Source organism: Suricata suricatta, chromosome 11 (assembly GCF_006229205.1).
Source record: "Suricata suricatta isolate VVHF042 chromosome 11, meerkat_22Aug2017_6uvM2_HiC, whole genome shotgun sequence".
Classification (NCBI taxonomy): domain Eukaryota; kingdom Metazoa; phylum Chordata; class Mammalia; order Carnivora; family Herpestidae; genus Suricata; species Suricata suricatta.
Genome location: NC_043710.1, coordinates 95458236 through 95530324, shown reverse-complemented (window position 1 = coordinate 95530324; position 72089 = coordinate 95458236).

Genomic DNA, 72089 nt, shown 5'->3' with positions numbered 1-72089 from the left:
AAAAAGTACTTAGCTCCTGCTGAGTGAACACAGAAGACCTGGGAGCAAATCATGGCAAAGACAGAATGTGCTAAGAAACACACATTTTATCAGAGCCAGATATTTTGACAGATACCTCAAGTCCTCATAAATGAGTCTTATAGTCTGTAGGTAAGCATGTATCTGTATTTAAATTAAATTACTGTGCTTTTGATAGCCATTATATTTAAAACAAACCATTATGGCCACACTTCAGTCAGAAAGCACCAGCTAAGAACAGTAGTGATCCTCATTTGGCAGATGGTGTTCTAAGTACCTTAAATCAGATTTTATCAAACGCTTCGCTAGAACTTCAGTCATTCGCAAGATGATCCAGTCCTTTGGCTTTGGGGAGAGAGGGGCAGGGGAATCAGTCAGTGTGTGTCTGTTACCCCAGAATGTACAGTCTGTTGGGAAGGAATAGCAAGTACAGACAACTAGTACTTAAAGGTCTTCACGGATCTGGTGGAGACATCTACGTTGTGCCCAGCACAGTGCTGTGTGGTTTCGTAGTGTTTCCGGAAATGCAACTGGACACAGTAGCTTTATACACATTCTCTCTCATTAAGAGCCAGAAGCAGATGCAGCAACTATGGGTTCTCAGTGTCATTTCCTTGACTGCCCATGCTGAAGCCAAAGTAGTTCTTCGGTGCAGCAGAAACAGACCCCCCCCCCCCATACTACTAATGTATGAAGTTGTGGTTGTGCCTCAGTGAGGTTTTCGTAGATGCTCTTTGGAAAGAGGGTTACTGAAAATCTCTGCATATCACCGCGGTGCCCAGTCCTGCAGATTAACCTCCTATAACCTTGAGGGTACATTGGAGCATCTTGGCTTTGGAAACCTTTGCATTCATATACATATGAATACATACTCATATGATACTGCATCCAATCTCCAGATACCGGATTGCATCTTTGAGATCCTTCTCTTTCCATCATGCATTTCATTCAGCACATACTGTCTTTTCCCGCTCATTCTGATACTGCATACGGAAGGGATCACATACACACACGTGTGTATATACAAGCATGAGTATATGGAAGCGGAATCCATAGGTATTCCATTTAAACCAGTGCAGCTCCATGTTCTAGGCATTAGTAGATGTTTAGCTGTTTATTAGCCTGGACTTTGTGTTATTTGGCATAATCAGGATAATTTATAATGAATCCAAGGATTACCAGTTCCAAAGCATTTCCAAATAGACAGAACACTGGGTTTATTCTGTCTTTGTATAGATGAATTGCTGAGGTGAAGTCCATTAGCTCATTATAAAATGGGATGTCGCTTCTTACAGAGTATAGGAACTGTAACAAGAAATGGGGATAATAAGTCCTTTCACCTAAACTCAGCTGATTTAAAAACAAATCTATCTAAAATGTCCATGTGCTCATATTTTGTCCATGTGCTCATATTTTGAATAGTTAAGTAACTTAAAATTTTATTTGGGGGTGTTAATGTTTTGCAACCATTTTTATGTGTTAGCGATTATTTGATAATTTTAAAAATTAAAATATTTTTCTTAAACCTTTGCTAACTGCTGCATTTCAAACTATTTCATATGATCACAGTGCTGTGTGAGTGCCAGGGTTATAGGAGTCATCAGGGAATGGAAAGGACGTTATGTCACAATGCCTGAAGATCTTCAGACAGGAATATGACTCTGATAATGACTGTCACTCAGGATAGCCTAGGTTATGCTATGGTGATGATCCTATATCTTGGTGTTGTAAGGTAGCAGCAGGGTATTTTCTAGTCATGTGCTGTGTGCACAGGGCCCTGGCGGGTCCTGTCCCCTGCTGTCCTTATCTGGGGACCTCGAGTGAGCGAAGCCCCATTTCCTGCTGCATGGAAGACGGGGCATGATGCATCAGCTTTGAAAGGCATCTGCCTGAAGAGGCATTCACTTGTGCACACATTTCTTTGGGCAACACAAATCACATGATCATGTTTAACTTCCAAGAGCAGAGACTTAATTGTGTGTAGCTGTGTCATGTGTCCCGAATGAAGAGAAGCAGAAATATTAGTGAGCAGCAATGATGTCTGTTTCAATTTTATTGTTAAAGAAGGAATGAAAGGGAGAAAGGGAGGAGAGAAAGGGAAGGAAGGGAGAGGAAGAGAAGGAGGGGAGGGGGGAGAAGAGAGAGTATAAAGAAAAACAGAAAAGGAAAGAAAATAGAAAGAAAACCTACTTAAGATACTCACAATACGCATCTGTGCGTCTCCTTCAATGGCAGGTCATAGTGTTGGCTCCATGTATAGTTGACAAGGTGGGTTTAGGGAAGGCTTCTTGAAGTGAGGGGACATTTGAGCATGATCTCACAGAAGAGGAACAGGACCTTAGCAGGCAGAAGGCGAGGTGGAAGGGATTCCAGGTATGAGGTTAGCCTAACTGAACATACAGAATCAACGAAGGAGAGAGTGATTCAGAGACTACTTTTTTGTCTCATTTTTAAGTGACTGGATGTGATGGGTTGGATTGTTGATCATCGTTCCTTCCCCCTTCTGTCATCTGTGGGGCAAACATATATTTCTGCCCCATTGATTTATTTTAGGTGTGACTATGTGACTTTTCCAAATTGACAGGGTGCAAATTCTGAGCTTTGATGTTAAAAGGTGTCATGTGTTTCTCTGCTTCCTTGCAGCATCTGAAGTCTTCTGTAAAAAGAGCATGTCCACATAGCCGCTTTCTGTTCAGCCAGGGCTGGCGCCTGGGGCCTGGGACGCCCAGCTACCCTAGCTGAATGTCAGCCAAACCGCTCAGCCCCAGTCTGTAACTGTGGTAATAGATGCTTTTTATCCTCTCACCGCGTTTTGTGCTGGGCGCTTGTTACACAGCATTATTGTATCCGCTTCTAATGAATACAGTAGAAAGCTTACTAATATTCTGTGTTCTTTAAGGTCAACTATTTTAAGTGAGGATACTGGATATGGAGTGTCTGTTTTACTTCTTTATGGGTATGTGGGAGGGGATGGGTGAGTGTCTTTTTCTCTTGAAGAGGAAGGTTCCACAGGGTAGTGCTTTGTGTGAGTGCTGCCGGCCTGTGCTGGACGGGGTGCCCAAGATGACGGGGAATGTCCTGTGCCAGCCCTCTGCTTCCTGGGGCCACCTGCCTGGATAGCCTAGGCACGGCTTATTACCAGGCTAGCGGAGGTGGGTCGTCCTTCATGCTTTGAATTAAACTCTCTGAATGACTTCTAGAGGGAAGTTCTCATGTGTAGATAGCTGTCGTAACCCTATGGCTGAGGCCACTCATCCCCGCGATCGGTGGTACCTGTTTCGTCCGCCCCGACCAGCAGGGCAGAGAATCGTCGCAGGTCCTTCTCCTGAGGGAGGGAGAGAAACAGGGGGCAGGAGAGGGAGACGCAAAGAGTAAAGACAGAACTCACGGTTCTCCGATCAGGCGAAAGAGAGCGTTTATTCAAAGAACTGTTCTTTATATAGTCTTCAGGGGGGAAAACAAGGCAAGCTGACCTAGGCAGGCTACAGAGTCGAATGCATATCAAAGAAGCGCCCCGACTTTGCCTCAGCAATCTTGGGGGATGGAGAACTAACACTGAATACGGTTTTGATCTTTTGTGTGCCTTGGCCACTCACTCTAGCTCAGCAAGACAGTCGCCAAAGTTATTTTGACCAGGAAATGGCAATCTCCAGCCTCCAGATGCAAATCTTGTTTACTGGCTCACTCAGCGGAGTGATAATCCTTGCCTGAGGCAGACAGAAAACTTGGCGGCCCTACAGATACCACATCCCTTGTTTTCAGTCCAGACTTGGAACAGTGATGCGATGGTTAAAAACTTGGGGCTGGAACTTGACCCTGCCACTTACTAGCCATGTTGCCTTCTAGAAATTATTGAACTTACTTAAGCCTGAGTTTTTTCCTACAGAAGGTGAGAGTAATAATCTTACTTGTTGCACCTGGCTGCTTTGAGCTCAGGTGTGTAAAGGTATATGACGTAACATCTGGCGCCGAGGAAGAGTGCAGTTCTCGCCAGTGACGAAACACGGATGGTAATGGCCTTCTGCTGCTCGCTTTTGTGATAACTTGAAGACAGAAAAGCAAATACTCGTTTGTGTTGTCACCTTATAGATTCTGCTGACTTTGCATTATTTGATGTGTGGTTAGCCTAAAGGAGAAAATGTCATCAGGAGGCTTGGTTCAGAGCTTGTTACTCAGACACAGCACACAAAGAAAGGGGGTTCTAACCTGTTTGAACCTGTAGTGTTTCTAGTGTGTGTACAATCACTTTTTTTGTAAAAGTACAAAATTAAAAGTATTTTTAATGAAAACATGAAGTTAGAGTAATGAAAATTTCCTGGTACAATGATCTTTATTTAAAAACATTTAAGTACTTTTATTTTTCTATTCCAGTAGAGTTAACATACAGTGTTATATTAATTTCAGGCAATTTTTTCTTAGGACTTTTAAGGTATTTAAAAAAAATTTAAGCAATCTTCACACAACATGGGGCTTGGATTCACAACCCCAAGATGAAAAGTCACATGTTCTGCCAGTCTAGCCAGCTCTGGTGCTGCTTTTAGAAATAAAATACATTGTATTTTCCTAGTGTGCCCCAATTTTTAAATCAACAGAATAGAAAATTTTCATTGATTTAACTAAGAAGTAATGTTTAATTGTCCTCATGAAGACCTTATCACATAGTTTACTGGACAGATCATTGAAACTATTTTCATGTTTTTTCTGGGCTCCTGTAACAGTCAACTTTCATGTTGTGAAATAGACCATCATTTGAAACATTACATGAGAGCTGCATCAGAGAATAAAATTTCTAAAATCATGTGATTAGCTTTAGTAGTGAGGACTGCGTTTAAATGGCCACGTTTTGACAGATTAAAAACAACAGCAGCACCAAATCTCTTGGTTCAGGACCCAGGCCACATATACCATGTCCGTGGGTGAGATAGTCATGGAATTTCTCTCCTGCCATTTTTCTTGGAGTTCTTTTTTCTCCTTTTCTTTGTGCCCTTTTATGTTCAGCGTTAATCATAGCCTTTCTTTCTCTTATATAGTAGTTCTTTCGGGGATTGTGTATGTGTGCGCGCACACGCATGCATTCATGCCTGATAGGGGGTACATGTTGTAAAGGATGTGCAGTGCTGTGTGCAGAGTGCTGTTCTGGGTCACATGTGAAGGCTGTGCTAGAATAAGACTAGATTTCCAGAAGTGCTTTAAATCCTGTGCCAGAGAAAAAGTCACTTTGATTGGGCAAGGTTCTTTTGGTTGCAAGTACCACCTGCCTCTTACCAGCTTAAACCGAAAAGTGAATGTGTAGACCCTGGAAATAAAGTGTCTCATAAATAGTGAATGCTGGACGTGGACACAGCTAGTTACAGGATCAACAGTGGGACCTTTGGGTGCCCTCTCCCTCTGTATCTCAGTTCTCTCCTCTGTTGAGCGTCCTTCCCATGCATACTCAGTGGGCTCGTTGGCTCCTGGAAGCTCCCAACCACGACCTGCCTTCTTGTCAGCACTCGCAAATATATTTATATTTGAATAAGCCATTTATACTTTTCACACTCCTTTATGACTTTCTGGGATATTCCAGATTCCCTAACATACCCTTCCCCCTTTAGTTAACTGATAAATTATTAATATTTGTTCAATTATTAGTTTAGATTTGTCCTCCTTCAGGGAGCCTTCCCTGATCATGTTAGCCTTTTCCTCTCCATTATGTGCTAATTATACCATCTGATCAGCCTCTTTTGGCATCTATTATATGACTGGAAATGTCTACTTTTATTCCTGTGTCCTCAAGCTGAAACTTGATGGCCATCAGAAGGTAGGGGCTCAGGAGCAATGTGCTTTCCAGAATGTCTCTGTTCCTGTTTTCCTGGAAACATCTCTGCCTGTTACAAGTTATTACCTGAAAAAAACAGCAATGTGTCTTTGATCATCATAGGCATTTCTCTCCTGATTAAATATGGAATGAAAATATGTATATTTTAATAATTTGTAAAATGCCTCCTCTCTCCCTCTGTTTCTGGGAGGGCTCCCTACCCTGTATCTATTGGTATTAACATGCACGCATTTTGCTCCCATCAAAACAGTCAGTCTGGTGTGGAGGCGTTGATTCATTAAAGCAGTTTATATCTGTCTGTAAAAACATAGTGGCATTCCTCTGAAATTGTGTATCAGGTGAGATTTCTCAGAGAAGGTAAATAGAATATAAAATAATTTATACTGTAATAGGTACTCAATATTCTTATTATTATAAGCAATTACTTATTTCCTGCCTTCCCTTCTCACTCCTCCTTTTATATCCTTTTCTTGTCTCTTCCTCACCTCCATATCTTCCTCCTTCTTGTGCTATTTCTTTTCCTCATCTCTCACTATCACCACCACCATCACCATCATTATCATCCATCATCATCACCATCATCACCATCACCATCATCAGCCATCATCACCATCATCACCATGACCATGGCCATGGCCATCGCCACCATGACCATCACCATCAACCATCATCATCACCACCATCACCCATCATCACCATCATCCATCATCACCATGACAATCATCATCATCATATTCCATCAGTCACCATCACCATCATCTTTCATCATCATCACCACCATCACTATCACCACCACCATCATCACCTTCATTATTACCATCATCATTATCCATCGCCACGACTACCACCACCATCCATCACCACCATCACCATCATCATCCATCACTATCATCACCATCACCATCACCATCATCCATCAGCACTATCATCATCACCATCTTCCTCCTCCTCATCATCATCACCATCACTACCGTCATCATAATCATCTTCACTACCTGTGGATAACCATGGCTTGGGGAACTCAGGTGCCTGAATAGATCAGGCTGGGAATGCCTGTGCATGACGTCTGTTTATAAGTGATGTAAGGCTTTAGGTGCCATACTTCTTGGTGAGATTCTAAACATAATGCCTTATTAGTCAAAATACATTACAAACTTCTCAGAACACTAAAACAGATTTTTAAAAATAGAAAAAAAGTACGAACAATCAAATGAACCTGTCAGGGTGAGTTCTGCCCCCCAGATTATCAGTTTGCTGTCTCTGCTTTATAGGCCATGTGGCTGCCAGGATAGGTGGCAGGAAGTAGAAGTCCAGATCACTAAGTTCATGGCCTGCTGTCTCACCAGAAGTGATATAATAGTGCTTGAAGGCACAGCCACTGGGGCAAGAGATCATCAGTGTTATCCCCAGCCCCCAACTGTGTGACTGCGGTCAAGTCACATGACCTCTCCTTGTCTGTTGTGTCCTAGGTCATAGTGAGAATTACATGAGGTCATAAATGAGAAACAGTGTCAGGTGTGCAGTAATAAATGTCTCTGCATTAGGGTTCACTTTTTTGGCTATAAGAAAGACATGGAGTTGGGTTATTTCTAATATATTTTGGCTTTGATTCTTTATGCCCCCCAAATTTTTCATTGATATTCTCTTAAAAAATTATTTTGAGAAATCCTGAAAGGTATTAATTGTCCCAGTTACAAAGAGAGCCATTGAGGGGCCCCTGGGTGGCTCAGTCAGTTATGTGTCTGACTCTTGGTTTTGGCTCATGTCGTGATGTTGTGGTTTGTGAGTTTAAGTCCCACATTGAGCTCTGTACCGAGAGTGGAGCTTGCTTGGGATTTTTTGTCTGTCTGTCTTTCTGTCTGTCTGTCTGTCTGTCTGTCTCTCTCTGCCTCTCCCTCAAAAAAAATTAAATCAAATAGTAAAAACTAAGAGGGATATTGAGTCTTACACATGTTAGAATTACTGGCCTGCAAACACTTGGCCAGTGTGTATGAGGTTGAAGTCCCTTGTGTGGTGGACACTGTGGTCTGTCCACACGAGGCCTCCCCAGATTCACGCCCAGGCACTAGTTTTCTCCCAGTTGCTGGAGATGCAGGCCGGTGACAGGTCTCAGCATGCAAATATGTTCTCTCAAGCACACTGGTGTCACTCCTGTTGAAGGCCTGTGGACACAAAAGTGAACACGGCCACTGATCCAGGACATCTGTGTCTTGTTCAGAGAAATCTACTGGACTGCCAGTTCCTAGCTGCGTCAGAATGAGGCTAGTTACATAAGAGATCAGTTCTCTTCAGACGACTTTGGCCACACTGCTTAAGGGAAGAGCACTTAATGAGAATGGCTTGGCGATGCTTTCCAAAACCAGGCAATAAGCATTAGCGCATTTAAGAAGTCATTTATTATATGCAGCTAACCTTGATCCTTGTGCATATGTATAAGTGACACATTTGGCCGAGCACGAGGGCGGCTAGCAGCTGGCATCCGGGAGGCCTTGCACACAACTGCGGCCGGCCACGCGTCTGGCTTTCCTGTTTAGAGAATCATAAGGAAGACACAGGAAATAAAGGGCCCAGTTTATTTATACCATCTTGATACACATGGTGAATGTCTGCTTGGAAGTCATGTGTGGGGAAAGAGCGGATGCCCCATGTGTCCTGCAACTCAGCACCAATGGGCCCTGTGCCCAAAACACCTGCCTGCTGACTGTGAGAGAGCCAGCTCCTTGGAGCCCACAGAGAGGTAGCCTGTGTGTGTGTGTGTGTGTGTGTGTGTGTGTGTGTGTGCGCGCGCGCATGCGCGCACACGTGCGCACGCACGTGCAGGTGAACAGGATGATACTTTGGTTCCTTTTAGAAAGAATCTTCTAGAAGTTCGAGAAAAGCAAACATTTTACAATTCGAGCTTGTGTTTATCCTGGGTAAGAAGTAATCAGTAATGATTTCTCGACCGTTCTTAATGGGCGCTCCCTACGTGCATTTTATTAGGTTTTGTTAATAGTGATTGACTGTCAGTATGAAGACCAGATCACCAAAACTGGAGGTTTCAGACATGCCATTTACCTGACCTTGACCTGAAAGTCCTTGACCTCAGAATACCTCACCTTTCTCTTGCATGGGGTCTTACCAGACACTTTCTGAAGTACAGGGTCCTTCAGCTTTCACAGTGACTGTGTGAAGTGTCGGTTCACCTGACCTCCCAGAGGACAACAGAGAGAGAGAACGGCAGCAGGTAGTAAAGCCAAGCCAGGAATCCTCAGCCAGTGGGCCGTGGAAGCTTCTTGGTCTCTCTTGGATGGGAGGCGGGCAGAGAAAGTGTGATGGCAGAAAGCAGACTTGCTGAATGCTCCAGTTGGGGGAGTGACAGTCACCTGTATCTGAACTACCGGAAGGATGTAAATTGTTAACACCAAGAGAACTGAAGATCTATACCTGTTTGAGTGAAAGCACATAGGGTCCATGTAAATGAGGAAATGGCAGTTATTTTAGTGACAGTGATCTCTAGGCTGGTGTACATGTGTATTTATTCATATTTAAAATATTGAACTCAGAAATCTGTCAGATCACATCCAAATGAATGAAATGTTTCCGTCGCCGTAGATCTGAGGTGGTCACCATGGGAAGACCATTCTAAAAGTAAAGCATTTTCAGAGGCAAATGAGTACTTCTGTGAGTGAATTGTCTAGTGCTAGAATTATTTGGTCTGGACCTGAATCTCAGAGCTCGCCAGTATTTGTCAGTGTTTCTTAAATAGAAGGGGCAAACCAAGCATGGTGTTTCCAGTAAGCAGTCCTGTGAATGTCCTCATCAGATCATCTACAAAATGCCACCATTTTGAATTTGCACACATTGCCACCTTGGGTCAGCCAGGGCATTCCAGCCTCTGTCAGTCTGGGGGCAACAGACCTCAAAGCCTGCAGTAGAAGAAGACAGTTAACCCACATTATTGGCCTCAGAGTGATCTGTTTGGCACACAGTTTTATTTAATGAACATCTCTGTGGGCTCCTTACTCATTTAGTCCATTTGAAAATACTATCCTCACATAGATTATAGCTAGAACTGAAGCCCTCCTTCCTGTGATTTCAGGGTGGGGATAGGACTTTGGTGTATTTGACCAGCCCGTTAAGGGCTGGATTGTGCCTTCACACCACCAGAGCTCCATGTTGAAGCACCGACCCCTGCAACCTCAGAAGGGGGTCTGGTGTAGACGGGGCCCCTGAAGGGGTGAGGAAGGTAGCAGGAGCCTCACAGCGTGGGCTCTGATGCAGTCTGATTGGTGTTTTTCCAAGAAGAGGTGATATGGACACACAAACACAGCACAGGTACATACAGAGGGACATCTAGAAGGCACAGCCAGAGGGGCCATGTGTAAGCCCCGGGAGAGTCCAGGAACACATCCTTCCATGGTTGCCCTGGGAGTGGAACACGTCCTTCCACAATGGCCCTGGGACCCAAACAAGTCCTTCCATGGTGGCCCTGGAGGAGCCCTGTCAGCATCTTGACCTTGGACTCTTGGCTTCCAGAACTGTGAAAAACACATGTCTGCTGTGTAAGCCCTTCAGCAGGTGCTGCTGATTGTGACAGTTCTGGGACATTAATACAATTCCTCGGCGTCCAGTGGCACACCCGGCATGTTGTTGGTGTTCCATGGCTCCGTGGATCAAGTTCTTCTCCAGGAAGTGGCCTCCTCTCCATCCACGCCAAAGCAGGTGAACACACCCCTGTACCACCTCCCCTTCCTCTCCCATCACAGAGCAGCCTGATGGAGTTCAAGGACTAGTCAGAGTCGCACACAGACTTGTGGACACGGCCACAACATACCGAGTTCCTGTGTTCTCCTTTGTCAGTTATGTTGAGTTCTTGGGAAAGTTCTGTGTTCCGAACTTTGTTCTGAACCCTTTGTTAGTATCTTTAATATTTACTATTATTTCCCCCTCAGGGTGTTTTCAGTGTGATGTCCGCACCAGAGAAAGACTGCGGAGCCTGTTCTGAGGAATGGGAACGTGACAGGCATGATCAAAATTCTTTCCCCCTGTGGTTTTGTTCTCTTTCGTGTCTCAGAATTTGGAGCGGACTTGGGGAGAAGGACGAGAGCTTTGGCTCTCATGCGTGCTCCTCTGGAAGAGTAGATCCAGCCTTCAGCTGGAGGCTTGTGGGGAGCTCCCAGGAGGGAGCATTCCCGTGTCCTCCAGAGCAAGCCAGGAGTGGTTTCTGGGTTCTGGCGTCAAGTGTAACTGATCAGTTTGAGAAAACTGGCAGTTTGATGTGGAAAACGATGGCTTGAAATTTATATTTTGCAGACCACATTGATCTTTAAGACAAGCTGGGGAGGGTTTTAATAAATCTGGAAAGCATAATCATCCAATTATGTTTCATTGTGTGGGTGACTGTTTCGAGCAATGTAACAGAAAGAACAAAGGCTTCACATGAGAAAACAACCACCTTTCTTTTTAGAAATTTGGCTACAAATGCTGCCTGTAGTAGTTCACTAAGATCTTAAATTCTTTCTGCAGTGTTTACCCTCAGAGGAAAAGGGTTACCCTGTTTCCAGTAAAGTCAGAGCTCAAGTTCAGATAAAAATGAAGTTAGTGCTGATTCTTCCTCTGGAAAGGCGTGTTGATACTACTATTTACAATGAACATACCCTACCCACGATTAGAACACAAGTCCTCGACTCCCATAGCCTAGTGATAAAATGCTTATATTTGTCATTTTCTCTTACATTGGAAAAAAAGATTGTGTCTGATGTGGTCTAGCATAAGATGAGATCCTTGGGAATACATGAAATCATGTGGAGGGCTGGGGAGCCACATCTTCCAAAGTATCATATAATTCTAATATATATTGCTCCTTTTCTTGGTTTCAGCTCAGGCCATGATCTCACACTTGGGGGATAAGTCCGCCTTTGAGCACCATGCTGAGCATGGAGCTTGCTTGGGATTCTTTCTCTGCCCCCGCCTCTGCTCATGCTATGTCTCTTTCAAAATAAATAAAATAAACTTAAAAAAAGGAATACCTATAAAAAAGTTGTTATATACATATACATATACATATGCTAAAAGCTACTTTTCTTTTATAATGTGTATTTTATTTGTGAGAGAGACAGAGTGTCAGCCAGGGAGGAGCAGAGAGAAAGGGAGACACAGAATCCAAGCAGGCTCCAGGCTCTGAGATGTCAACACAGAACCTGAAGCAGGGCTCGAACCCAAGAACGTGAGGTCATGACCTGAGCTAAAGTCAAGTGTTTAACACACTGAGCCCCCCAGGTGCCCTGAAGCCTTTTATCTTAATGTATTTATGTGCGTGCCAATGTGCTAATTCTTTAGTGCAGAAATAAGGCTTTTCAAACTACGTATTCTTTGATAATCAGTATTGTTGGTTTTGTATTAATTCCAATTAAAATATATGTTCCACAGTTTCCCACCTATGTAAAGTAATCTTAGAGAAGAATACTGCACGATTTTCAGTTACTTTTCTCTAACTGTAACATTTCTTTCACCCAGATAAAATTTACCAGCAGTTATTTTTTTAGCGTCTTGTCTTTATCGAACCATTTCAAAGCAGCCTCCTCAGTATTCATAGAAATAACAACTTTTCCTTTTTGCTTTGTGTTTTATTGTTTACTTACAAATATACGTCAGCTGATTAAAAAAAAAAACTGATCTGAATAGAGCAGAGTAAGTAGAAGACACACCAGAGTTTCAGCGAATAGCTATGAGTTTTCAGGACATTGGGGCATCTGTGCGTTTGTGTTTTCTGGAATAAATGGAGGGCTGAAGGTAATGTAGAAGTGAGTCAATGGAGGTCAGTTAAAGGGTACCTGCAAGGAGGTGGGGAAGGCTGCTCAAAGATGTCCTGACTCCACCCACGCTCCTTGGGGCCAGGGATGCAGATGGAGGCCCAGTAAACTATGGCCACCCATCTACCTGTTGCTGCTCAAACACAAATGAAAATAAGTCTTGGAAATAGCTAACCATGAATGGTAGTCTATATTAAAAACCTCTTTGCTTTTATATGTGCTATTTAAAAATTAATAGCCTTAGTAAGCTTAATATGCTCAGTTTGATATATTTTTCTAGACTTAAGATCACCACTTAGAAAAGTCAAGCCAAACACTCTTCCCTTCATTTTCTGAAATCTCAGAGGTCATAAATGAGTGCAGTTAAATTTGGTTACTGCGGGCTCCTCATTACTTTAAACATTCTCATCTCTCAGTCTTGGGCTTTGGGGAAAGTAGACGCAGGGGGCATAACTGGGGGCAGGTTACCTGCCGGCTTCCCAGTGACAATCATGCTGTCCACTCCCCTCAATCTCTAATTGCTTCTTCACCTTCATTAATTATTGAACATAAGGTACAAAATAAGAGATGAACACACACCATAAAGTGAGAGTCCAACAGCACATCCATTCACATTAAGCTACTGTAGTGGTGAATAAAGAAAATTCCCTTTAGTCCATTAAACAGTATAGAAAATTGTTAAATAAATAAAAACAACCTTCCACAGAACCTGGGAGGTAATTGACCACAACCTAATTCACAAGATTTTTTAAATAGTGCTCTATCAATAGTGATTGCGGTAGTCAGAAAAATGGTCCCCAAAGAGGTTCACATCCTCCTTCCTGGAACTGGTGAGTCTGTTACACTTCCTGGCAAGGGAGTCAAGATTGCATTTGCAATTGACCATAGGCGAAGCCAGCACCTTGATTGCCTAGGGAGACTGATAGATTCACAACAGATCTCTACTTAAATCAATGTTTTCCATTTTTGTTTATTTTAGTACAAGGGGCATCTTTTTTTTTTTAAATTTTTTGGATTTTCCTTCCCTACTTCCTAACTCAGATAACACAGTTATCTGAGTTACTTTGCAACTCTTTCTTGGACCCCTACTAAAGATCGGTATTGTGTTCATGTGGGAGGACAACCTGAATTCATTTCTGTGGTCGGGGCTAAAAAAGAAGCAAGCACAAGGCATCGGGTGACAGTGCCATGTGGGCCCTACGTTTGGGGGATGTGCCTGTGTGTCCAAAATGTGATCCTTGAAGTCAGTAGAGGGTGAGACATGAGTCCTGAGAGACCAGAAGTGTGTGAACTGAGGCACAATGGCAAATGTGTATGTATTACATGCAGGAAAAGATGTGTATGTATTATATGAGGCAAGTGGGGAAAACACTGTGTGTAGAGGGGCCGGGAGAAGCTTTCTCAGGGTTGCACGTGGTTCAGTTTGACTGGAATGACAGGGGTAACGGCAGGAAGCAGCAGCAGCTGAGTGTGAAGAACGTTAGAGACCAAATGAGGGACTTTTGGGTGATATCCTGAGCCTACACATGCAGAGAAGTCCAGAAAGTGAGATGTGGAGGAGTTGAGATGCTCACCGATCTCGGAGAGTGTCAACCTGTTAACTGCACCTTATTTCAGACATTGTTAAGCAAGAGTCCTTGGAGTCCAGGAAGTTCCTACCTTAATTTTAATTTGAATAAATATTCTGATCTTGAAATGGAATGTGTTTTATGCTTTTAATTTATTCTTAAATTTTCTAGTTAATTTATTTTTTAAAAAACTTACCTAATTTGCTCTGGGTAGCATAAAAAGCAGCTTTCTGCTCCTGTGTGGCCGGGATAGTAGAGGGTGCTCATGGCAGCACATGGTTGACCAGAAACCTGGGGAAGTCGGCTGCAATTGGGCTCCTTGGGAGTAACTTGGGGAGAGTTCTGAATGCAACTTGGTGGCCACTAGGAGTGTTTCCTTCTTACTGACCATTGAGGCTATAGTGAAAGCATTTAGTTCCTTAAACATTTTTAGAGTTTGTAGCCATAAAAGGCTATTATGACAGTAGTTTTCATGAAGAAGATAGGTGAGCAGACTCTGATGAAGAAAGTTAGATTCCATTTTGCCATGTAGTAGTTGTTAAGCTCTTACCATTGGGGAATGAATTCTTATTTTTTGATGGCAATAGTTTAAGTACATCCTACATGGATGTACTTAAACAGGAAAGGTGGACAGATTGGAAAATACTGGAAAAATTGCCTTCACAATAGTTATTAGGTTAATAGCTTACACTCATAGCTGAATCTGCAAATTACAGTGCATAGTTATTGAAAGTGTTCTTCAACAAACTTTCAGCAATAGGCATTTCTACTAAAGTAGAAGAATTTTTAAGAACAAAATGTTTCCTAGCATTGGCTTCTGAGTTCATTTTTCTATTCTGTCAAAATCTGCATTGGATGCATTTAGCAAAACTTATTCTCCTGCTTATATTAGGTCTTGCTATTAACAAAAGTGTACATAATTTAATCAGGTAATTTAATCACCATGTATATAATTATGTAGCTGCCCAGAAGTCTCGATTATTTCAGTATTTTCAGTAATTCTATCTTGTGCTAGACCATATCAGACATGACCTTTTTTTCCAAGTATACCTAGAAAATGGTAAGAGTTTCCATTTTATTACTGTGCTATATGTGTTGAGGACTTGTGTTTCCAATACAAAGTTTTTTTTTGTTTGTTTGTTTTTTTTTGCTTTTTAGTGGATTATTAATCCTGAAGATCATGCTTATTCTTGAGTTTGGGTTTGTGCTAGTCATTGACTCTCCTTTACAAATGAATTAAGAAGTAGAGTGTTCATCATGTTTACAGTGGGTATTCTGAAATTATGTACTTTTCAGAGCTGAAGTAGACCTTCTGGATCTTCATTTTAAATGAAAATGCTAAGTTCAATGAGGGTGCATATCGTAGTGATTAAGGACACGGAGTCTGACTCCTGACTGCCTCCCTTTGAGTTCTGACATAGGCTGGCTCTATGAACTTGAGCAGGTTGACCTCAGTTTCCATATTGAGATAATGAAAATAAAAAGTGGGGTGTATCATGGTTGTTGCAAGCTTTTAAATGAATCAATACACGGACTAAATAGAATGATGGTTTGCATACCTCAGGCATGCTGCCTTTTACTTACAGTAAGATGACTTTTCTAGGGTCTTTCACATTATTAGATTGAGTAAAAAATAGAACACAGATCTCAGCTTATGAAATATTCATAAGCTAAGATACTGTTTGTAGCATCAGCTCATAATTGATCTTATTATATAACTGTTACCATGAGCTGTATTATGTTTCTGAATTTGTTATAGAATATTATGTTATTTTTGGGCACTTGCATGGCTCAATTAAGTATCCAACTCTTGGTTTTGGCTCAGGTCATGATCTTGAAGTTTGTGGGATCAAGCCCTATGTCAGGCTCTGTGCTGACAACATGGTGTCTGCTTGGGATTCTCTCTCTCCTTCATTCTCTCTGTCCCTCCCCAACTTACACAGAAACACATACTCTCTCTTGCTCTCAAAATAAATAAATAAACTTAAAAATATTATCTTATTTTAATAAATACAGGTTAGGGAGTGGAGATAGAAATGGGGAGTGGTGAAAAACATAGGAAATATTTACCTATCCCTGGAAAGAGAGAACCCAAACCTGTAGTTTTCTAGTTTTGAGCAATAATCGTTTAGGAAGCTTTTTTACAGATGCAGGGTGCCAAGCTTGGTGCCCTTATAATTAAAGACAGTTTCTGTCTTTAGGGAGTTTACAGGTAGTAAAAGTAAAAGTAAACAAAGATATATACACATCACATATGTATCTGTACACACACAAATCACAGGGTATGATTGAGAATTCAAAAGGGAAGATTGTCTCCTTTATAGATCTAGTGTTTATGAAGGATTGTCCTGTTTATGGTGTGTATGTGTGTTTTCAGAATAAGTAGCTTTGAGACATGGACCCAAAGGATTCGAGGTTTGCACATGCTCAATGGTTGGTCAAATGTAGTAGTGATTGTTACTGTACGAAGGGACACAGAAATATTTTCTCACTCATAATCCATACGTGACAGAAAATAGGTTATGACTGTGGCATCAGGTAATTGATGTGTCCAGCATTGTTATGTAACTCACTTATAATTAAACCCTCATGGTATATGGTTTTTCCCAGACGAGTTCAAACACATTCTGTCCTGTAACAACAGGTAGTTTGCACAAGAGACTCCTCTGTGTTTGGTGAATGATCTATGGCCATTCCAGTGTAAATTTCACAGACTGTTTTCCACAGAGTCAGGTACCTGTGACGGAGAGCGAGCCATAGTCCATGCCTAGCATCTCCTAACAAAGTGAAATGTAGGATTTTGTTCAGTTACAGTTTGTCAGAAAATTCTGCTTTGAAGAGTCATTAGTGTTACTTTCAGGGTCCTGGGTCATTATGAACCAGACATACTGACTCTAGTTAATACCAACTGTCAGGGAATCTGGTAAAATGTTACATTTAGTGGTGAAAGCTGTGCTGGCAAAAACAGGCCACTTAGTGTGAATTCCGGAATGTTTGGCCGTGTTTCCCGGAGCTTGTGTATTAATAGCTGGGCCCCTCGTTAAGCTGAGGGACTGGTAGGCACCTGGGCTTGATGGAACTGCTTCCCACTGACCTAGGCAGTTTTAGGAACCCTTTTCTTTAGGCCAGCCGTGATCAAATTCAACCTTTAGGAATGACCACACTAACTTCCCTTAACTATTATCTTAAATTCTGCAATTGTTTTCCATAATTCTCCCCATCAGGGAATGAATTATTTCTCAATAAATAAATGGAATCAATCAGTGAATAAACAAACCTCTCCAAAGGCTTCATTCTGAGGGACAAATATTGACGCAAACTTTTTACAATGTCTAATGATCAAAAATGGGCATTTTCATTGGATTTGGTCCTGAGTTCACAGCAGTGGTGTCTGCCAGCCCCACAGACTAGTAAGTGTTAGGCTGCCTCTGTGTGAGTTTTTATAACCAAGTCTGTCAGGTAATATGTGGTTAAATGATAGGTACGTGGAAGAGAATAATAGTAAAATGTTCCTCTAATCTGTGAGCTTCAGTCCCTATTTCGTACAGTTAATGCTCATCATATTTTATCTTCACAACAATTCTCAATATTGATATTTTTGTTTTTTTTTTCTAAAAATGGCACATTGCATTTTAACAAAAAAAGATCTTAAAGTACAAGCAACTAGATATATGTGGCCTATTTTATATGCATCCACGTTCACTGTTTTTCCTAGAGGTGCTCCTCAGTGAAAGAGAATGTCATTTTCCACCTGTGGCACTCAGGCATGACCACGTGATATGCTTGGGCCAATGACGTCCAACCAGAAATAATGTATGTTATCTCTAAGCAGAAGCTTTAGGACCTGGCATGTGATTCCTCATTCTGCCCTGTCATGAGCATTAGCAGTGTTCAAAATAGAACCTGCCCTGCCAGGCAGGGCTCGGCGGTGAAATCATGTGGAACAGAGTTGCGGCCAACGCAGTATAGACACGTAATAGACACTAGAAATAAACCGTCATTGTCAGCCGCTGACATATTGGGGTCATTTGTTACTAGAGTGTAACCTTTTATGACTGACGCAGAACCAAAGACAGGACATTCCCAACTCAACTCAAGACTCAAGTTTGTACTGCTATTACTTTCTTAAAAGAAAAAACCTCTTAGCATAGAATTATTCATTAGTGTTTTCTTCTTGACCATATATACTGTACTTGTACATTTAGAGTTCTCTTGAGTTAGTAACAGTCCTCAACTCTTGGATTTCTATTGCTTTTTTTTTTTGCCTTTATTTATTCCCATAAACAAATAGAGAATAATGCTCATTCTCTTTCCCTTTTATACAAAAAAATCTTTATAGTGCTCAAGACCTGACTTACAATTTTCTTGTTCTAGAACATATTTTTGACTAACAATATACCTTGCAGGGAGTGAATACAGTGAAAACCATCAAACCTGCCCTTGTATCTGGACGTTGTTGCCATGGTCTCACAATTCAAGGGGCTCTTAAGTCACTAACTGACTTTAAAATGTGTTTGGACCCTTTCTCCTTGAATGAGAAAATCTCATACTGAGGGGGACCGGAGTGGTGTTGTTACCACACACAAGATAGAATGCAAGCCCTTGTTTATGGCCCAAAGGAAGTCATGTTCCAAGAAATGTTGTTCAACAACATCTCTTATTCTATTATCTAAAAAGCCCAGAATTGCTAACTTCCTCATGGGCTGATGGTCTTGTAGTTTTGTTGTTTGGGAAGGGCTGGGTGAAGTTTCTGGCAGAAAGCAGCCGAGAGACTTTATTTGAGGACTGGACAACCTGGTCCTCATCATGGTCTAAGTGTGTAGGCATTTCCCTTGTAGGAAATATTTTCACTCAAAATTAAGTAACTAAAACATTCCTAAGGAGGAAAACAGCAGCAGAAAAGGATGCTGGCTCAGTTTTTGGTCAAGCTTGTTAGATAGCCCCAAAGGCCAAATAAAAGTCCTAACAGTTTTAGAAATTCTTTTTAGTTTACTATCTATTTTAACACATGTTTTATTGTATTTTGTTTTCTATATTATCTGTGGGTGTGATTTCTTTAAAGTAATGCGTTAAGGAAGATACTAGCAGTGGGGCTTATTTATAGGGTAACTATATCTGCTATTCTTTTAATTCTTGAAAGATTCTAACTTTATTTTTATAGATTAGGGTCGTAAGATTTATATAACATTAAGTTTAAAAGATAATTTATATTATTTATAGGGCAAACAGATAGGGAAATGTCCATTTCAGATACAGGTGACTCAGCGCCTTTATAATCACTGCTAATATAATGATGATTGTGTTCTTCGAATCGCTGCCTCATGGTGCCCTTTCGAGGATTTAGGTGAACCTGGTGTACATGCATGGCAAGGCCAAAGGAAGAATAATCTTATTAACAGTGTTCATCTTGGCTAATAATTTTATCATTAGCTTTGCTCTGTAACAGTGTCCCAAATCCCATTGTTTGTTTTAATATTCGTGATAATATTAATCCCAGATAAACTTGTTGAGAAACTTAGGAAAAGATCTCAAATGAGATATATGACGGTTAAAATTCAGTCCATTCCATTTCAGTCCAATTCAATTCTTTATATACTTGGACTCTCACTAGCTGATTAATTGACACAACAACGTGCTTCATATAGACTTCCAAAAATGGGAAAGCAGTTCCATTTGAACCAAACTTCCTACAGAAAACAGCTGTAAAATCTGGGGGGAAATACTGTATGTTTAAAAGAGAGTAAGTTTTCATCAGGAGAAAGAAAAAATTGTAGCCGTGAGTGATGATACATGTTAACTCACTGGAGCAATCACTTTGCAGAATATACATGCATCAGATCACGACATATGGCTACAGTTAGCACAGTGTTATATATACCGGTTATATCTCAGTTTAAAAAAATCTGGGAAGAGAATGAGTGTGCTGACACCTTTCAGGCCTGCTGGTGTGAGGGCACACTCCACTTAGCACCAAGACGGCCAGCTGAAACGCCCACGGGCACCTCTAGTTTCCTAGGCTCCGGGAACCAGAAAGTAAGCATTGGGACAACCACAGTCACAGAGATGCTAGGTGTCCGCCCTGGGAAGGGTCTCCCTGGAGGGGAGAGCCCCACGTTCCCTGCTGCATTGTGAACTGTGCATGTGCTGCACGGACGGGGAGCAGATCGGGGAGGCCACGGGACCCGGTGGAGCGTGGGCGCTGCCCCTCCCCGTCACGTGCGGCTGGGGCTCAGCCCGTTCCCTGCCAGTCTAGTAGTCACAGCACCCTTAGGGGAGACATACACAATTTCAGAGTTTTCCACAATGAGAATTCACTCTGTCCATGCTCTAATTCGCAATGACTCGCTGTCTGAATAAGAAAACATATTTTCTCCAGAGGAAAGACAATTAATAGAAACTTTGAGATTGCCTAGATATTGGAATTAACAAATATTTTAAAGCATTTATTATGTTCATGCTCAAGGATTTTTTAAAATCAAAGATAAAGTTAGATTTTTTTAAAAAAATAAAAATAGGGTCAGTATTCTTGGAAAACCCATCACTCCCCACCATGTCCACATACCTACACATACCCTCTAGTTTAGGTGGTAGGGATAGTTTATTTCCCAGCGTATAAGAAATATCTGAAAATACAATTTCCTATAGTAATGCTGATAGCAAAAAAAATTCCTTGGCATTTCTACTTTTGTACTCTACAGGGGAAAATTCTCACTGTGAATTCGATGGTTCTGTGCCTTCTTCACACATTCCTTCGCAGTGGGCAGGTGTCCCTGCAATGATTAGAGCCTTCCATTAACCTCTCAGCCCAGACATAAAAAATATAGGATTGTATAGCACATCATTGTAACAAAGGTTATTTTAATGGAGGATGTGTACAAGGTTTAGAGAAGGAAACCTTAAGAAATGAAGATGGAATGCCTGAAATCGATGTTACCTTCCATGTAGATACATTTAAATGCTGAGATTATGCATCAGACAGGAGCGGGGTATTTTGCATCTAATGTTATCACTTACTATTGGGAAGTTTCCATTCTGTACTTAGATTTAGATATTGCAGAAAAGAATGAGAAAATCTATTTGTTCTCTTTTAAGGAAGACTATTGAGATACATAACTCAGTGCATGTTATTGTGAGGGAAGGTCAAAATCCTGTGAGATCCCACATTTCTCAGGTATTCTGCACAAAAAGCGAGAAGGTGAAAAGCAGAATGAAGGCTGAGGACTTTCGGGTACATTCCATGCTCTGTAAGGTCTAGAACCTGCTTTCACTCTGTGGTGCCGAGGGCAGCTCGGAGCCAATGCCCTTTCAATAGGGAGCTCTCCTGGTGCATTAGCTACCACGGTTCTTTGCCCAGGAGACCCAGGTCAGCATTGCTGGGAGGACGGTTGTTGAGCATTGTCAGTTTTGATGCATATTCTGAGTGATCCCAACGTGGCGGCATGGTTTAGAACCGTTGGTGTAGGAATTCGGTGAGGATCTGCTCACTTGTATTTGCTCATAGGTATCTGAGTTTCGGTAACTTTGGATTTCAGTCCTGTGCTCTTTCTGTAACGTTAACATCACTACTTTTTATGTAGAGCTGTCACAAGGAGCATGCACTCTCATGTTTTTGGCGGGTTTTCAAGTACCATTAAAAGAGCCCCGTACCTGCAGCAGGTGAATGTTGGAGCAATAATTCATGGTTTCTCTCCGGTCCTCAAGAGAAAAGCCAGAGGCTGAGCCCAGAAGCCTTCAATACCGATGCCCCCAGGATCTCGCCCCACATTAAGGTTTTAGATTAATCTTAGATGAATAGATTAATTTTATCAGGTTAAGTTTTCTGCCCTCTACTTGCTCTAGCCAAATTCTTTGTTCTTATTTGAGCTGGTCATTTTTCAGCATTCCACAAAAAGAAAACTCTCGACTAACATACCATTCGGCTCATCATTCCCCCAAATAAATAAATGCAAATATCGCTAAACTCTAAATGAATGATAGCTAAATATTTGCCACCTTAATCAAAATACTCTCAGGGAGTGTGCAGTCTGCAGGCTCCCCGTGTCTCGCTGCCGGGAGACGTGTCCACAACAGGTGTCTGTGTCTGCAGGCTGTGTCGTTGGAGCTGCGGAGGGGAAGTTCCTGATGCTGCTGCGTGAACTCGGTGAGAGGATGACACGTGGCGGCCTGCATGGAAAGAGCTTTTCCGTCTCAGTACTGTGCAAGGTCCGCCTTTGTGGTTCAGCCACCTAAACAGGAGCCTCCAGCCAGAGCACCTCTGCTGTGCCATGGCCGAGTGTGGAGGTGTGAGCAGTTGACCTTTGTGGACCTTCTGTGGCTTGTGGGGTGCTCGCTAAGCCTCTGCCCACCGGACACTTGAACTTGCTAATCTGTGCAGACACCCACTTAGGCTGAAGGAGATCTCATAAACACTATTTTGATAAAAATGCATTTGTTTGATGCATCTCTGAGGAACGCTTCTCACAGTCACGGTGAGGCTGCTTAAAGGTTTAGCCTTTTGTTGAACATCAGAATATGTCTTACTTTCAAAACGAGGTACATTTCTTTTGTGTGTGCTGTGGGTGCTGAACAGATTTCCGGATTAATTATTTACAAGCCATTTATGACTGGGATTTTCAAATTTCAAAGCAAAGACTTAGAAAATATAATTGTATCATTACTTCATGTTATTTTGGTGCTTTCACAAGTGGAACATTATCATTCAAAGCATGTTATTTTCCTATTTATGATACTCTGCAACACTGTGAAAGAGGATGCACATTCACTGTAAAGAAGTAATTGCAACTTTATCTCCTCTCAGTGTGAGTACCCAAGGTTCTTTGAATGTCAGCCTATCTTTCTATAAAATTAACACAATTTTGACTTGGTATATATGCTGTTGAGAAAGGAATATGGTGTTTGGGATGCTATTGCTCAATATTATTTTTGAGTTGAAAAATATGTTTCTAGTTTAGTAGAAGGCAGATAATTCAACTTTACTTAGTGATTATTTTCATTCCAAATATTATAACATCTTCAGCATGATCATTTTTCCCAGTATATAAGTGAATGTTGAGATGATTTATTTTCACACTTTTGTGGTTTGAGCAAAGCTTTTAAACCATTTATAGTCACTGATAAATCTAGAAATAGATCACTGAAGTCAGTTGCATTTGGTAAAAGCAGCAATCTTGAGTTCTTGGGGGTTCTGATATACTTTTTATGAGCAGAGGAAAAGCCTCTTTAAAGACACAACCACCTGTAGTTAATGAAAATAATACGTCGCTTTGTGTGGAGCCTCACACTCTCCATGGGAAGGAAGGTGCCAATTAAGCGGACTAATCAGTGTTGATGGGTGTTGAGTAGATTGCATTTTCCAGTCAATCTCACTTTCCATTAAATATGCATCCGAAGGAAGGTACATAGTAGCATATAAAAACACCTTTGTACTTCTTACGCTTTTAAAGGAAAGATGTACAGAAAAAGGAAAAATGCTTTTCTTGGTTTAATTACGTCTTCTTCTGATGTTGGGGATTCATTTCTTCATCATATACCAATAAAGTGCCTGGCCCAATTTTTTTAAACATTTAATTTTTTGAGAGACAGAGAATGCACAGGTGAGGGACAGAGAGAGAGACACACACAGAATGTGAAGCAGGCTCCAGACTCTGAGCACAGAGCCCGAAAAGGGGCTTGAACCCACTAACCATGAGATCATGACCTGAGCCTAAGTCGGTCGCTTATCCATCTGAGCCACCCATGCAGGCACCCCCTCTAGTGTTAAGTTTTTATAATGAAAACATGGTAGAAATAAGGCCCTAGGGATTAATTCAAAAGGAAGCTGTGACCATTTATTGGTTAACTTAGAACTCTCTAAGTACTTTAGCACCAAAGGGTGGATTTGGGAGAAGGAACCCTTCTAGTATCTTTTTGTTCAGAAGAAACTACCTGCTCTACTCCATATCGTCAATGGAAAAGACAGGCTCTAGAGTTCTTTTTGAGGAATGTTTTATACATAATGTCATACATATAAAATCATGCAAGTTTTAGATTGCATACATTTGCATATAAATTGACCAATATGAATACAGTGGGAAGTGGGGCATTTTCTTAAATATATGTACATATATATGGATATTAAATGAACACTTCTGCCTGCTCTCTGTGGACTCCCCACTTTCCTTCCTCTTTGTGTTCTCCATCACTGTTCACCCCTATTTCTAGTCTTCCTTTATTTATCTCCTTGCTTCACTTACCTCCTAATCTCCACATGTTCTGGCTCTTGCATGGCAGCGTGACCTTAATCCCTTATAATGCCCTCATTCAGTGCCTCAGTTTTGGTATTCTTTATCTTTAGCTGATTGCTGACTATACCTAATCTAAAAAAATTTCTAAAGTAATAAAAAATTCCTTGTAATGGGGATGGTGGTGTCGGTATTGATGATCGTGATGATGATGACGATGGTAGAGGGGACACTTTGTGACCAGATAGTAATTGTTTATATACAAGGTTTCACTTTTAAGGTAATTCTGTGAGGCTGGCATTATTATTAGCATCATTTTCCAGAAGATAAAACAAAGCATTGGATAGATTAAATAAATTGCCCAGAGTTATGTAATTAACTGTGTTGAAAGTGGGACTGGAGCCTAGTCTGACTCACAGTCCTGAGCTGTGAAATCCTCCTCTGAGTAGAATTATTGAATGAAAACAGTGTATCAGGCATGTGAAATATGTTTCATATGTTACATTTATACGTAGTGGGCTTGTGAATATACCACTGATAAGTGGATCGTTTTCATTTCTTTCTTTGGCCAAACTTCATGTGCCTTTCTGAGATTGAATTTTCCACATAGGGATGACCTATATGCGATGCTGGCTCAGAGTGGAACTCTTTGAAATCTTTCTAGAATGACACCTCATGGGCCTTCAGTGCCATCCAGCCCTTGTTTGCCATCTTGTGTATTGTGTCTCCGAGACATTGAGATTTTAGTATTGGAGGCCCAACAACGTGTAATGAATTTAGTCAGAAGATTCAGCAGAATGTTATAGTCTCAGGGCTTTAGAGGAACACACCTGCAAATTTAACGTGCATGTGTGTGTGTGTGTGTGTGTGTGTGTGTGCGCGCATCGTTACACATGTATGTATATGCATGTGCGGCAGTGTATTAACATACCCACACAGCCTTCGAGTGTGACGTAAGCCACTATCAAGTGTTCCTGATTGTTTAGATTTTCTTTCATTCAAAAAAATGTCTCCATGCCTGCCACGTATTATGTATGAATGGTTTTGTGACCACTGATGTATTGGGATGGTTGGCACACACAGATCAGTTGTAATACATAAACATTACTTTACAAAAGCACATATTGCTTCAATTCATAAGAACCTGAATCAACATTTTATTCAAATCATAATATCGATCAGAGGAAAAGAAACGCCACATTTTTGGTAGGAGGATATAGGTAGGAAGAAATAATGCAAGAAATCTCTCTCTGTCTCTCTCTCTGTTCAAGAGGAAAGTGTGAAACCTTTTGCTCAGGTCACAAACAGACTGCACAGTAACCACCTACCCAATTTCCTGGAACTGTTTTCCTCTATAAATAAGAGCTCACCTCACTGACCCTATTATGGGGAAAGGAAAAGAGAAAAACCAAGTATATTTATTCCAGGCAGCTAGGCTAGAGACTTCCAGAAAACATGCCTAACAAAGGTCTTTCCCCAGAGAATCCAGCCCTAGCAGTTCTACTGTCCTGGCTTTCTAGATTTTTCTCTTTGTAGGTCTGTCTCTCTCTCCCTCCTTCCCTCTCTCTCTCCACCCCTCTCTTCCTTTCTCCCTCTCCTTTTCATTCTCCTGTTCTTTGTCTTTGTCCCCCCATAAGCCACCACAAGTGTGTGTGTCCACACATAAATACGTCCCGTATCGCATTTATTTGACAGTGATTCTGTATCCATCATTGTTATGAAGAAACTCTGATGGTAAAAATTCTCAACAGTATTCACAGACGGATTCCTAAGGTTCTACATCTGCGTGTTCACAAACTGACAAACTAAAGAATGAAAGAGAGAAAGAGAGAGGGAGGAGGAGGGAGAGACAAAGCTGGGCTGGGGGGAGTAAAATGAGAATTAACCCAAATCACAATCAACATGTATAAGACTAATGTGTTGCTCCATGTGTCTGGTATGTCCTTTTAAAACTCACTTAAGATCTAAATTCCTGTTTTGGAGATTATATTACATACTGGTGAAACCCTAAATAGAAAATACCATTTCAATGGAAATTCCTGTTTAATACAGCTAGTTTTAAGTTCAGTAGGAGGCTAGCTTATTTCAGTAACTATTTGCTGCAATGCAGGCATTTCCAATGAGAGAATTTAGCCATGTTCTTGAATATTTCTCTGCTTAGAAAACTCGTATTCTTTTCAACACACAGCATCAGTTTAAAAATGGAATAAATTATATATAACTGTTAATTAAGATGTTGATAGAATATAATGTTCTTCTTGCTGTGGTTGCCGAAGATACTGTCTTCTGATTTTAAAATGGTTTCCTGGAGGAGGGCACTTGTGGGGATGAGCACTGGATATTTTATGGAAACCAACTTGACAATAAACTATAAAAATATAAATGAAAATGATTCTCCCGGTAGCTGCATATTGGTGAGGTGACAGCGTGAGCCGTGGTGTCAGGATGATCTGAGATGAGTGTTTGCCCCGTGGTCTGCAGCAGATTTCCTAACTGGACCGCACATGCCCCGTAGCAACTGAGTGGTGATAAGAATTACCATTACCTAACTTACCGTCATGGAACTGAGCAATTATGTTAGATTTGCAAAGTCTTATCCTTACACAAGTTTTTAGGTTTTAGTTTTTATCCCCCCTATATTACAGTTTAACAATCGAAACTCAGTAAGATTCTGTGACTTTTCTGAGGGCTCAGAGCTGATACGTGACGTAGACGCATGGGGTCCCCACAGGGAGGTGACTTTCCCTTACTGCTGTCGTCAATTCCATCAGGGGATCGTGCTCCTGTGCGCACAGTGCGTGGTGCTCGGGAAGTGCTCCGTAAATGTGGGCTATAATTCTTGGAAGCCATTTGTCTGCCATTTCATGTGTCTGTTATTACTAATGGTAAGAAATGCCCTTTCAATTTTTCGGTTAATTCATTCAGTAAATATGTATTACTTGCCTAGTATATGACAAGCACTTTTCTTGATTCAGCGAACACAGAGGAAACAAAGCAGAGAATACTCCCTACCAGATGGAGCTTACGTTACATTGTTACATGCGTGGGGGAGATATGCGGAAATAAGGGAAGTTTAATATATAGTGTAGTAGTGATGACACGTAGTAAAGGAAATAAAAGGAATATAAATAATCAGAAAACTAATATGGGATAGTGGAATAGTAAGTGTCACGATGTATAATATCCCATGAACTATGGAATGCTTGTAATTATTGTCTTGAGTTCTTTTTTCTTTTTTAAAAATTTTTTAACGTTTATTTATTTTTGAGGGAGAGAGAGACACACACAGAGCGTGAAAGGGGGAGGGTCAGAGAGAGAGGGAGACACAGAATTGGAAGCAGGCTCCAGGCTCTGAGCCAGCTGTCAGCACAGAGCCCGACGCGGGTCTCAAACCCAGGAACCGTGCAATCACGACCTGAGCTGAAGTCGGACGCTCAACCGACTGAGCCACCCAGGTGCCCCTGTCTTGAGTTCTTAGATGCCTTTGTCTCTTCATTCAGGATAGGAATAATAATATTTGCTCTGATAATTTTAACAAATTATGTGACAGTCTATATTTTTAGAGAAGAACATACTTTAAAAATCATATGACGCTGCTAAAAATATTCAGTGCCTCAACACTTTTTAACACCTGCATGTGAATTATGTGTTTTTGAAAATGCATCTGACATATCAAATGTTGACTAACTGTTGCATCTGGTATGTGATTGGGAGAGCAATTTGGGAAGAGGAACTTGAGGAAAACCATAAACTTTAAGAAACGCTGCATAAGGTGGACATAGAATGAAGTACGTAAGAAAGTGAGCAGAAGCTAATATCCTGTGTTGCATGTGCATTCTAACTAGTAACGTTGAATAATATACACCCATGGGTGTCTCTGATGACCTTTCTATACCAAATCAGACTTGTGGGTTTCATGCCTTTCTGCATTTTATATGCAGTTTAATTAATGTAACTCAGAAAGTATCCCCCTGGGGAGGGGGTTCCGACTTCTCTCAACTACTACCCTGACTTCTACAGATGATTTATTTTAGAGACAGCAGCAGATTGCCTTTCCCCCACAATCACATGTTAGAGAAGTAGGCCTGAATACTTCCATGGGGGACGTGGGAAGTGAAATTGGAAAGTCCCCAGAGGGAATTTGCCTCCATCCAGGGACACTATTGTGTCCACATTTCTCTCTTTACTGGCCCTTGGTGTTAGCCTTTGTAACGGGGGCCACCATGGCAGGCATGTGGAGCACCTGTCTGCTCCGACAGCCCCTGTGCATTGGATGGGTCAGGAATGGAAAGACTGGGACCAAGCAGGGGGCCAGGAATGCAGATTTGCGGCAGGGGCTGCTGGCCAGAAGCTTAGGACACAATGACCACGGATTGAGCTGGGTCGTTGTGATGGAGACACCTGTCCACCCAGGCCTGCTGGCCGTGCGTCTGCTTCCTGCTCAGGGAGGACTGGACAGTCTGATGCTCCAGCTTCCATGGCTGTAGCGCACCTGCTCAAGGTCCTCTTAGAGCTGTGGTGGCACTGAGTCCTGACCCCCTGCTCCTGTAGCTTCTGCGTCACTGCTGGATGAAATGAGAAGGAAGGGATGAATAGAGTGTAACCTTACCATTCCTTCTCCATCTTGTTTTTTTTTTTTTAATGTGTTTTATTTATTTATTTATTTATTTTTGAGAGATAGAGCCAGAGGCTTAACTGACTGAGCCAGCCAGGCGCCCCACCTTCTCCAACTTTGAAGGGCACAAAGTGTTTTGAAAATCTCTTCTCTGGGGTACCTGGGGGGGGGCGGCGGTCAGTCAGGTAGATGTCCAATTTTGGCTCACATCATGATCTTGCAGCTCATGAGTTCGAGCCCTGCGTTGGGCTCTGTGCAGACAGCTGGGAGTCTGGAGCCTGCTTTGGATTCTGTGTCTCAGCCTCTCTCTCTGTCCCTCCCTGGCTTGTGCTGTCTCTTTCTCTCTCTCAAAAATAAGTAAATACATTTAAAAATATTTAAAAAGTCACTTCCCTTTGTGCTGTTGTGTCTTTGTCCTCTGACCGTCCAACAGCGCTGGGACTGCAGCCCGGTGCCAGCTGCTCACTTGTACTGATGTTCAGTAAACTTCGTTAAGGAGGAGAGTGTGAGCACATCCAAGAAGAGAATGAAATATGCTTCTTGAGTGAAAGTTCAACACTCCATGTTTCATCCAGATTTTGCATCTCCTCTTCAGATTCCCACAGACTCAGCCCCACATGAGCTGAGTGCTTCATGTATCAAAAAGCAACCTCCTTATCTTTCTTAAGCTCCTCCCTCCTCCTGTGACTTCTCGCATGCCCCCTTTGTTAATCTCTAGATCCTTCCAGGGTTCTGTTTGAGGCAGCGTGGCATTATCTTAGATTATTTCCAGTGTCACATCTGTCTTGTAGATTTCGGGAACTGGGGCTCTACTTGAGACATTTTTTGCATCTTTGTCTTGGAATATGGCATGTGACTCTCAAGAGCTCTCCTTTCTAGTATCTTTCACTTCCTCATCCTGTTGCTTAAGCGGACTTCCTGAAAGCAGGCCAATTATGCAATTCCCTCCTGAGACCATTACATACCCCAATACCTCCTGATGCTTACAGGAGGTTGAATCCAAACTCATTAATATGGTTCCAGCCCAGTACCCAGGAGTCCCCAAACACATTGTGCTTCACTCTGTACAAGGTGCATGGTCTGCATCAAATACTCATCTGTTTTTTGCCTAACGACCTACTACTTATCATTCAAGACCTTAAGTGTAAGTAATCTCTTGGATTCTTCCATCTTAAATAAAGTTGGTTACTTCCTTCAATGAGTTGTCACTGTACTTTTACTTCTAATTTGGAGTCACCGTGCTCTATTACACGTACTTGTTTATGTAGGTCTCTCCTTGTAGATTATATGTGAATGACTTGAGAGCAGACACCATGACTAAATGGTAAATATTGGTTAACATCCTTTATAGAGAGCTTGGCATATAGTAGGTTGGTAATGATTATATAAGGATCGTTGAAAGGCATAACTCTCGATTTCTCTCATTCCATTATTAAAGACAATTTATATTGCCCCAACACAGATTTTTTACTCTAGTGTGTGTTCTCCCAGCCATGTGATGAATAATTTTCTGCTTGTTTCAATTGAATAAAAACATTCCTTCTCATATTCAAATATCCAAACTCATTTTTTCATGACATATGTGTGTGTGTTTGCTAAAATAAAAATGTTTTCATTTACTATAGAAAAGAAAAGACCAGTACTTCTAGAAACTTTCAAGGCCATTGAAAACAAGAAAAGTCTGAAAACCCATCACAGCCAAGAGGAGCCTAGGGAAACAACAACTAAATGCACTGTGGTGTGGGAATGAATCCTGGAACGGAAAAGAGCTTCGGGGGTAAAAATCAAGAAAATACGAGCAAACTGTGGACTTTCTTTAATAACGTTGTGTCGGGGCATCTGGGTGGCTCAGTTGGTTAAGTGCCTGACTTTGGCTCAAGTCATGATCTCACGGTTGTGGTTTTGAGCTGTCAGCACAGAGCCTGGAGCCTGCTTCGGATTCTGTGTCTCCCTCCCTCTCTGACCCTTCCCCACTTATGCTCTGTCTCTGTCTCTCAAAAGTAAATAAATGTAAAAAAAAAAATAATAATGCGTCAGTGCTGGTTCATGAGCTGGAACAGATACACCACACCAATGCAAGATGCCAATAAGGAGAAGCTGTAGGACATATGGGGACTCTTTGTAGTAGTTTTATAACATTTTTTAAAATATAAAACTTCTAAAATAAAGTCTATTAATTACTTATAAATAGAGGTAAAATAGTTTCTGAGAGAAGAAAAAAAAATGGTAGAATGGTCAGCCGACCTGCATAGTGGACTTGTTAAAAGGGAGTCTTCAGGCAGAAGGAATATGGTGCCAGATACGGGGTGCTTCCAAAAGTGGTTTAAAAAAGTATATAAAAGACATCTTCCCTATCTCTAATGACTCTAAATAACATGTTATTGTTTAAAGTGTAAAAAGTAGCAAAATAATGTGATATTTTAATGTAAAAATGATGTGGCAGCAAAAAAAATAGTGGGAGGTGAAATAGGAAATGTTTCCTATATTGTAAATAAGGCAGTAATTTCTTTAAAAACTTGACTAGGAATAAACCAAAGATGTATATTGTAAACCTTAATGCAACAACTAAAAAAAAGTTAGGCAGTGGTATAACTACTAAGCCAATATTGGACATAAAAGGGAACGATTAAGTAAAAATCAAGTCAAAACTAGGTAGCAAAAAAATGAGAAAGTACAAAGAGCACCCAGAGGAAGTAGAGAGTAACCAGACAAAGTGGTGAATAAACTTCCAAACATATCAACGAAGATTAAAACATTGCAATTACCAAGTAAGGATTGTAAGCTTAGAGGAGAAGACTCAGCAACTACTCTTCATGGACTGTAAGAAACATACTTTACATATGCAGACGCAGAGAAGTGAACCGCCGGAGGATGGAGATACCAGGCAAATGGCCAGTGGAGAGAAGGCGGAAGTGGCTGTATGTGTGTCAGACAGAAGAAACTCAAGGAGTAGAGCTCATACTTGCAGACTAGGTAGAGTAGCAGGAACTGAACTGACCCTCCTCCCTGAAACAACCATATACAGTACACATCTGAAAATTTATTTTTTATTTTTTTATGGCTTTTTTAAATGTTTTTATTTTTGAGAAAGAGAGACAGCATGAGCAGGGGAGGGTCAGAGAGAGAGGGAGACACAGAATCTGAAGCAGGCTCCAGGCTCTGAGCTGTCAGCACAGAGCCCGACGCAGGGCTCGAACCCACGAACCGTGAGATCATGACCTGAGCTGAGGCTGGAAGCCGTATGCTTAACTGACTGAGCCACCCAGGCGCCCCCACATCTGAAAATTTAGAACCTTGACCCCCAAGTGGCTGGAAGATAAGGCAGTGATCTCCCCGTCCTTGAGAGAGGCTGCAGTATGGTTGCAGGGGCAGAGTGTTTGTAAGTGTCTTGTCCCCGCAGTGACTAACAGCCATCCCTGAAAAGACCTATCAGGTGGCGAGATTCTCACCCTGACTCAAGGGAGGGTAGTCAGGTTCCGTCGAGCCCCCTTTTGAGGAGGCCTCAACCTTGGCCTCTAAAGATTTGAAGGAAACACTAATGTAGTTTCTAACAGCCTCAAGGATGAAGGGCCCACCTAGGGAAACTCAAGGCTACTAAAACAGTTGTCTGCTGTTCCAACCAACACCTAAGATTGGGTGCATCTCCCAGTCTCTGGGCAATGGTAGGAGCCTACCTTCAGTTAGCACCACTTAGCAAATCCAGATGGCTTTCCCATGGGCCAACCTGTCCTTCTTGCTGTTTGTAGTTTTTCACTTCCCTGATTCTGCTAAGACCCACTTACCTCTTACCCTTTCCCCTCATTCTCCCTTTAAGACTTCCAACCACCTCTGTGCAAGTCCAAGTTGAGTTCAGCTCATGCTGGGTGCCTTACCCTATGGCCACAGAACACCACCAAATAAAATCTGTCCTGGCACTGTAAGTTGTGCTGGCTTCCTTTATCTCTGACCCTGGTCCAGCCTGATGTTGAGCAGAGAGGCCTGGAGGCAAGAAAGAGTGCAGCGTGGGGACATCTGTGGAAACTGGTCCAGGCAGAAGGGAGGGAGCACCTGGCATCAGGCTGGAGCAGGCTGGAGCTGAGGAAGAAGCTGGACGCTTGTTTGCTCTTCGGCTTAATGGCATGAACTCTGGAGCCACGGGGGGCTGTTGAGTACACCAGCAACATCACCGACTAAATTTTAAACAGGTAACTCAACTTTTGTCACTGATTTGGAGACAGGACATGGCAGGTAGGGAATGGACAGGGAAGTGGAGTGAGATCGCAGAAATCTTGGAGGAAGGGGAGGCTGTAGCTGAGCTGACGTGCAGAAGCAGAGGCGGTAACAGCAGTCACATGTCCCACGCAGTGTCACAGGCACAGAGTGCTCACAGATTGGATGTGAAATGGCAGAGAAGTTGTGGGGTCCAGGATGTTTCCAAGGTATTCATCTGAGCAAAGACAAGGGTCAGGTTGTCACTTGCTGAGAGGGGAGAGACTCTTGGGAGGGCTTCTTTGAGGGGGCTGGTGGGACACTTACTGCAGACATAAGTTTGAGGCTTCTCTTAGACATAAAAGGGGGTGTGTTAAATACAGAGGCGGTACGCGAGTCTGACATTCTGGAGTGGACTTAAGCCTTTGGGAGTCATCAGCATGTATGCGTGTGTGTGTGTGTGTGTGTGTGTGTGTGAATAGTGTGTAAAACTGTAAGAAGTAATAAAATCAAGACAGTGGATATAGGAAGAGAGCAAAGAGAAGGTCTGAGAACGGAGACCTGCATCATCTTAAAGTTTAGTGGTCAGGGAGATAAGGAAGACTGAGCCAGAGGACCGCAGAAAAGTCAGGAGGATGTGAAGGCCTGGAATCTAAGGGAAGAAATCTTATGAGAGAGGGTGTTCCCGGCTGGGTCATGCGCCGCCCCAGGTCCCGACAGTTCAGCAGTGCGTCTGGCAAGGTGGAGGTTCTTGTTAATACAGACAGGGGTGGTTTTAGTGGAGTGCAGGGCAGGGACCCTGATGTGAGGGGCGTAATGAGAAAGAGGGAGGAAAGAGGGTATGAGGTAAGCGTGATGATTTATCCCATCAATGAAAAGAGATAAAACACTTCGCATAGAGGCTCACCCATCATAAATGATCAGTCCACTATAGTAATTTTATAATTGTCAATCAAAATAAAATTTATTTTACTGTATTATGAGCTGATCCAGTCCATGGACTGCTGATGTGTTTTAATACTCTATACCTTTTATAGGACCTTGCATTTAATGGATAATCAATTAGGTGCTATCAAATGAATAATTGAAAAAATATTCGACAGCTTAAAATAAATCATTGTGAGAGTTCTGGGTATGATACAGCTAAAACTTACCAGTTGCTAGAAGAAATTTCCTCACGCATGTGGGGAATGAGCCTCTACTTGTGTTCACATACATAATCCGAGGGAATTACGCACTTAACGAGACCATTGAGGCATACTCTCCTGGCATAGTTAGAGTCATATTGGTTGTCCAAAATAGTCATATTTTAATCTAAAGAATTAAGTTTTAGATAAAATTATGCTAGAGCTAAGATAATGGAGTTGACCGGTTGTATTTTTATTTATGTAAGTTATCGTTTGCAGTAGTTAAAATTAGCTGCACTAGGCATTTTTTGAGTGTTAATAATCAAAATTTAAATGGGAGTCATTTTAAAATGTCTTTGACATCAGCTCCAAATCCCCCTGTGTTAATTCTTCTGTTTTTCAAATTAATGACTTATGCAAGTTTTGCAAACTCATTGGGGATAATTGAATCCTATTTGCATGGAAACCAAATCAGGGTGTCCTTGACTCTTTTTTGACAAACCACTGATGCTGATGGACAGGAAGTAGCAGATACTTAAACAGAAAATAAAATGCCTGTTTTCTTAGGAGGCACAGTGCATGCTCTGCAAAATAAAGCACTTATTTTGGGGAATAAGCATGAACTTTTAAAATGTTGGTTGTTAGTTTTATTCTCAGCTAAATTTTAAATCCCTTTGAGTATATTAATAACAGACATTGGGAATCTAAATGGAAATATTTTGCTTATTATTTATATTCATTGGTATTCAGGAAAGCAAAAGCCCTTTTGTCAGGAGAGTCATCTTTGTCCCCTTTCTAATACTGTTAAAAAATCTCCTTCACAGAGAATATTTGTTTTACCTGTTTACCAAATCCACCTCATTGTAGACAAAGTGACACGAAGACTTCTCTTTGGAGAATACGTTTGCCTGAATTAATCATATGTTAGAAATGGAGCATTTTGTTTGGCACGCCACTCCACACCTCAGAAGACCAGTATGCCCAAGAAATACTTGGGTTCTTCCATCTCTATAGACCAAAATAAAAAGATGTACTTCATACGAAGCCCTCAAGTTAGGGTGAGGAGCACACAGATGGACAGGATGACCAAGCTAGACTTTCCCCATCTTTCTGAATAGTTCAGATTATCCCCAAAGAAGCACCCCTTTCCTATGTGCTGTTGAATTGGCCATCCAGAGTAGAGATCAGAAGTCAAGGGGCTGATAGTATGGATGGATGTACTCTGGTGGACTCCTAATCATTCCTCAAGAACCAGGTCCAGTAGCCCCTGTGAAATCCCCTTTTTTTCTGGGTGTCTCTGTCCCTCTCCTTGGACCCACCACACAGGATGGTGTGTCTTTCTCATCTGCCCATCCCCTGTCATCTGCACTTAGTAGTTACTCCATTCATACTGAATGTGAAAACCTCCCACTGAAAGAGTGACAAGAATCGGGACTGGCTTCTGTTCTCCACAGCTGGATCCCCAGCTCCCAGCATCATCCTTTACTTAATAGGTGCTAAAATAGTATCTATTGTGTGGATAAACTGATGAAAATTATAAAAGACTATAATTTGCAGTGCATGTCAGCACCGGTTCCTGCCCAACTTGGTCATTACTCCAAAGGTTGGCCACTTACTCCTGTCCCACTCTCACATTTGTCTGGTCCATCTCCAGCTCCTAAACTCCTATCTTTTATTTCCATTTCCTTCTTAATACATCCACTTGAGCATTCTCCTAGCACTCTAGAGTTGCAGGGTTTAATATTGAATTTCTAGGGCACCTCAGTGGTTCAGTAGATTAAGTGTCCGACATTGGCCCTCGCGGTTTGTTAGTTCAAGCCCCATGTTGGGTTTTGTGCTGACAACTCAGAGCCTGGAGCCTGCTTTGGATTCTGTGTTTCCCTTTCTTTCTTCCCATCCCCTGCTTTGCTCTCTCTCTCTTTTTCTCTTTCTGAAAAATAAATAAATATTAAAAAATATTAAAATATCATTTCTAGCTACTTGTTTTAAAGTTTTGTTCTGATAAACAGATCTCAGTTCACTGGATTATCTGCTGTTTCTAGAGTTCTTTGACATCATCCTCTTCATCACCGCACTTCCCATGCTTTTTGTGGTGAAGCCCATGACCACATGCTACACTCTCATTTCTGATTTGTCCCTTTCTTCCTGGAAATGCATTATAGAGTCCTCAAAGTCTTTTATCCTGGACTTCTATGTAAATTTCTTTCTGGTTAAGTTTTCCTGGACCACTGTATTAACCCTGTGCCTGGTCTCTCTGCTTCAAATTCCTGCACTGTCTTTGCCTCATTCGATCTGTTCTACATGGTTTTTAAATGTACCAAACACCTGTATTTCCCTCTCTTTCCTGCTTAAAATCAATCTTGGAAAATTTATTACTAAAGGAGAAGTTCAACTCCTTAGGGTACGCAAAGTTATCAGTATCTAGACCCAACATATTTTTACAGTCTTTCTCCTCCCCTTGATTTGTTATTACTGTAATTATATTCCAGCCAAACTAAATTGAACCTTCCTGCTCAAACATTCTCAGTAGTTTGCAAATATTTGCTTTGTGCATGCTGTGCCTGAAATAACACTTCCATCCCTTTCTTTCTAAACACTACTATTCCACTAAGATTCATCTCAAATGCTACTCCCTAAGAGCATGCACGGACAGGAACTCAGGGTCAGGATTGCTCACACTCAGCGGGTCCCAGCCCACTGTCACCACTGATCTGTATGTGGCCCCTCTTGTTTCATCCAGCTCCTTAGGCCCTTTCCACCCACCTGCTGTTAGCACTCCTGTGCTGTCTTTCAGGAGTGACCATTGGAAGGGAGTTAATCCATCTCGTTGATTTACGTGTATGCCGGTCAGGCCACCTTTATGTAACTGGCGCTGGGCTTCAGAGCACATTGTGCTTTTTCCTGTCGTTCAGTGCCACGCTTGTTGGAGCTCTACCTGCCTCTCCATGTAGACATCTAGACTGTAGCTTGTGACTGCCGTGTGGACGTCTAGACTGTAGCTTGTGACCGCTGCCTCGTTTTCTGCCAGCCCTCTACTTCCACCTCAGCCCAAGTAGCCTTTACACACACACATCTGAGCATGCCATCCAGTTACTTACCATCTGCCAGTGACTTTTGCGTCATTTAGGATAAATTCCACAGTTCTTCACGTGTCCAGATGGCTTTCCAGGGGCTGCAAGTAGCCCCTCGCCTTCTGCTGTCTCCCTCTTTCCTGCGGGTCCTTGTGCCACAGCCCATCGACCTTGTGCTCCTCAGACCTGCTTCATTCTCCGTCTGGCTCTGTCTTCTTTGGACTACCAGATTAGCTTGTACTTCCTCAGGTACGCCTTCGGGGCCTGGCAGCTTCAACCAGGGGCCAAAGTCTTAACTATTCTTTCCCATCAACTTTTTATTACACTCTGCATGGTGTTTATATGTACTTATCTCCACATTCAGTTCTTGATTGTAGGTCTGACCCACCATGACGTCAGCTCCATGAAGGCTGAATCCTTCCTTAGTCCATCTTGTTTCTGGCCTTCGAGCAGCCCGCAGTGAAACAGGTGTTAAATGAACGGATGACCTAGGAAAAGTGACTTACTCAAGGTCAGACACCTATTGAAAGTCAAGCTCAGGACAAGGAAGTAGTGCCTTTTCTCTTTCCAAATGCATTGTGGATACTCACCAACTATTACAGGAATATCTAGAAATAGCAAGAAATGGGATGGGTGAGTATATAACTTTACATTTACACTGAAAGTCTCTTTACTCTTACATGAAATCTGCAAATCTTGGAAATTAGTGGTAAAAAAATGGTCATTGCCATACTCTTCATTCATAAGCAGACTCTACGTTTTCCATTTTTACTAGGTTGAAACTGCTTTTTTTTTTCATATAATGCATCCTGAGGTCTGAGCTACATTCTGAAAGTGTTGCCAGGAGATTCTGACTCAGAAAATGTCTGTTAAAATGTATTGAAGCTGAGTTTCAGACCACAACTGAATCGAGAGAATCGATTTATGAATGTTCAATTTATGCTCATTTTAATAAAGGATAAAGACTAATGACCTCTGCTTGAAAAAGGATGGATGGACTCAACTTTCTAAGGATATTTCTTTCACTTTGGGAGAACTGGAATAATAAACTGTCATTCTCCTCGACTTGGTTTCTGCTTCAGTACTTTTATCAATGGGCCTGTCACAAGGCTGAAATTGGGAGCTCTTGCTGTGTTGTTTTATAAATCTCATTATCTTGAATCCTTGCAGTATCAGCACAGACACACACACACAAAGGAACCTCTTAAAAAGTGTCCCAAGTAGCCCTTTCCCCGCCTTACTTAATTCCTAGCAGTATGAGGGACATTGCCACATTTTTGCCACATGATATATTTATATTACTTATTGAATCCAGACCTTGAAAACCAGGAATGGTATTTTTTCCTGTTATCCTCAAAAAGTTTAATTATTTGGAAGGTCATACTATTTTAACCTTGGGCAGCAAGGACAGGTGGTAAGCAAAGAGTGTTACCCCTACTTAATGTGACTGGCAGGGCATGGGGAGAAGAGTCCTTGGTCCAGCTAGCCTGTGTCAGCATCCGATGGTCTCTTACCTGGGACTCACTCCTTTGGCTTAAGGTATAATGTTCATAGGATTCTTGTATTGACAAAGTTGTATCCAGTCTACAGAGTTTAGCTATTCATTAACTGTTTCATCTTCACACACCCATGAGATGTGTTATTAATACTCAATAATACAAATGTAAAATTGAAACTCAACAAGGCTAGTTTATTTTCCTAAAGACTCAGAATAAACATTCAGGCCTTCTGACTGGAGTATTTCATCAATATCACAACGTGCTAATGAGTATTTACTGCATGTGCCTTGACTGGAGCTTTTACGAGTCAGTTTTCATGAATGGAAACCTTTTTTCCTTCCTGGTAGACTCATTGGACAGCCTTTTACTTGTTGTAGAAGTGGCTGTCCCACCAGGAGCTGCTATTTCCAACAAATTTTATCTGTCTGGTGCTATCAGCCCCTCTCAGGGTTCCCACCACCGAGTCCTAAAGCTCTCGACAGTCCACCTGGTGGGATTCAGGACCAAACAGGATGAGCTTGAAATTAATGAAGGAAAAAGAGTATGCTAGGTGGTCACATCTGGCCTCAGGATGGTTTAAAGGAGTCCAGGGGTAACATGAGGCAGATGCTCCAAAAGGTGACAGATGACTACAGCCAGGGTGAGGGCATGAAGTGACAGTTGCAGTAGTCAGAACTCTATTCACAAGTGACATTCTCTCGTATGGCAGCTTAGGTGACAACAGGAAGCCCACTGGCCCCATCACAAGATGGATGGAAGCTAGTGTCAGGGGCGACTGTAATCCGGGATCTGAACATCAGGATGGCCTCCCTTTCTCATTGCTCCTCTGCTCTGCACAGTTTCCTCTTTCTCTGCTACATTCCTGGCTGGAGGAGAAATATTTAGGAGACAAACTGGACCAACCACTTTGGTTCCTATGCCAACTTCTTGGCCAATCTGCATGGATGGTCACAAGTTTTGTGATGGCCCAGTTTGGATCATGTGCCCACAGCTGCAGCCAGAGGGCAGGCTGAGTTGCCAGAAGACTGGGAAATGGTACACTTACTACCTTTCAGACCAGGGATAGATCATGGAAAGCTTGTATGCCCTGCCTAAACATTTAGAGTTTATCCTTTATCATAGCTTACCCACTGCAGGACTTAAAGTAGGGAAAAATAAGTTTTACAGCTCAAAAAATAATTCTGGTAAGAATGTAAAGGATGAAATAGATTTTCCCTCCAGCTTGAGGGAGGCATAATATTTTTCAGCTTTATTAGTATATAACTGACATATAACATTGGGTAAGTCTAAGGTAGACAGCATGATGACTTAGCACGTCTTTACATTGTGAAATGGTTATCTAAACAAGGTTAGTTAACACATCAGTCACCTCACATAATTACTTGTGTGTGTGTGTGTGTGTGTCTGTATTTAGAACATCTAAATTCCACTTTCTTAACAAATTTCCAGCATCATTATGGTATTGTTAGCTGTAGTCCATGCTGTGCATTAGCTCTCTAGGACATACTCATTTATAACTGGAAGTTTGTATCCTTGTCCAACATCTTCTAATTTCCCCTCTCCACAGTCTATAGCAACCACTGGTCAGTCTACTTTTTGCTCCTGAGTTCCTCTTTAGATTCTACATACAAAGGAGGTCATATGGTTTTGGTCTTTCCCTGTCTGACCTCAAGGCTCAGCATGCTATTGCAAATGGTGGTATTTCTCTCTTTTCAGTGGCTGATTTCATTTCCTTCAGATGAATACCCAGAAGCAGAATTTCTAGATCCTGTGGTGGTTCTATTTATAATTTCTTGAAGAGTTTCCATAGTGTTTTCCATAGTGGCTCTACCCATTTACATTCCCACCAATAATGCACAGGTATTTCCTTTTCTTTATATCCTTGTCAACACTTACTATCTCTTTTTGAGAAGAGGTGTGTGGTGATATTTCATTGTGGTTTTGATTTGCATGAAATAGAATATCAGAGGTAACTGTCTTACAAGACTGTTTTACAAGTCTAGCGAAGATGTGGTTGATGGCTGTAGGAAGGCAAAGGCAGTAGCAGTGGGTGTGCAAAGTGGGGTCATGCTTTAGAATTGGTATGAGATAGAATGTATAGGATTATCAAGGCTTGGAAGTGGAGAGTGGGAGAATAAGATATTTATAGCTAATGTGATTGCATAAATGACGGTATAATTTGCAATGTATAGAAAACGTGAGGAAAAGTAGATTTTCCAATAATCTTTTTAAAAAAGTCATTATAAGTTCTGCCCAGTTTTCATCTCTGGGTTACTGGGAAATCACTGTGAGCTTTTCTTACATTCCGATTAATTTGTCTTGCTCAGCAGATGATGTGTGCAGTTAAAAAATAAAAACCTTCCAGAAGTGTCTGTGATCAGAGTTAAGACGGAGAAGGCTTTGGCCAAATGCCTTTTCTCTCCCTAGTCACTGAACCTCAATCCTGTATCTTCTCTGGTGCTCTTGAGCATAAAGGTGCCAGTTCATCAAACAGTGCATTTTTGTCTTTTTCCCTGTACATGTGTGTATGTGTAGGTGTGTATGCATTGCAGATGACTGTACACTACGCTTCAAGTCTTCTGTGAGGGGTGCCTGGGTGGCTCATTTGTTGAGTGTCTAGCTCTTGATTTTGGTTCAAGTCAAGATCTCACAGTTGTAAGACTGAGCCTGACATTGGGCTCTGTGCTGGGTGTGGAATCTGCTTGAAATTCATTCTTATAGTCATTCTCATTCTCTCTCTCTCTCTCTCTCTCTTTCACTCTTTCTCTCTCTTTGCCTTTCTCTCAAAAATAACTAACTTAAATGTTGGATCAAGGAATAGCAAGAGTGGAAATGAGAGCTTAGAAATTCTCCCTGGTCACACATTCAGGATTCTGAAATGATCTCAGATTCACTTAATACCTTTCTATGTGGATATGTTTTTTTCAGGGAATTCTGCTGCCATAGAGCTCAGGCTTATCAACTGTATTGTCTTGACTTGGATAAAATCTTCTCCTTCTTGGTTGGATCTTACTATCTCAAGCTGTCAAATGCATTGTGTGTTTCCTTGTGCTTATACCCATAAATAACAGGAAGAATATCAGCACATACATCCTCAGAACTCATTTTGACAAGCTTTCTAGTGTGATTTTTTAAGATTCCATTATAAAACAGTTTCAGGTCATTTCAGAAGTATTTGTATTTCTGAATCTCTGTCTTCTAGACCAGGGATTTCAAACTGTGGCCTACAGGCTGGTTGCTAGTTTTTCTTTTCTTTTCTTTAAAATGTGGTTCTCGTGGAATGCAGTCATTTCCACTTGTTTAAATATGTCCATGGCCGCTATTGTGATAAAATGACAGAATGGAATAGTTGTGTTAGAAACCAACTAGCCTTCGAAGCCTAAAATATTTATTATCTCACTCTTTGTGGAAGAGTTTTGTCAACCTCTGTTGTAAACCATGATTTCTTGATAAGGAGCGATCCTAATTACAACTAACATATTCTTTAAAAGCATACAAGAATAGGGTGGTGAAATACTTTTTAACAAAATCTCTTTCCTTTCCTCTGTCAGCTTCTTTTTCTTCATGCAGTTCGTACTTTTGGGTGTAGAAGTTTGGGTGAATTTGCTGCGTTTGCCCCACGAATGGTACAAGGGCATACGAGCTGACCAACACGCCCAGAGTACCTGTGCTTCAGAGAGTGAGTTTTTGGATGAAATTGGATAAAGAACATTGGTCATAAGTATTTTCTGCCACTGTTTTGCTATTCTGCCTATGGTAGAGAATTATTTTTCATTCAGATTATTTCTGAGAGGAGCCAACAAAACTAAAACATGTATTCTGGAAGTATCTCCTTACTGCCCTTTTCTGTGCCTCCTAGTCTCAGTCTCTTTCCAGGGAAACAGAGATGTCACAGCTGTGTCACAGTTGTGTCACAGTCTTTCTGTGTCTGGCTCTATATGATTCATAAGATCTGTGGACTGAACGCACATTTAGTGAAATGACTTGCAGTCTCTCATATGATTCTAACCTTTTTGTAATTTGGGTCCTCCGTTAGGCAAAACGAGGTCTCTTTTTGACGGGAAAGAAAGATTAAGAGATAAATATAAAGATAAAACAACAAACAAAGACCCATATCCCTTTGCTGAAACAGGAATGGGAGTAACCAGTGGTTAGAATTCCAGAACATGGGAGGTAGTTTCACATAGTCTTCTGGGATTAGTTTGAGTCTTGTGCCGTGACTTAGCAGCTGTGTGACCTATCTAAGATCCATTTCTTATCTGTAATGTGGGATAATAATAGATCCTATTTCGGAGAGTTGTAAAGGGGATTAAAGGAGTAATTGCACATAAGGCATTTAGCATAGAGCCTGCTATTTAATAAATGTTTGACAAATGTTAGCTCTATTAATACGGGCAATAATCCTCCTTTTAAGACTTACTGTCTTAACCCAGTCTGCCATCCCCAAATACCATAAACTGGGTAATTTATCCACCGCAGACATTTATTTTTCAGAATCCTGGGGTTTGGAAATCTGAGGTCATGACGCTGGCCAGCATGATCAGATTCTATTTAAGACCATCTTCCAGGCTGCAAATAGCTGCATTCTCCATGTATTCTCATATGTCAGAAAGAGAGCCAGCCACGCATCTGACTTATAAGGGCATTGATCCCATTCATGAGAGCTTATCCTCATGACCTAATTATTTCGTAAAAGCCTCATTTCCTGATATTGTCACACTGGGGGGTGGGGGGTTGAAATTCCAACATACAAATTTGGGGAGGACACAAACATTCAAATCATAATACCAACTCTTAGGGAACAAATGATGTTCCAAAGACTCTGGAGTCACATCTACATGAACATATTTATTCAGTGGGAGGCCAGAGATTTAATGGGAATGAATGGCTACACAGAAGGCTGATGGACACTGACAACTGACCTAAAGAGGACAAAATCGGACTGAAGACAGTATTTAAATCTACGCATTTAATGAGGTGCACTCTCTTCAGGAAGAATATGTTATGATTGACTAGAATTAATTACTTAGGAGAGATTTTCAAAATGGCCACTGCTTTAATGAAAAATAAGTTCATTACTCATATTTTTATAAGTATGAAATAGAGAACATTATGCTTCATTATGGCATTAATTTTTATTGATGAATATGCAGAGTATTTAAACTTAATTGATATTTCTAATTCATCAACAATGACCAAATAAATATATTTATCTTCTAAAACATTAGTCACAGGGAAAAATAGTAAAAGAAAATAAAAAAATAAACTTGGCCCCTATATTTTCCTACCTGAGGAAGCAAAGGAAGGATTTCTGAGACCTGCAGATAGGGCCTTCCTCTGTGTAAAAGGAATGATTTTGCTAAACAATATCACACTGACCGTTATTCTTGTCCCGTTAGCTGTGGTAAGCTGGTAGGAAAATGTGCAAACTGGTCATTCTTCTTGTTAAGTTCTTGGCTTCAGAATACACAGTGGGTCTGATGGCCCCCTAACTTAAAACAAAACAAACAAAAAAAAGCAATAGTTTTCATTATTAACACATTTCAGTAAACACATTCACCTGGTATTCAGTTTTGGGCTCTTCACAAGTTCCCCAGGGCTCCCTCTGTACCCAACTAGTCACATGCGGTCTTTTCTCTTCTAAACTTGCTTTAAAATGGATTCTCTTCATTACTAGGCATTTAGGCTTTCTTGTGCTACTCTTTTTTTTTTTTTCAAGAAAGTATCAGGTTTATTTTAGAAATGAAAAACTCAAGATCCATTAGTTTCAATTACCAGTGATCTTCCTACTGTAACTGACTGCTAGTATAATAGTTTAAAAATTTTAAGAGTTGTTTTAAAAATCTGACTACAGAGAGTAGAAATAATCCTGATTGCATTAGCAGAATTGCAAGCGAAAATGCAAATTAGCTAAACTTATCTTCAGGGATAGAAAACATGGACTCATTGGCCACACCCTGAGCATCGGAGGGTGATCCTTCAGGCAGGTCAATAAGCCAACTTGAGTTGAGTTGTGGTGTTTTCAGTAGGCTGTAGAGGTTTCCTTTTGAAAAACAAAACAAAACAAAACAAAAAAATTGTGAGCCAAAATGTGAATGGAGTAAACTGTATAGTGGGTGAAAGTGGATTCCTTTTAAGAAATTATCTGTGTGCTCATCTGGGAAATTTATGGTTGTTGTTAGTCTAGCTGCTTTAGAACATCATACTACATGTAATTCCATCTGTTTTATAAATAAGTCACAGAAAACAGCAACAGAAAAACTATAGGAAACCGTCTTTACTCAAGATTTGTCTTTTCTTTTGGATGTCAGGCTCCCTGAAGGTAACTTAAGTCCCTGAAGTCACGAGTCAGCTGCTATATCTGATAGATAGAAAGTTCAGAGCTGTATGTACGTACTTATGGAGACGATAATCATAAGTGCTGTGATTTGTCAGCCTGTCTACTTGGCAGGAACCTGGAAATGTCAGGTCCCGTCATGTTTAGTCCTTTGATGCGCCCTGATGAGTCACATGACCTTCATCCTTACTCTCCCCCCACCCGCTGCCATGATATACACACACGTGGACGATTGTGGAGTCTATACATGGGACTGCCCGAGGTCTGTTTCTGAACTCAGCCAGCCCCTTGTGTGAATCTGGGAAGTTGGGAAAGGTAAGATAGTAAAGATGGAAAACTATAATCCAGTATTTTCACAGATTACAAATACCGGGGCTCGGAAAGGAAAATTCACTGTTGACCAAAACTTAGTGGCAAAACCAGGAATGGACACCAGATTAGTGATTCCTGTGTCAAGAATATGACTTTTTTTTTCATTTAAAAGCCACATTATAAATAAATTTTTTATTTTTAACAATATGTACTGAAATGTAAGGATTATGTTTAGATTTATGTGCATTCAGATTATTTTGGATAAATTCCTTCAGTTTTTGATTCAGTTTCTACCTTAGCTAGTAATTATTTGGAAAATTCCATTAAATTATTTTTTCTATTATTTATTTTGCTGTTAAATTATCAACTCCTGTTGCACAATTTGCAAAGTAATGATTGATTTTCTGATCATATAGTTGATAAAAAATCACTTTATAAAACTTGTAAAATATGTACATAGAGACTTAAATGTGACTACAAAAAATATAAAATCTCAACCCTTAAATAACCCACTAGTGCCATTTTTGAACATTTTCTTTTGTTTTTTATTTTTAGTATCAGTCAAGCAATCATTAGCTCTATCAGTTATTTTCATTCATCTTCTCAACCTACTCTGGAGTATTTACAAGTTTTAGGTGCTTGTCATACACGAAACTGTAAGACAAATAGAGCTCCTTTTGTATTTCTATTTTATATTTCTTGTGAAAGTTACAATTAAATACAATAAATTGCAACTATATTTGCAAGGAAGAATAACATGGTGCCCTGTGAATGTATAACGAGGAAATTTCGTTGGAGAGAGCCCTGGCAAATCTCCTCTAGGACGGTGACGTTAAGGTTGATTCTGAGTACTGAGTGACCGTTAGTTACCTAGTTAAAGAAGTAGGAGAAGGTTTTAAGGCAAGTTTGTCACATGTTATACACCTCACTTTTTTTTTCATTTTTATTTATTTTTGAGACAGAGAGAGACAGAGCTTGAGGTGGGGAAGGGCAGAGAGAGAGGGGGACACAGAATCCGAAGCAGGTTCCAGGCTCCGAAATGTCAGCAGAGCTCAATGCGGGGCTCGAACCGTGAGATCATGACCTGAGCTGAAGTCAGATGCTTAGCCAAGTGAGCCACGCAGGCATCCCTACACCTCAGTTTTTAATTTTACTTTTTATTTTGAGCATTTAAAGAACTAGCCATACTTGTCACATATTGTGCCCTGCCAAATAAAAATTATCCTGTCTACAGATTTTTAAAAGTAATCTGTATACCCAGTGTGGGGCTCAAACTTACAAACCCAAGATCAAGAGTTACACGCTCTACCAATTGAGCCAGTCAGGTAGCCCCCTAGTCTCAACTTTTAAAAATAAGATGACTATAAATATAATTTAAGGTTTTTTTTGTTTGTTTGACAGAGAGCGAGAGTGTGTGCGTGAGGGGTTGGGGGCAGAGGGAGGAAGGGAGAGAGAGAGGGAGAGAGAATCCTGACACAGAACTCCATCTCAGGACTGCGAGATCATGACCTGAGCTGAAATCAAGAGTCAAACACTCAACCAACCGAGCCCCCGAGCACCCCTAAATATAACTTAATAAGTGAGGAAGTTACAGAATGCTTTCAGTACCTTTTATTGTATATTTTGAATATCCATTATTTCAGTTGTGTAAGTAAACTGTAATGACAGTTCTTAAAAGTGCTTTTTGAATCTATGACTATTTCCTTAATGTATATTCAGAAATCTTTAAAATCTTGGCTAAAAACTGTAGTGGTATTAATGACTCTTCAATACATACTGAAAACATTACTTCAGGAAATCTATCAATTAGTTATTCTAATGGCACTATAGACCAGTTTCTGTCTAATGGAACCTATTGTAAGATTTAACAGATGGAGGCAGAGATGGGAAAAAAGAAAGGGACCACGTTGTGGAGCCAAGAAAGCCTTTATTGGGATCTGAGATTCCCGGGCGAGGTCCCATGACCCCAGGAGTGGGGAGTCAGGGAAGTCGTGCCTGATAGGCGATGGGCGGGGGTTTTATGGGTGAGGGGGTTTCAGGTTTGGTCTTGGGAGGCTGATTACCAAGTAAGGGAATTTTAGGGTCATGGCGGGGGGACAGGATAGGTTGCCTGTCTCATCGGGGTGGGGGAAAACTGGAGCTTCATGATTGGCTGTTTACAAATGGGACAGGACATCCCAGGTCTGCAGGTGTGGGGCGGGGGTCGTCTGTGCACGTGTTCTCCTCCAGCCCCCAGAGAAATGGCCACTTGGTCGCCACCTTAAGGTGACTCTTACACCTATAGTGTATGTTTTTATGTCCAACAGTCATAATAATTTTAAAATTGAAATTTTTTAATACTTGAACACTGTGTTTTTAGTTTCTTCTTTTTCTGCTTATGATAACTTGCCACCATGGTTAATTGTAGTTTTGTGTGCCCTTGCTCTGTATTAGTATAACTTTTATTGGTGTCTTTATTAATTTTATTGTCAGAAATTTTTATATATTAAAGTCATTAATTCATTGGATGTTTGGCAAAATTTTTCTTACTGTTCTTTCTTATTTAGCTTAATATTTAAAGATTTTATACACACATACTGACATTATCTTACTACAGATTTTTAAACTAGAGTCTATTGTAGGTTATATATTCTATGTGATAGATATTTAGAGAAGAAAACACCAACCGCACTGTGATCCTCACAGCCAACCTTGCTTAGCTATTTTATGTGAATTCCTGCAACTTTTATTGTATATATTTACCTGTCTACACATTCATAGAAGCTTTTCATAGAAGCTGTTCATAGAATCCTGTTCTATAAACATTGTTCTTCATGGTATTGTTATGTCCTTGAAACTGTTTCTTGTTGTAAATTTATTTCTTTTCTGGCAAAAATAGCTCTGCCTCATTCTTGTAAATGTTTATATAATGTTTCATATTGAGAAGCTAGAAATAAGAGCAGTGATGTGCTCGGAAGTGCTTAACTACCACCTCAGTGGGGAAAAAATATTAGAGCCCTGATCTTTACCCTCACGGACTTGCAGGCTGGAAATCATCTGACTCTTGGTGGTCAGGCTCCCAGTAGCTTCACTGCCAGATCACAAAATTCTGAAAACAACACTTGGCTTTTTGCCCTTTGCACAAAGCTGATCCCTTGGAGGCCAGCTTCCCGGAGAGCTGACTGCTTGCAGGAGAGACTCTGCAGTGCGGTGCGGTGCTTGTGGGAAGTCCTGCCCGGAGAACCAAGGCAGCGGTGTAGACTTGGGGCCCCCACCCTGCCGTGGGCTGCAAGACTCGGGCCACAGCGCCTGGTCATGCCCGTGGACCACTCATCCTCCCATCGGGGTGCAGAAATGGCAGATGAGAGCCAGAAATCCAGTTTCGGCCATGATCTCTGGCCAGAGCCCTTGACTCAGCCGAGGAGAAGCAGACACTTCTGTTCACACAGGGGTAACCTGATTACCAGGGGCCTGCGTTTCTCTCTCCAGGAATCTGACATCTGGCCTTGAACCTGTCCTCAAATTCTGGATGCATTTTCTCCCAATCAGTTCAGTTCCAGTGTGGAGCATTCTTTTCAACCTTTCCTCTATCAAGGAATATTAGAGTATATCCAGTTTTTTATTTTTTGGTTTATTTATTTTTGACAGAGATGGAGAGAGCAAGCACAAGCAGGGGAGGGGCACAGAGAGGGAGACACAGACACAGACTCTGAAGCAGGCTCCAGGCTCCGAGCTGTCAGCACAGAGCCCCGTGCGGGCTTGAATCCATGAACCATGAGATCATGACCTGAGTCATAGTCTGACACTTAACCAACTGAGCCACCCTGCTGCCCCTCCAGTTTTTTATTTTGAAAAACATTGTTTCATAAACGCTATTATATATGCAAGTATTAAACTATTTCTGAATGGTAGAGAAGTAGAATTAGAATTACTGGAATAAAGTAAATGGCTTAAACTTTCCATAAAACAAGCCAGCATGTCCTCTGGAAATGACACTTGGACCTTCACCTCCAGTTGTCTGTACTTGTTTCTAACATTTTTGTTTGAAGTTTTTAATTGTTTCCAAAGTACAGGGCATGAGAAGAGGTATTTTGAGTCCATTTGACTTGCATTTTCTCTAATTTCTGGGTATATGTTTATTCTTAATATATAGAAGAATAATATATATTCTGGGTATAATTTTGATCGATTATAAATGTTTTCAAATTATCATTTATCCTTTAATTTTGACATTGGTGCTTTTTCTCCTACATAAGTTGATGTCAGTCTTTCTTCCTTATGGCTTTTGATTTTTTATTTCTCACTTACTATGTCCTTCTTCCTTTCATAAAGGAGAATATTTCCCAATATTGGCTGTGAATCTCTCTAAAAATTGCTCTTTTTTTCTGGCATGAAAAAGTAAGAGAAGTTCATAAATATGGCTGATCTGTTTTTTCCAATGATTTGTTGTTTTCCCACCTTTGACAATAAGGTTATGATTATAGACTCTTAATTCCATGGATTAAGTATTTGTGTTTCTCTGCACCAATGCTAAATAGCTTTATTGCTGTCCTTCCTTTTGAAAATTGCCTTGTGCATTCTTGAGCATTTTATTTTTGCGATGAACTTAAGAATCAGGTCAGGTTCTGTAAACTCTCTTTGAGAAATTTTCATTGGGATTGTACTGAATTTAGATAGGTATTTGTACATTCTACTTCTCTTGTAATTTATTATTACTATTGAGCCTTCTTTATCTTCTTCAGGAAGGCTTTGGCATTTTATTACATACACCGTAACCATTTCTTGTTATATGTATCCCCAGGTGCTCATACTAGTTAGGATTCTAGGTTGCAAGCAACAAAATTCTCTGGACAAAAATAGACAATAAAGACCTTCCCCAAAGATATTGGAGGCTCACAAACACAATAGGTACCAGGAAACTTTTTGGTGGGTGGTATCCAAAATGCTTCTGGAGCACTAAGACAACAGCAGTACAATAACACTGAAGCAGCCAGGCATAATCCAGTGTGTACTCTGCTGCTACAATAAATCCAATCCAGTCATTCTTTCTGATCTTGAGTCATGAGCTGGACATGAAAACTCCTGGAGAGTCAGTGGGCGGAGCTGAGAGGGGCACCTGTTCTCCGTCCTCCAAGGAGGCAGGAGAGAAAGATTGATGTCCTTTCGACTTCCACAGATGGAATTGGGCTCTTGGAGTTATTTCCCACAAACACTGTATTTCATGGTGAAGTGCTCCCCTCCTAGGGAACTGTGGGTATATTAGGAAATGAGAGAGGGTTATGTGGGAGGGGCAGCCCACGTATCATGATATCTCTGGTGATTTGTAGGGAAACGACTCAGTTTTCTATGTTTATCTTGTTTTCGCTTATTGAACGTGTTTATTAATTCAAAGAATTGTTCTCTTGACTGGCATAGATTTTCTAGATAAGTCTTTGTATTATAAATATAAATTATTATACATATTGATAAACATACATTTTGTCTCTTGATGTCCAATATTACATCTTCATTTTTTAACTGCATTTATTTTTGGCCTTTCTGAAGCCTATTGTTTCTTTTTGTTTTTTAAGTTTATTCATTGATTTTGACAGGAGAGGGGTAGAAAGAAGAGAATCCCAAGCCGACTCCACACTCTTAGCTCAGAGTCAGGTGCAGGGCTTGATCTCATGACTCTGAGATCATGACCCGCATTGAAATCAAGAGTTGGATGCTTAGCTGACCGAGTCACCCAGGCACCCCAAACTCATTGTTTCATTTTTCTTTTACAGTTATTATTTCCTAAGTAATAATGCCATGTCGTTTAGAAATAGTAAATAGTTCTATAAACCTCATGTTCAAAAACAGATTCTCCACAGACACTGTTACTTGTCTTCTAGATCTCTCTCTCTCTCTCTCTCTCTCTCTCTCTCTGTCTGATGACAAACACTTTTGATTCTTCCATCTGTTTTTTCTGATAGTTACATTCATACTTCTGGACAGTATATCTTTAGAATTCTTTGTAGTTTGTTTAAGTGTGTATTCAAGTTCCAGTTAGTTAACACACAGTGTAACGTTTGTTTCAGGTGTACAACATAGGGATTCGGCCCCTCCGTCCATTGCCCCGTGCTCTTCACAGCAAGTGCTCTCCTTAGTGCCCGTCACTTATTTCACCCACCTCCCCTCCGGTAACTATCACTGTGGTGTCTATGGTTAAGAGTCTGTTTCTTGGTTTCCTCGTTCTCCTTCTTTTTTCCCTTTACTCATCTGTTTTGTTTCTTTTTCATTTTATTTATTTTTTATTTTATTTTATTTTCCATAATATTTTATTGTCAAACTGTTTTCCATACAACACCCAGTGCTCTTCCCCTTAAGTGCCCTCCACCATCACCACCACCTCTTTTCCCCCCCCCCCCCTTCCCCCTAAACTCTCAGTTCATTTTCAGCATTCGATAGTCTCTCAAGTTTTGCATCCCTCTCTCTCCCCAACTCTCTCTCCCTCCTCCGCTCCCCCGTGTTCTCCATTAGGTTTCTCCTGTTTTCCTGTTAGACCTATGAGTGCAAACATATGGTATCTGTCCTTCTCCGCCTGGCTTACTTCACTCAGCATGACACCCTCAAGGTCCATCCACTTTCTTACAAATGGCCATATGTCATTCCCTCTCATTGCCATGTAGTACTCCATCGTGAATATATACCACATCTTCTTGATCCATTCGTCAGGTGATGGACATTTAAGCTCTTTCCATGTTTTGGCTATTGTTGACAGTGCTGCTGTGAACATTGGGGTACATGTGCTCCTATGCATCAGCATTTCTGTATCCCTTGGGTAACTCCCCAGCAATAGCATTGCTGGGTCATAAGGGAGTTTTTGGATAGATTTTTGAGGAACGTCCACACTGTTTTCCAGAGCAGCTGCACCAGTTTACATTCCCACCAGCAGTGTAGGAGGGTGCCCATCTCTCCACACCCTCTCCAACATCTATAGTCTCTTGCTTTGTTCATTTTAGCCACTCTGACTGGCGTGAGGTGGTATCTCAGTGTGGTTTTGATTTGTGTTTCCCTGATGATAAGTAATGTTGAGCATCATTTCATGAACCTGTAGGCCATCTGGATGTCCTCTTTGGAGAAGTGTCTGTTCATGTCTTCTGCCCATTTCTTCACTGGGTTCTTTGTTTTGTGAGGGTGAAGTTTGGTGAGTTCCTTGTATATTTTCAATACTAGCCCTTTATCTGATATGCCATTTGCAACTATCTTTTCCCATTCTGTCGGTTGCCTATTAGTTTTCTTAATTGTTTCCTTTGCCTTGCAGAAGATTTTTATTTTTTTAATGTTTTTAATTTATTTTTGAGAGAGAGGGACAGCGCAAGCAGGGATGGGTCAGAGAGAGAGGGAGACACAGAATCGGAAGCAGGCTCCAGGCTCTGAGCTAGCTGTCAGCATAGAGCCCGATGCGTGGCTCAAACCCACAAACTATGAGATCATGACCTGAGCCGAAGCCGGAAACCAGATGCTGACCAACTGAACCACCCAGTCACCCCACATCTGTTTTGTTTCTTAAATTCCACATATGAGTGAAATTGTATAGTGTGTGTCTCGCTGTGACTGACTTATCCCATTTAGCAGAATGCTTTCTAGATTTATCCCTGTCGTCGTAAATGGCAAGATTTCATTCTTTTTTTTTTTTTATGGCTGAGTAATATTATATATGTATACGTACACACATCTTCTTTATCCATTCATCAGTCAATGGACACTTGGGCTTCTTCCATACCTGGTTATTGTAAATAATGCTACTATAAACATAAGGGTACGTGTATCCTTTTGAGTTAGTGTTTTTGCATTCTTTGGCTAAATACCCATTAGTGTGAATGCTGGATTGTAGGGTAGTTCTATTTTTAATTTTTTGAGGAATCTTTATACTTTTTCCCACACAGTCTTGTCCAGTTTGCCTCTCACCAACAGTGTGTGAGGAGTTTTTTGTCCACATCTTTACCAACACTTGTTATTACTTATGTTGTAATTTTAGGCATTCTAACAGGTATGTGGTGATATCTTACTGTAGTTTTGATTCATATTTCCCTGATGATGAGTGATATTGAGCATCTTTTCATGTGTCTGATGGCCATCTGGATGTGTTCCTTGAAGAAATGTCTGTCCATTGCTTCCCATTTTTGATTGGATTATTTGGGTATTATGTGTTGAGTTGTATGAATTCTTTATATATTTTAGACACTAGTCCTTTATCAGATACATCACTTGCAAGTATCTTCTCCCATCCCGTAAGTTGCCTTTTAGTTTTGCTGTTTATTTTGCTGTGCAGAAGCTTTTTATTTTGATACAGTCCCAGTAGTTTATTATTGATTTTGTTTCCCTTGCCTTAGGAGACATATCTAGGAAGAGGTTGCTACAGTTGTTGCTACTTTCTGTGCTCTCTTGTAGGATTTTCATGGTTTCAGGTCTCACATTTAGGCACTTAATCCATTTTGAATTTGTTTTTATGCCTGGTATAAGAAAGTGGGACAGTTTCATTCTTCTGTATGTTATTGTCCAGTTTTCCCAGCACCATTTGTTGAAGAGACTACCCTTTTTCCATTGGATATTCTTTATCTTTAGAAACTCTTTGGAATTTTCCATTTTTGGCAGAGATTACTGGTTCTCCATTATGGTAGCTGAGCCTTTAACTCCCTTACATAATTTCCAACTTATTTCCCTACTTTTATTTTCCCAACATGTTTTCAGTATAATTAGTTAAATCGGTAGCAGGCTCTTACACTATTCTGTGTAGGTAAATACATGTTTTTTTCATTGATGAGGCCAAAAATATAGATTATGTATTCCTTACTCATATTATTTTTCCTCATATTTAATTATCACCTTATAGCTTTTCTTTTGATAACTTCCATTACTTTACCTGGAAGCAATAACTTTCCACACAGGCCATAGTTTTTACAGCGCTAGAACACACCACATCCTATGTCTGGCTTGTTGTTTTTTAACGCCTGGTTTTCTTCCTCCTCCTCCTGTCTTCCCTCCTACGGCTTTCTGGACTGGTCACTCCGCACCTGCTGTGGGGTGGGTGCCGTGGGACCTTCTTAGCCATCCTTCCGCATGTGAGGCCTCCTTTCTGGGTCCCATACCTTCCTCTTGTTGTACTTTCCATGAGCACCTTTTCTAAAATTCCTTCAGAAAGGGGGCTTAGAAGATTAACTGTTAAATCCCTGATTATTTTTATATGTCTTTAATCTCTTTGACAGTTACAATGGAATTCAGTCACGTCAGAGCATGCCAGGTTAAAAAAGCAATGTCCCTCAGAACTGAGAGGATGTTGCTTCATTTTACTCTAGGATCCAGACTTGCTGTTGTGCAGTCCAATTTCATTTTGCTTCTCACTCTGTAATATGCTCCTGACCCACTACCTCATGCTTTTAAGATGATCTCTTTATTCTACAAGGTATTGAAACATCATGATGATGGTCACAGATGAAATCTCTGATCCATTTTACTGGTCTTTCAGTAAACCCTTTCAGTATTGACATTAATGTGTACCTCATTACTACTAGGAAATTTTCATGGCTTAAAAAAAAAATATATATATATATATATGTGTATATATATATATATATATATATATATATATAATTTGTTTTTATCTGCTCCTTATCCTTATTCTCATTTATTTGGGTTTCTTAGCGTTGCCTAGGAAGCATTATCCGGCTACCCTGCCTCCCACTGTTGTTCCACAGCCATCTGTCACTAGCTTGCATTTTATTGTAGCTCCCGAGGCCTGATTTTATCAGTTTTTATCAAAATGATTTTTCTTTTTCAAAATAAAACTTTCCTATGTGCGAAGGTATACTCAGCAATTAGAAGCACACATTGCTGCCAGAGTCTTCAGGCAAACACAGATAAAGGACAAGGAAGCTGGGGTGAGGGTCTCATTGATGATATTTATAATATGTACATATCTTTCATGACACGCGGTGACTCTCACGGTCTTGGAAATAACAACAGTCCACAATCACATAGCCACACCCTCATTTATGAATTTTTATCAAGAAAATGAGCATGCTCTGTGGGTTAGACCTTGGAGGACGCTGACTTTGATGAAATGAAACCTGGCACATGTTCCCTGGACCAGGGGTCTCTCAGCAGGGAAAGGAGGCAAGACCATCACTGAATGAGAACAAAATAGGTGAGTAAATACAATGGGAAAGTGTTTCCCTGTTCAATTACGGTTAGAATTTTACAATTAACTGTAACTCTGGATTTTGTATTGTCCAGAAAAGAAAGAACAATAATGAGGACTCACTATGTAAGAATATCTTTAGATATTTTCATTAAACCCCCAAGCAAATAGGATACTGTAGCAGACATGCAGGTGAGAAAACATATCTGGGGTTTCACCCCTTCCTCCATTATTTAGCCCTTACTACGTGTCAGACCCCAGGCTCTGCACAGTAGAGACCATCAGAAATTAGACTCGTTTACCCTGATTCCACAGAGCTTAGTTGGGTAGGTGTGAAATCTGTGTCAAATAATCTCACACACACACACACACACACACACACACTCAAAATGTGTATAGGTTTAGGGTACATAACACATGCTGCTGTCAGCACGAACAGGAGTGCAATTTGTCCTTTTAGTTCATTCAAGAAGTGTTTTGGAGCTTGGGCTCGTGGCCAGGCTTTGTCCCTCTGGGGGAAGTAGCACCCAGACAAGTCAGACACACTTCTTACCCTCAGGGGAATTACAAGCTGGTAGATCCTCAGAAAGGGCAGGAAATATGCTGGAGGTTATAGATATGGGAAGTAGGGATCCGAAATTCCGAATTTCACACTTATTCAGATGCCAGAACCATCGTCCACAGCCTCACACCCCTTTCCTAACTTCACATGTGTTTTTGTGAACGTCGGTCTCTTTGCTTGTGTAGCTGCCCAGCCAGGTGGACATCCTCCCCGAGCTGGTGAAGTCCCCACACTCTGTGCGTCTGTGCACCCTGAACACACAGATACTTGTTTTCCAGGTCGCCATGCAGAAAGAGCTCTGGCGTGTGGTGTCACCAATCCCCTATGGCCACCCTCCATTTTATTTAGGGCTAGGTGTCTCAAAGGAGGGACCATCTATCAGTGCAGTGATGGAGAAAACACCTGGCCTTAGGGGCTCACATCCACGGAGTCCAGTCTGTGGCTCTGATATTCAGCCGTGGGGTCCAGTCTGTGGCTCTAGTCATCAGCAGTAGCAGCAGGAATGGTGTCTGTGCTGTGGTTTTGACTCCAGTTGTTCCTTTTCTTTACTGTTACTGAGTCTGGTTCTTCCTCTTTCTGTTGGCTGATGAAATTTTCTCGTAGAGTCATTTTCTGTTACTTCAAGAGCCCAGGCTAATTCCATTTGGATTATTTCATGAAAGCACCAAACTTGCCTGGCTGACAGTGGATTGGGTGATGGAGAAATAAAATTGTCATGTGCTAACGCAGAGTTCTCTATAACTTCCTCCGTCCTTCCTTTACTGTAGGGAAAGGTAAATTAATAAGAATTAAAGTATTACTGTTGCCTTCAGGAACATTGACTGGAGTCCTGGCAAAGATAATCCACTTAGAATAATTTAGCTTATTGAAACCTAAACATCGATTCACCCAAAATGAATGTCTCCAAATACCCAACTTTAACAAAAGCATCTTCAAAACAATTGAAGCCAGTAATAAACTGGAGATATTTTTACTTTGTAGTCTACTCCTAGTAGTTGTTAACCTTTTATTCTTATTTCGTACCTCGTTTTTCAGATTTTTGTGTGAACACAATCATTTTAAAAATGTGAACTGAAAAATCTATCAGTCTTTAACCTCATAGCACCAGATAACTGAGTACTTGTGATTTTTTTTCACTTTTCAACTACTTTGATGTCATCTGAACACAACTTAAAGAAAATGTCAGTCAAGGAACTTGCTGATTCTCAGATCCGTGCCTCCAGCCAAGGGGGTCTGCTCACTACAGCTGCGTTTGTCTGCGCTGACTGCTTGGCTTCTCCGTGCCTTGTTTACCTTGTGATTTATGAGGAGTTGGTTTTTCTGAGTTTCCACTAACATTACTTTACACAAACCTTTTTTTGTTGTTGAAGTTTAAAAGAGCTTTATGTTTGCCCCCGGCAAAGCTTGTTAAAATAAATACCTATCTGGTTAAGTAGAAATTTTCTGTGATATTTATTCATGATAGAAATTAGTAAAGAATTTGTTGATTCAGCGTATTTATTTCTAGGACAGCATTAATGGTTCTGAAAAGAAAAATGATTACATTGTCCACATTTTTCATTCTGTCAGCCTTTCAAATCTTTCAGGGGTATTGGAGAGCCTGGCCACTGAGCATGTGGTTCTATCAATTAATACCAGTACACGCTAACCGGTACACCGTCCTCACATGGAGGTTAAACTCTACATCCAGGAATTTGGATATTTCTAAATATCTGGATGTTTGATAGATCAATACCTAAGCAATTAAAAAAAATTCCAAATGTTTATCTTTGAAGCTTATATGACCATGAACTGATACCTTTAATGGCTTAGCCAAAGTGCACTGAGAATCAGGAAAAGCACTGTTATGTCAGTATCCAAGAAAAAATAAAATACAGTACATTGATATAAAAAGACAAATCCTGGTACCTAACCCTAAGATGTAATTAAACATCTCTGTGTCAAAGCAGGTGCCAGTAGGTGCTGGGTATCAGTTTATTTTTGCCTCATTTACTCCATTACCATCATCACTGTGTCTCTGAGCTCTTCACTGTTAGCTTCTGTGTTTATTTCTCTCTGACTAGTTTCTTTGGGAGTAATATTTTTCATAGTGACTTAGTGTAATTTTAGCTGTATTATTTATTTACATTTTCACTGTAGCTTAGTGTACAAAAATACATCAGTGATATTGATCCTTAATCCTGATGGATGTTCTGTGCTACAATTAATATAAGATTAAAGCCATTCATGGTGAGTTTGTTTCCATTTTATACAAAAGGCTTAGTGAAACCTTTCTAACTCCGATATAGGGTCGGGGGCACAAGAGCTCCAGGTAACTTGAACAGGAGGCCAGCATGCTTGACCAGTGTCATCACTGTGGACCTTCATCCAGTCTCTGCCCGCATTCTTTTCTTGCAAGGTCTCTAAGTGAATGAAAGGCCTTTGGCTTCATATGTCACTGGGGAAGGTTTAGTTTCATTCTCTTCCAGAAAGGGAGGGACTCATGGTGCTCTGTGATCTCCTGAGTCTCACCTTCCTTTCTGTTTTATTACAGACACCAGTACTGCGGTAAGTTTGTACTTGCTTGGGTTGTTATGTATTGCAAATATTTACACAGACTTCACTTTGTATGTCCACTCAGTCTAACCAAGTATCAGTTTTTATCTTCACTTTATAGATAAGGACACTAAGGGCCAAAGAATTAAGTAACACGTGATGGCTTGATGCATGGATTCACTGTTGGGAAGAGAGAGTTCCAGAACCTGTGTCCCCAAGCTCAGTGGCCACCACAGTGTCTCACTATCAGTTATTACACTTACAGTAAATACTCACTTAGCCAAAGCACTGTTTTTGGGCCCATGACAAAGCACATGCCCACTTTTGTTATATTATATTACCAGGAAATATGGATTTAAGTTTGATGGTAAAGTATCAGAAATACTGCTTTCTAGACATTGGAGTATAATAAGTGCAGGCTGCAGCATTTGGTTGTATTGTAATATGGGAATCAAAATCGCTTGAAATTTTTTTTTAATATTTATTTTTGAGAGAGAGAGACAGACCTAGCAGGAACAGGGGAGGGGCAGAGGGAGACACAGGATCGGAAGCAGGCTCCAGGCTCTGAGCTGTCAGCACTGACCCCAATGCGGGGCTCAAACTCACAAACTGTGTGATCATGACCTGAGTTGAAGTTGGCTGATCAACCAACCGAGCCACCCAGGCGCCCCTCAAATTCACTTCTTTATCAGAGAATTAGATCTCTGTGATCTCTCACCCTCAATCAGTGGCAACCAGACCCTCTAGTATTACTTACTTATAGCTTTTTTCAGAGTTAGCTTCTTATGTATGGGGACCAATTTCAGCTTTTCTTTGTCATCTGAAGAGTAAATATGAGATTATAGGATACCAGGGACTCATGGCGCTCTGCGATCTACCGAGTCTTACCTTCCTTCCTGTTTTATTACAGACACCAGTACTTCAGTTGAATCACATTTTATAAATTTTTAACAGCCTGATCTGATAGGAATCCTGTGAAGGTGATGGGGAAGAATTTATAACTCTCATTTTAGAGATGGAAAACTGAGATGAAGGGCTAGTCCAAGTACACAGTGATGCTGAGCAATCAGTTTGGGGCTAGAACTCAGTTTTTCCAACAGGTTTGCATTTCTCCTACCCCCTGTTCCAGCTCTGCTGCGACCGGGGGCTATGACAGCGTGCCCAGCAGGTGGCATTTTGTGACAGTGAAATGGCAGCACCAGTAGGTTTTTTTTCCAGTTCTGTTCAAGAGAGGATACTTTCAGATGGTTCTGCTCAGTTCTTCACGAGCCATCGTGTCATCAGTGATCAGAATTCTTTAAGGGAAAACCGAAACCCTCATTCTAAGGTGATGCTTGGAGGAAATGCTTTCTGGGAGACATGTGTAAGCAACCCTTTGTACTCACGGCCTGGGCGCTGCTTGGTGCCATCACTGGAGTGAGCCCTCCAACTGTGGGTCACGTCCATGCCCCGGGGAGGCCTCACCGGGCCATTCCAGTTAGTGTACTCAAGTGCCACCAATCCATTTTAAGACACCTGTCTTGAAACAAAAGTATGCGCATAGGACAACATTGCTGACACTGGGCCATTTCCCCACTCGAATCTGGTCCATTCATGAGGGACTTGCCCTGTGAGCTGACAGGCAGGGACCCCAGAGCCCGTCTTCCAGGAAGCAGACGTGTGGTGGACTTACCCACAGAGCGGGACTGGCACCTGGGAAAGAGGGGTGAGCGGCTGCGTCGGGGAGCTCGCTGCTGAGCGCGCTCCGCTGGGGACAGGGATGGGCGGCCGACACACCGGCAGCAACAGTTGACACGTCTGGATTGAACTGGGCTGTGAAGGAAGGGTGCTTGCTGTCTGCCTGCTGATGTAAACGGCCCCTGGCTGGTGGGTGGGGACGCGGTCCCGTTACAGCAGGTGGCTGTTGGCATGTGCAGGGCCCCAGCCTCTGACCACCCAGTGCAGGGGTGCGTCATGTGACCAGCCCAGCTCGGGGTTGCACCTGTTAGCTCTCTTTTATCTGGAGTGTTTATGTGCATACAGACGCTTCTCTGTAGTTCATAAGTGAAGAGGACAGAATGCTCTAAGATGCTCTACTCGGTGGCTGAATCTTTAAAAGTAATTCTAATCTTAAGAAGGTGGGGCGCCTGGGTGCCTCAGTCGGTTAAGCCTCCGACTTCGGCTCAGGTCAGATCTCACGTTCATGGGTTCGAGTCCCGCGTCGGGCTCTGTGCTGACAGCTCGCTCAGAGCCTGGAGCCTGCTTCTGGTTCTGTGTCTCCTTCTCTCTCTGCCCCTCCGCCTCTCACGCTCTGTCTCTCTCTCTATCAAAAATAAATAAAACATTAAAAAAAAAAAGAAGGTAGTGCACTGCCCAGAAAATCCACATATTCACCCTAGAAAAACTCAAGAGGTGGTTTCAGTTGTAGTGACTGCAGTTTAGCCATTCCCACTGTCTACTGCAGGGTGTCCTCAGTGTCCACTTGGCTGTGTCCCGCCTGTGGGCTGGCCTCCACGGAGCTCCTGAACTTCAGCGCCACCTGTTTTTCTTAAATTCCTGTTAGCTTTGACTGCATATTCCCTGTTTCCTCATCCCAGTAACAGCTCCCTCTCTGCTCTTCCCCCTGCCTAAGTGCCTCGTTCCCAGGTCACATGCTCCTCTGGGGTCTTCCAGTAAGTTCCTATTTGGATGCATCCTCTCTCTAAAAGTATTTTTTCCTTCCTAATGGCGTGGGGTCACCCATTTCACCCCAGTTACAGACATCTGCGGGAGGCTGCAGCTGACGGGGTCTTTGGGGAGCAGTTGTGTATGTTCCTCATGCCTTCCTGGGAAGCAGAATCCCAGGACTGGAGTATCGGGGGCAGATGTTCCATTGCTAGTGGTCATTTCATCCGGCTGAGAACAGCCGAGCCAAGACCGCGCCCTCAGGGTTTGGGGAGCGGCTCTGGAGAGCCCAGCCGGCACTGCCGTGGACGTGGAGGAGGCAGGTTCTGTGTTTATATTCCCAGCACTTGGTTTCAGAAAGATGCAGGCTGACTGTCCATTTGCATTAGCAGTATTTTAATTATCTTAACGATGACTAACTGACCAAGCTCTTTCTGTAAAATATTCGAGATTCTTGCGGTCGCCCTGGCAGAGAACTTTGTCAGATTGCAGTGTCCCCGCATGTGATGGTCCTCAGCGATCCGGACACACCCACCCCAGTTGTTTTTCTTAGTTTGGATCCCAGAAATGACGAATAAACGTTCAGCATTATTGGAAATCATTAAAAATTACAGGAGGTACTTGAATGTTTTCTTTATTTTGAGGATATTAGGATGCATAGCCACTTGTTTAGCAAATAAGTATTGAAGTTTTCACTCTTCCTGAATATACCATTCCTCTAATGTAGCATGGTGGACATATTGGGGAACGTCTACTTAAAATGATATCTTTTTATGTCATAATGAATATGGCATACTGAAAATGATGTATTTTTAAATAAAAATTCTGACACCTTAATGTGAAGTGATTGATCATCTTGAAACACATTGAAATTTTTTCAAGCCTTGTGCTAGTATTTGGCCGTAATAAGCTTATGTTCTCCCCATTGGAACTTGTTTACCTATAAGATACCAGGGAGAGAAAGGAAATATTGCAGTTATTATTGGATTTTTTTTTCCTCTCAACATACTTCTAGTGAGCAGTAACCTCACCCTTCGAGACACACAGAAAAGTAGTATCAGTTACTTCCCTCAAGAAGCTCACTGTCTAGTGGGGGAAAATATTTCATATCTAATAATATCTTACAATATCCAACTAGTTTATGTATTTGTGCTTAGTGCTCTTTCATAGATGGGAGATTGAACCTTGTGAGTTGTCATTTGCCCGAAGTCACACAGTAATGCGGTGGTCGGACTATGTTTGAACCAAGGCGTGGTGCCTGTGGATCAGAGGGTTTGACCTTACACCACTGGGTGCCAGAGCCTGAGGAAAGCAGAACCTGTCTTCTCTCAGGCTCGTGACTTGGGAAATATTTACTGCAACAATGCCATCTTCATTCCAGATAACCAGTCACTGTCTTCTGCTGTTTTCTTTATTCATCTGTCCATTTGATTTATTGAGTGATTCATGGCTTTTCAAGTGGGGGAGAAACTTAGGCAATGTTGTCCCGCCCTGAAAACTCTGTAGAAACATCCAGGAACTATCGAAAAGCCCAGAGTCATTTACCAAGGGTCCATTTGATACGTGAGCCTCTGTTTTCTGGAATGAGTGTAGTTGAGTGCTGACCACTCTTTCCAGGAGAGACCAAAGGACTCCGTGGTTCTCAGTGGGCTGACGTCCCCTCAGTATCTTGCAGTACCCAGAATGCCATGGGCCTCTGAATGGCCGTGGCTGCTGGTTCCCCTGAAAACAAGAAAAATGCGAGTCTGGGAAATGTACGCCTGAGGGAAAGACAGGAGAAACCAGTTACAGGCCGGAGAAGGTCCTCTCCCGTCAGAAAACACAAGTCAGGACATGTCAGCAGAGCTCACAGCTCAGGGGAGGAAGGTCTTCTCGTGGTTCCAGCTGACCACAAATGGAATAAGCGGACTCTCAGAGTGAGGGTCCTGTGGCTGGTGCTTCCGGGACAGCCTGTGAAAGTGTTTCAGGTCGTAGCTGAGGCAGGCCTGGTACAGGGTGAGGGGCTGACACGTGAGCTCCTTGTCCCCCATCCCACTTCTCGGACTTTCTCCTTAGGTTAATGTGTTTTCCTCTTTCTCCTTCCTTTCATAGCTGGTGGTTTTGAAAAGTCGGCATATGAGAGGCAGAGGAAAAAAAACATAAAAAAGAGAGAAGACTAGAAGGAGGAGGAACACAGTGGGCTCTGCAGAGGACCCGGAAGCCCACACAGGGTGTAGGAAGGCTCCCTTTCATGTCACGGCCCACGCAGGGATCCTTCCAGCAATTTGCCGGAAGTCGCAGTGTTTCTGCCTGTGGCTTTTCTTGTTAATCTTTCCTCATTGGACCACGGTGCTCTCTTCAGAGAGGTCATGCATGTGACAAATTGCTCTCTCTGCTATGTGGCTGGAACCACAAGACAAAATGTGGGCGTATTTAACATTTCTCACAATATCTCTGAAGTTTGGAATTTTGATAACAAAACACAAAATTAGCAAATATGTCTAGACTTGAATTAAATTGGGAGCAAACATGATTACGGCTTATATCTATAAAACCACAGTGGGGAATTTGGCTTCTGTCTGTGAAGGAGTAGCTTGGATTGAAGAAATTCTCCTGAAGGAAGTAAATGTAAACTCTCGATGATAAATGAAAACAAAACATGGCGGCTGTTTGAATTCTTCAGGGAACACTCACAGCAGCCAAGTTTAGTGGAGACGAGACCTAAGAGAAGAGGAAGTTGCATCAGGATGAACCCCACATTTGCCTCTGTGTTCCCCTATCATTCTTATGCTGAATCTCAGTGATGGGGTGAAAGAGAAAGCAAAAGAGATCATCAGTTTGTAGCACAGAGTCCTGCCAGCCTTGTTATGATGGGGGGAATGCACTCGGGGAAACCGAGGCAGCCAGAACATGAGAAGAAATGGTCCCGGAGGAAAGTGCAGTGCAGAGAAACAGGCCTCACATTCTGCTGGCAGCTTTATCTGTGGCCTTTGCCACCCCCTCAGCCGTACAGATTTGGTGAGAAACACAGAAATAGGGCAGAGAATTCACACACACACACACACACACACACACACACACACACACCCCACAACCAAAGGGACTCAGGAAGGTACCCCAGTTGAAAACTTCAGAGGGCTACCTTAGCGCTAAGAGCTGTGTCATAACAATCTAAGGACCATACTCAGACGTAAAGACAGCGCAGAACTGGAGTAGGGCTAACCAAACCTGTGCCACACGAAGGTGATCCGGTCACCTTCCAGTGACTCGTGACAGTGATGCTCAATTCCTTTTGCGGGAAGATCATATTGTTCACTATCACTCTAATGTTTGTTATATCCAATGCCAACTTGAAAAACAATTGTCATGAAGGAAAAGGAACAAAATGACCAAAAAAGAAAAAAAAAAGAAAATTAGAAGAAAAAAGACAAAGACAATAGTAAAACACCTGTAAGAGATTTGATTATTGTGATTATCAGGCACGTAACTTCAATATAACTATGATTATTATGCTTGAAATAGTAGAGAAAAAAATGTAGGATTTGCCCCCAAAACTGCAATTTACTTAAGTCATATAAATTCTTTTATATATATATATAACTATATATATATACACATATAGTAACAAATTAAAGTAAAAAAAGTAAAAATAGTAATCTAGGTACCATAAAACCAAAAATTAATGAACTAGAGAGTGATTCAGCAAGAAATTCCCAGATTGAAGCCCAAAGAATACCGAACATGAAAAAGAAAAGATTTAAGAGCCAGATACAACATAGAGAAAAGTCTTGAAATTTGTGTAATTAGAATCTTCGAAGAAGGGCATCAGAGAATTGAAAGAAGCAATATTCAATGAAAAGTAACAAAAAAAATACACTATTTTTACAAAGCTTAAAAATAAGAATATCAAGGCCCTGTTCCACATGGCTTTTAAAATACCTCATATTAATAAAAGAGCACACACATGTGCACACACACACACACATACGTGCTTGCACAGACCATATAAAAGTCATGTTTCCTTCAAGGGTGAAATAATAAGACAGCAAACTTTTTATAAGAAAAAGAAGAAACTACAAGACATAGATGTTATCCTTAAGCACTTGAGAAAAAAATAAGTCCCACTTTAGGATTCCATTCCTTCAAAGAGTAAAGAAAATACAATCCTTTATAAACAAAAAAACAGATTCATCTTGGGCTGACCACATAAAAGAACTATGAAAAGATGTTATCAAGAAGATAAAAAGAAAAGAATATTCATTGTTTAAAACAATAATACTGGCATCTTGTGGGCTTCGAGATGTGTAGAGAAATCAAATGCACAACAATAAGAACAAAGAAGTCAGTAAATGCAGTTCCGGTTGGAATTCCTTGCATTGTCTGGGCAGTAGGGAAAATATTTATTTGAAATAAGGTCTAATATGTGTGGGATCGGTAGGGTAATACTTACGTTAGCCATTAAAAATATTAATTAAAAACTCATATAAGAAAATAACCTTAATGGTTTAAAAATCCTAAATAAGAGGGGAGCGTGAATCACTCAGTTGGTAAAGTGTCTGACACTTGATTTTGGCTTAGGTCACAGTCATATGGTTTGTGGGATTGAGCCCCTTATTGGGCTCTGCACTGACAGTGTGGAATGTGCCTGGGATTCTCTCCCTCTCTGCCCCTTCCCTGCTTGCTCACAGGGCAGAGTGCGGGCTCACTCTCTCTTCCGAGCGTGCGCAGTCTCTCTCTTTCTTTCTCTCACTCTCAATACATAAAGTTAGTTTTTTTTTTTAATAAGAAAGGATTTAAAAGGAGTGGAGAACAAATAGGATAAATAGGAAACTTTAATACGGTAGATTTAAAACAATATATCAGTATATATTACATGTAGATACATGTATAGAAAACTCAAAGTTTTTTGAGTTGGAAAAATCTCAACTACTTTGATAGGTGATAGGCAATAAGTTATGCACCATAGATGTCTGCTATAGTTTAATAAATACTTATATACAACTTGGACTAAGGACAAGGGCTACTGAAAAGATTGACATTTCATCAAAATAAAAGTGTCTATTCATCAGAAAGTTACAATCATTCAAAATTTGTATACTGCTCATACAGTAATATAGACTAAAATAGTATAATAATGCAGACTCAAAATATAGAAAGGAAAAATTAACAAAACTAAGAGAAAACATGGAAAATATAGAATCAATAGAACCTACATAAATTTTAGGACATGTCGGAAATAAATCATCAGGGATTAAAAAAAAAGAATAACATTCATAATCATTCACATAAGTGAAATAAGTAGAAGACTGCATCAAACTGAAGAATAAGTATACCTAAAATAGTTTTCAAAGTAGACCATATCCGGAGTCAGAAAAAAATCATAACACATTTCATGATTGAAATTCTTCAGAGTACATACTTTTCTTACAGTGAAATCATGCAAGAAGGCAATATAAAAAGATTACTTAAAAAATTCAAGTATTTATGGAGTAAGTAATAAACATTTAAAATAACCCATGAGTCAAGGATGATATAAAGTTTTAAACCTGTGGGATGTGGTTAAATCTGCGATTAGTAAGGAATTTATAAATGTAAATACTTCCAATGGACAAAAATATTAATTTAATACTGTGATTTATACGTTCATCTCAAGAAACTAGAAAAGGAACAGCAAATTAAATATGAGTAGATCAACTGAGAAGAATTAAAACAAAAGAAGTCAGTGAAATAAACAATAGAGAAAATTAAACCCAAAAGTTGTTGTTTTGAAAAGGCTGGTGTAATGTAGTAGACCTGAAAGTGTGTAGGGAGAATTCTCCTTCAGAGGACTTCCTGTCTGGAGGTGCCTGGCCAACTCAGTAGGTAGAGCGTGTGACTCTTCATCTTGGAGTTGAGTTTGAGCTTCATGTTGGGTGTAGAGATTACCTATAAATAAAAGCTTTAAAAAAAAAATAGGAAGACAAAGGACTTTGTGTCCTGCTGTAGGGGTGAGGTGAGGAGAGTCATCTGGTTGTGGCCTCCATCAGGGCCTGCCCCACCTGAAGAGATCCGTCTGCTCTGAATCACGACTGGCCTGGAGCAGCCCACATCTGATAGAGCCAGATGTATAAAATCTCTACAGTTTGAACCTGTTCTGGGGTAACCCTTGGGAAATTCTCAGTTAATGCTGCCTGCCATGTTGGTGAAGGTTTTGGCAGGCCAGTATCCTAATATTCATTCCCTGCAAATTGTGATTGTGAGTAGGGAGCAGCTGAAAAAAGCTTTTGGGAAGATACGTCATTTTGAAGTTGGGTCATCCACCCCCCACCTGACAGCAAGAGTCCCGGAACTGCAAGCTGATGGAGCACGGGTAGGCCTCCCGGAAGCTGGTGGTCCCTTGCCGACCGTTTCCCTGCTGGTGAATGGGGAGGGTGGAGTGTGGAGTGTGGGAAGGGAAGGCTTGCAAGGATTATGATGAGTAAGGCCCCAGAAATGCTGGAACTTTCCATCGCGGTTTTACTCTGTAAGCCTGGCTATCAGTAAGACAGACTTATAAAAAGCAGTTCTCAGAGAGTAATAGGGGTGAGAGGACCTCCCTTAACACAGGACAGGCGGTGGGGTGAAATATTAAATCTAAGGGGCTGTAGGGATACTATTATGTAGTGAATTGCAGTGGAAGCCAAGGGATCTGACCGACAGCGGGTTTTGAACATGGCATCCCTGAGGGCAAACAAAACAGGCCGTGTGCCAGGGTGCCACTTGGCTCTTCCCAAAGAAGAAGCCAAAGATTGATGAGCTGGAGGCTGAAGGAAGCCTCCTCAGTGAGAAGTGGTGGTCCCTTTCTCACTTCTGTAACATTTCAGGGCCCGTGGGACCCCTCTCTGAACCAGTGTGGATCCCTGGAGAGCCTTTTGAAGTATCATCATGGTCCCCACCAGTGTCTGGTCACTTGGGGCCGGATGATAAGGAGTCTTGGCAAAGTTCTAGCTTATGGTGGGTCTCCTGGGTGCGTGGGTTCATCCGGGAGCCATTTTTCGGTTTCCTAAATGTGTAATTAAAATATTTAGCCCTTGGTAAAACCTGCACTGGGATGCCTTAGGCTTTGGGATAGAAGCTGTCACAGTGAGGAACACAGCGTCATAGACTCTGGAACTCCTTCCATCCTTCAGCCAGGACAGTGACTAAAAACCACTCTCCTGCTCAGGGTGATTGTGGAAAATAGATACAGTACGGTAGACTCACGCCCACCCCTTTTGTAATTTGCCCTGCTCTCCTCCCTCTGCCCCTTCCTTCATGATCTTAAAGTCCGTCGCCTGCATCACCAGCGTGATCCTTCTCACACAGGTCTGGTCCGGTGGCCCCTCTTCTTAGGCACCTGTGTGTGCTTCCCCTTGGGCTCAGGTCAGAGCTATGCAAGCTGGCGCACTCTGGTGGCGTGCACTGTGGAGGCCTCTCCGCTAACCTCTAGCGCGGGGCTGCCATTGGGACTCCTTCCTGTCTTCATAAACCACACTGTAGTTCTGTCCTGTCGCTTATCCGCTCCCTCCAGCCGTCCTGCCCACATCGCATTACCCTCTGAGGCAGGGGGCCGTGCCTTCCTTTCCTTTCCTGCCAGTGCCTGATCTAGCGGCCGATCCTTAGCGTGGTGCTCAGGACACGTCTGAAGGAGTCCGTGTTTGCACGGGTACCAGCCCACAGTGCAAGTGCGAGTCCACAGTGACTGGTTCCGTCTGTTAGCTGAGTGCTGCCGGCAGGCGCGGTGGGGGAGCTCTGACGGGGATATTTGCTTTCGGGGTGCAGGATTGGCTTGTTGTCTTTTGCAGAGTTTATTTGCTTTCATAATTAATTTTTAGCCTAGGCTAACATTAAAATTAGTCGTTCTCCCTAAGGGCATGGAGAATGCCAGTCAACGATGTCAGGGGCAATTTTGTCATAGCAGAAGCCATAATAATATTGCAGTTGCTGATTCCTATGCAGATGGTGCACTTGGCTGCGATAGCAGTGCTGATCAATAATGAAAAGGCGTGTTAAGTTCTCTTCTGTGCGAATGATACCTGCCCACAAATTCCTGCCACATCAGTGCCCAGAGGACACGTGCGTGGCCCTCGTCTCATGTCTAAGCCCAGAGGTTGGAAAAGCAACCACGCTGCCCCTCTGTCTTGCAGTGGGATTTTCGGGGCAGGAGAACTGAGCTCCATCTATGTCCAGCTACCACCATCGAGCTTACTTGCAAATTTCTAGAGGAGTCATTCATTTGAAATGGAAGGGTTTTAATATTATTCTTGTTTGACTCTGTCACGGTATACAGTCCATAAAGTTGGTCTCCGGATGTTCTGGAACTCTAGCCAGAAGCCCACATTCAGGTGGCATCCGGAGCCCCCAGGTATTTTTTCCTCCACTGAGTGGTCCCTCTCTGAGTGGTGTGGCCTTACAGGGCCTCTGCAGGGTCCGACTTAGTGAGGGTCACTTAGCCATGGCGTCACGGAAGTGGATCCCAGAGGTGACCTCGGGCTGGGAGCCCAGTTCAGGTATGCTCTTGCCTCAGTTTTGCCAGACTTCGTGTCAAGTTAGGCATGTAAGTTGTTTGGAACGTTTCCCTCACTACTTCCGTAATGTTTTTTCTTTTCTTCCTGAAAGTAGGAAGTAAGGTGCTCATTTGAAGGGCTTGGTTATAAATTTGCAATCTCTCGAGGTTTCAGGGAAAGATCATTCATTCTTTCCGTATGCTTCCTTGGGTAGATTTTGGGAAACAGTGAAACTAATTACATTCCCAAAGTATACTGAAAAAAAAATCATTCAACAACATGTTTCAATCTAGAGAAAGCAAAATAAGTTTAGTTAGAATTATAAAATAATGAAAATTCAGTACTAAAACCTGGGTTCTTGTCAATGAGTATTTAAAGGCCCACTCTATAAGTGGAAGTATTTTAATCTCTAATATAGAAGAATATTTTAACTCCAATAATATCCAATTTGCTAGAAATTATGAAATATCCTAGTAAATTTTATTAAAGTATTTGTAGAACAATCCTTTTATCTATGAGTAAGCACTGTGGCAGTTAAGACCAGAAACTGTCCATCACCTCCTAGCATTCTCTGTGCGGTACTGATCTTGGTTTGAGATACAGCAATTATAAGTAACTACTCTCTCTTTATAATTGCAACAAACAAAATTCTGAGAATGTGCTGATTTATTAGAAATTAATTTTTCTCCCCATCTTCTATCTGAAACTGTCCAGAGCAATGTGTTAAGATTCTAGGTTAATTTCTAGGGAGATTCTAAGATTCTGGGAACTAGGCATTATTTTAGAGGCCTGAGACTTGTATTTTCCAAAGTTTGTTTTTAAAGCATAGAGAATAAAATCTTTGCATACATTGAAGAACTACCGTATCTTGCCCTTCGAATTTCTTAGGACTCATTTGCAGGGAGTTTGCGTAAGCAGTCACTCAGTCAACTGGAGTCCGTGGCATTTCATGTGACAACAAAAATTAATTCCTAAATATGTATGTAAAATATCTACATCCTCGAAGCTTCTGGCTCACTGCCACTTCCCATCCCAATGGATGAGGGCACATTTAGTGCCTGGGGAGTTTGAGGACACCAGGTGCACCAAGCACAAGACAGAAGTGCCTTACCAAGACAGGACACCAACTTGAAATTCGTAGTTAAGAATGGAAGAGAGAGTAGGAACAAAAGTGAAGATGAGTTGTGCTATGAATGAGCTAGCACACCAGCTCTGGAATCCCTGCTTTGAGATTTCTTCCATATCCCAAATCATTACATGTCTTTAATTTCTGATCTACTCTTTTCTTTAATTTCTTTTCTGAACTTTGAGAAACACTGTCCACCAGGTTGATAGTACCCTCGTCAGGAAGGTACAGAACTGTTCCCTAGGAGAGTTAGTTCAGTAGAAAATCCCCTGTACTCTGTCTGCCTTCTGTCCCTGGCCCCACACCATAACCCCTGGCACCCACTTCACACTTTACCTTCTTTGGAGTTTCAGTTTTCAGTTTTGGAGTACCATGTGGTTGGAGTCACACAGCATGTAACTGCTTCCTGCTGGATCATTTCAGTTAGTAAATGCTCATTTAAGGATCCTTCTTGTCTTTTCTTGGCCTGACAGCCCATTTATTTTCAGTGCAGAATAATATTCCACTGTCTGGAGGCTGTACCCCTGATGGAAGGAAGTATAAAGCGATCCTGTCAAATACATGGATGTAAGAAAGGGAATAATTGGAGCCATTTTCTTTCTGCAATTTTAACGCAACCCAGCCAATTTATCTCCTATTACTCATTGCTTTGTTTCTTCTTTTAAGGTATAATTGATGTACAATAAAGTATATATGAAGTGCACAATTTTATAAGTTTAGACATATTTATATATTCATGAGACCATCAACACAATCAGGATACTGACTGTATCCATCACCCCCAAAAGTTTCCTTACAGGCTCTCCTTCCAGTGCACCCCACACCCATGCTTGTTCTCCAGTAACCTCTGACCCTCTTTCTATCATTATGGATTAGTTTCCATTCTTTAGAATTTTATGGAAATGTAATCGTACTATACATATTCATTTTCACTTGCTTTCTTCTCTTGATATGGCTTATTTTGTGTATCATTGGTTTATTATTTTTCTTGTTGAGCAGTAGTTCATTTTACTAAATTTGTTCATTCAC